Source organism: Sphaerodactylus townsendi, linkage group LG04, assembly GCF_021028975.2.
Source record: "Sphaerodactylus townsendi isolate TG3544 linkage group LG04, MPM_Stown_v2.3, whole genome shotgun sequence".
NCBI lineage: Eukaryota > Metazoa > Chordata > Lepidosauria > Squamata > Sphaerodactylidae > Sphaerodactylus > Sphaerodactylus townsendi.
In genome coordinates, this window is record NC_059428.1 from 7897628 (window position 1) to 7966365 (window position 68738).

The 68738-nt window shown below is 67.1% G+C and overlaps 4 protein-coding genes across 5 annotated transcripts; 1 reads left to right on the top strand and 3 right to left on the bottom strand.

Moving 5' to 3' along the window:
- Positions 1 to 17623: 17623 nt before the first annotated feature.
- LOC125432217 (GPI-linked NAD(P)(+)--arginine ADP-ribosyltransferase 1-like) lies at positions 17624 to 40628 on the bottom strand. Of its 2 annotated transcripts, none has more exons than XM_048495675.1 (4): positions 40530 to 40628; positions 34701 to 34778; positions 31818 to 32541; positions 17624 to 17913 (listed from the first exon to the last, which is right to left on the bottom strand). In XM_048495675.1, exons 2-4 carry the CDS (start codon positions 34761 to 34763, stop codon positions 17813 to 17815), a joined length of 888 nt encoding a protein of 295 aa, XP_048351632.1. In that variant the 5' UTR covers positions 34764 to 34778; positions 40530 to 40628; the 3' UTR covers positions 17624 to 17812. The 2 variants fall into 2 exon arrangements, with proteins under 2 accessions (XP_048351632.1, XP_048351630.1); XM_048495673.1 differs by lacking the exon at positions 17624 to 17913 and adding an exon at positions 30059 to 30727.
- On the bottom strand, positions 18921 to 28025 carry LOC125430688 (erythroblast NAD(P)(+)--arginine ADP-ribosyltransferase-like). Its single transcript, XM_048492816.1, has 6 exons — positions 27876 to 28025; positions 27629 to 27740; positions 25689 to 25822; positions 24545 to 24622; positions 20774 to 21463; positions 18921 to 19031 (listed from the first exon to the last, which is right to left on the bottom strand). Exons 1-6 carry the CDS (start codon positions 28023 to 28025, stop codon positions 18921 to 18923), a joined length of 1275 nt encoding a protein of 424 aa, XP_048348773.1.
- A 4718-nt stretch (positions 40629 to 45346) lies between the features above and the next one.
- LOC125431222 (olfactory receptor 52K2-like) lies at positions 45347 to 46312 on the bottom strand. Its single transcript, XM_048493982.1, has one exon. It carries the CDS (start codon positions 46310 to 46312, stop codon positions 45347 to 45349), a length of 966 nt encoding a protein of 321 aa, XP_048349939.1.
- A 20851-nt stretch (positions 46313 to 67163) lies between these two features.
- On the top strand, positions 67164 to 68123 carry LOC125431223 (olfactory receptor 51H1-like). Its single transcript, XM_048493983.1, has one exon. It carries the CDS (start codon positions 67164 to 67166, stop codon positions 68121 to 68123), a length of 960 nt encoding a protein of 319 aa, XP_048349940.1.
- The last annotated feature ends 615 nt before the right edge of the window (positions 68124 to 68738 follow it).

A 68738-nucleotide genomic window follows, 5' to 3' on the forward strand; every position in this document is an offset into this window, starting at 1 on the left:
CCCCCCACCCCCCCCCCCCCCCACCCCCCCCCCCCCCCACCCCCCCCCCCCCCCACCCCCCCCCCCCCCCACCCCCCCCCCCCCCCACCCCCCCCCCCCCCCACCCCCCCCCCCCCCCACCCCCCCCCCCCCCCACCCCCCCCCCCCCCCACCCCCCCCCCCCCCCACCCCCCCCCCCCCCCACCCCCCCCCCCCCCCACCCCCCCCCCCCCCCACCCCCCCCCCCCCCCACCCCCCCCCCCCCCCACCCCCCCCCCCCCCCACCCCCCCCCCCCCCCACCCCCCCCCCCCCCCACCCCCCCCCCCCCCCACCCCCCCCCCCCCCCACCCCCCCCCCCCCCCACCCCCCCCCCCCCCCACCCCCCCCCCCCCCCACCCCCCCCCCCCCCCACCCCCCCCCCCCCCCACCCCCCCCCCCCCCCACCCCCCCCCCCCCCCACCCCCCCCCCCCCCCACCCCCCCCCCCCCCCACCCCCCCCCCCCCCCACCCCCCCCCCCCCCCACCCCCCCCCCCCCCCACCCCCCCCCCCCCCCACCCCCCCCCCCCCCCACCCCCCCCCCCCCCCACCCCCCCCCCCCCCCACCCCCCCCCCCCCCCACCCCCCCCCCCCCCCACCCCCCCCCCCCCCCACCCCCCCCCCCCCCCACCCCCCCCCCCCCCCACCCCCCCCCCCCCCCACCCCCCCCCCCCCCCACCCCCCCCCCCCCCCACCCCCCCCCCCCCCCACCCCCCCCCCCCCCCACCCCCCCCCCCCCCCACCCCCCCCCCCCCCCACCCCCCCCCCCCCCCACCCCCCCCCCCCCCCACCCCCCCCCCCCCCCACCCCCCCCCCCCCCCACCCCCCCCCCCCCCCACCCCCCCCCCCCCCCACCCCCCCCCCCCCCCACCCCCCCCCCCCCCCACCCCCCCCCCCCCCCACCCCCCCCCCCCCCCACCCCCCCCCCCCCCCACCCCCCCCCCCCCCCACCCCCCCCCCCCCCCACCCCCCCCCCCCCCCACCCCCCCCCCCCCCCACCCCCCCCCCCCCCCACCCCCCCCCCCCCCCACCCCCCCCCCCCCCCACCCCCCCCCCCCCCCACCCCCCCCCCCCCCCACCCCCCCCCCCCCCCACCCCCCCCCCCCCCCACCCCCCCCCCCCCCCACCCCCCCCCCCCCCCACCCCCCCCCCCCCCCACCCCCCCCCCCCCCCACCCCCCCCCCCCCCCACCCCCCCCCCCCCCCACCCCCCCCCCCCCCCACCCCCCCCCCCCCCCACCCCCCCCCCCCCCCACCCCCCCCCCCCCCCACCCCCCCCCCCCCCCACCCCCCCCCCCCCCCACCCCCCCCCCCCCCCACCCCCCCCCCCCCCCACCCCCCCCCCCCCCCACCCCCCCCCCCCCCCACCCCCCCCCCCCCCCACCCCCCCCCCCCCCCACCCCCCCCCCCCCCCACCCCCCCCCCCCCCCACCCCCCCCCCCCCCCACCCCCCCCCCCCCCCACCCCCCCCCCCCCCCACCCCCCCCCCCCCCCACCCCCCCCCCCCCCCACCCCCCCCCCCCCCCACCCCCCCCCCCCCCCACCCCCCCCCCCCCCCACCCCCCCCCCCCCCCACCCCCCCCCCCCCCCACCCCCCCCCCCCCCCACCCCCCCCCCCCCCCACCCCCCCCCCCCCCCACCCCCCCCCCCCCCCACCCCCCCCCCCCCCCACCCCCCCCCCCCCCCACCCCCCCCCCCCCCCACCCCCCCCCCCCCCCACCCCCCCCCCCCCCCACCCCCCCCCCCCCCCACCCCCCCCCCCCCCCACCCCCCCCCCCCCCCACCCCCCCCCCCCCCCACCCCCCCCCCCCCCCACCCCCCCCCCCCCCCACCCCCCCCCCCCCCCACCCCCCCCCCCCCCCACCCCCCCCCCCCCCCACCCCCCCCCCCCCCCACCCCCCCCCCCCCCCACCCCCCCCCCCCCCCACCCCCCCCCCCCCCCACCCCCCCCCCCCCCCACCCCCCCCCCCCCCCACCCCCCCCCCCCCCCACCCCCCCCCCCCCCCACCCCCCCCCCCCCCCACCCCCCCCCCCCCCCACCCCCCCCCCCCCCCACCCCCCCCCCCCCCCACCCCCCCCCCCCCCCACCCCCCCCCCCCCCCACCCCCCCCCCCCCCCACCCCCCCCCCCCCCCACCCCCCCCCCCCCCCACCCCCCCCCCCCCCCACCCCCCCCCCCCCCCACCCCCCCCCCCCCCCACCCCCCCCCCCCCCCACCCCCCCCCCCCCCCACCCCCCCCCCCCCCCACCCCCCCCCCCCCCCACCCCCCCCCCCCCCCACCCCCCCCCCCCCCCACCCCCCCCCCCCCCCACCCCCCCCCCCCCCCACCCCCCCCCCCCCCCACCCCCCCCCCCCCCCACCCCCCCCCCCCCCCACCCCCCCCCCCCCCCACCCCCCCCCCCCCCCACCCCCCCCCCCCCCCACCCCCCCCCCCCCCCACCCCCCCCCCCCCCCACCCCCCCCCCCCCCCACCCCCCCCCCCCCCCACCCCCCCCCCCCCCCACCCCCCCCCCCCCCCACCCCCCCCCCCCCCCACCCCCCCCCCCCCCCACCCCCCCCCCCCCCCACCCCCCCCCCCCCCCACCCCCCCCCCCCCCCACCCCCCCCCCCCCCCACCCCCCCCCCCCCCCACCCCCCCCCCCCCCCACCCCCCCCCCCCCCCACCCCCCCCCCCCCCCACCCCCCCCCCCCCCCACCCCCCCCCCCCCCCACCCCCCCCCCCCCCCACCCCCCCCCCCCCCCACCCCCCCCCCCCCCCACCCCCCCCCCCCCCCACCCCCCCCCCCCCCCACCCCCCCCCCCCCCCACCCCCCCCCCCCCCCACCCCCCCCCCCCCCCACCCCCCCCCCCCCCCACCCCCCCCCCCCCCCACCCCCCCCCCCCCCCACCCCCCCCCCCCCCCACCCCCCCCCCCCCCCACCCCCCCCCCCCCCCACCCCCCCCCCCCCCCACCCCCCCCCCCCCCCACCCCCCCCCCCCCCCACCCCCCCCCCCCCCCACCCCCCCCCCCCCCCACCCCCCCCCCCCCCCACCCCCCCCCCCCCCCACCCCCCCCCCCCCCCACCCCCCCCCCCCCCCACCCCCCCCCCCCCCCACCCCCCCCCCCCCCCACCCCCCCCCCCCCCCACCCCCCCCCCCCCCCACCCCCCCCCCCCCCCACCCCCCCCCCCCCCCACCCCCCCCCCCCCCCACCCCCCCCCCCCCCCACCCCCCCCCCCCCCCACCCCCCCCCCCCCCCACCCCCCCCCCCCCCCACCCCCCCCCCCCCCCACCCCCCCCCCCCCCCACCCCCCCCCCCCCCCACCCCCCCCCCCCCCCACCCCCCCCCCCCCCCACCCCCCCCCCCCCCCACCCCCCCCCCCCCCCACCCCCCCCCCCCCCCACCCCCCCCCCCCCCCACCCCCCCCCCCCCCCACCCCCCCCCCCCCCCACCCCCCCCCCCCCCCACCCCCCCCCCCCCCCACCCCCCCCCCCCCCCACCCCCCCCCCCCCCCACCCCCCCCCCCCCCCACCCCCCCCCCCCCCCACCCCCCCCCCCCCCCACCCCCCCCCCCCCCCACCCCCCCCCCCCCCCACCCCCCCCCCCCCCCACCCCCCCCCCCCCCCACCCCCCCCCCCCCCCACCCCCCCCCCCCCCCACCCCCCCCCCCCCCCACCCCCCCCCCCCCCCACCCCCCCCCCCCCCCACCCCCCCCCCCCCCCACCCCCCCCCCCCCCCACCCCCCCCCCCCCCCACCCCCCCCCCCCCCCACCCCCCCCCCCCCCCACCCCCCCCCCCCCCCACCCCCCCCCCCCCCCACCCCCCCCCCCCCCCACCCCCCCCCCCCCCCACCCCCCCCCCCCCCCACCCCCCCCCCCCCCCACCCCCCCCCCCCCCCACCCCCCCCCCCCCCCACCCCCCCCCCCCCCCACCCCCCCCCCCCCCCACCCCCCCCCCCCCCCACCCCCCCCCCCCCCCACCCCCCCCCCCCCCCACCCCCCCCCCCCCCCACCCCCCCCCCCCCCCACCCCCCCCCCCCCCCACCCCCCCCCCCCCCCACCCCCCCCCCCCCCCACCCCCCCCCCCCCCCACCCCCCCCCCCCCCCACCCCCCCCCCCCCCCACCCCCCCCCCCCCCCACCCCCCCCCCCCCCCACCCCCCCCCCCCCCCACCCCCCCCCCCCCCCACCCCCCCCCCCCCCCACCCCCCCCCCCCCCCACCCCCCCCCCCCCCCACCCCCCCCCCCCCCCACCCCCCCCCCCCCCCACCCCCCCCCCCCCCCACCCCCCCCCCCCCCCACCCCCCCCCCCCCCCACCCCCCCCCCCCCCCACCCCCCCCCCCCCCCACCCCCCCCCCCCCCCACCCCCCCCCCCCCCCACCCCCCCCCCCCCCCACCCCCCCCCCCCCCCACCCCCCCCCCCCCCCACCCCCCCCCCCCCCCACCCCCCCCCCCCCCCACCCCCCCCCCCCCCCACCCCCCCCCCCCCCCACCCCCCCCCCCCCCCACCCCCCCCCCCCCCCACCCCCCCCCCCCCCCACCCCCCCCCCCCCCCACCCCCCCCCCCCCCCACCCCCCCCCCCCCCCACCCCCCCCCCCCCCCACCCCCCCCCCCCCCCACCCCCCCCCCCCCCCACCCCCCCCCCCCCCCACCCCCCCCCCCCCCCACCCCCCCCCCCCCCCACCCCCCCCCCCCCCCACCCCCCCCCCCCCCCACCCCCCCCCCCCCCCACCCCCCCCCCCCCCCACCCCCCCCCCCCCCCACCCCCCCCCCCCCCCACCCCCCCCCCCCCCCACCCCCCCCCCCCCCCACCCCCCCCCCCCCCCACCCCCCCCCCCCCCCACCCCCCCCCCCCCCCACCCCCCCCCCCCCCCACCCCCCCCCCCCCCCACCCCCCCCCCCCCCCACCCCCCCCCCCCCCCACCCCCCCCCCCCCCCACCCCCCCCCCCCCCCACCCCCCCCCCCCCCCACCCCCCCCCCCCCCCACCCCCCCCCCCCCCCACCCCCCCCCCCCCCCACCCCCCCCCCCCCCCACCCCCCCCCCCCCCCACCCCCCCCCCCCCCCACCCCCCCCCCCCCCCACCCCCCCCCCCCCCCACCCCCCCCCCCCCCCACCCCCCCCCCCCCCCACCCCCCCCCCCCCCCACCCCCCCCCCCCCCCACCCCCCCCCCCCCCCACCCCCCCCCCCCCCCACCCCCCCCCCCCCCCACCCCCCCCCCCCCCCACCCCCCCCCCCCCCCACCCCCCCCCCCCCCCACCCCCCCCCCCCCCCACCCCCCCCCCCCCCCACCCCCCCCCCCCCCCACCCCCCCCCCCCCCCACCCCCCCCCCCCCCCACCCCCCCCCCCCCCCACCCCCCCCCCCCCCCACCCCCCCCCCCCCCCACCCCCCCCCCCCCCCACCCCCCCCCCCCCCCACCCCCCCCCCCCCCCACCCCCCCCCCCCCCCACCCCCCCCCCCCCCCACCCCCCCCCCCCCCCACCCCCCCCCCCCCCCACCCCCCCCCCCCCCCACCCCCCCCCCCCCCCACCCCCCCCCCCCCCCACCCCCCCCCCCCCCCACCCCCCCCCCCCCCCACCCCCCCCCCCCCCCACCCCCCCCCCCCCCCACCCCCCCCCCCCCCCACCCCCCCCCCCCCCCACCCCCCCCCCCCCCCACCCCCCCCCCCCCCCACCCCCCCCCCCCCCCACCCCCCCCCCCCCCCACCCCCCCCCCCCCCCACCCCCCCCCCCCCCCACCCCCCCCCCCCCCCACCCCCCCCCCCCCCCACCCCCCCCCCCCCCCACCCCCCCCCCCCCCCACCCCCCCCCCCCCCCACCCCCCCCCCCCCCCACCCCCCCCCCCCCCCACCCCCCCCCCCCCCCACCCCCCCCCCCCCCCACCCCCCCCCCCCCCCACCCCCCCCCCCCCCCACCCCCCCCCCCCCCCACCCCCCCCCCCCCCCACCCCCCCCCCCCCCCACCCCCCCCCCCCCCCACCCCCCCCCCCCCCCACCCCCCCCCCCCCCCACCCCCCCCCCCCCCCACCCCCCCCCCCCCCCACCCCCCCCCCCCCCCACCCCCCCCCCCCCCCACCCCCCCCCCCCCCCACCCCCCCCCCCCCCCACCCCCCCCCCCCCCCACCCCCCCCCCCCCCCACCCCCCCCCCCCCCCACCCCCCCCCCCCCCCACCCCCCCCCCCCCCCACCCCCCCCCCCCCCCACCCCCCCCCCCCCCCACCCCCCCCCCCCCCCACCCCCCCCCCCCCCCACCCCCCCCCCCCCCCACCCCCCCCCCCCCCCACCCCCCCCCCCCCCCACCCCCCCCCCCCCCCACCCCCCCCCCCCCCCACCCCCCCCCCCCCCCACCCCCCCCCCCCCCCACCCCCCCCCCCCCCCACCCCCCCCCCCCCCCACCCCCCCCCCCCCCCACCCCCCCCCCCCCCCACCCCCCCCCCCCCCCACCCCCCCCCCCCCCCACCCCCCCCCCCCCCCACCCCCCCCCCCCCCCACCCCCCCCCCCCCCCACCCCCCCCCCCCCCCACCCCCCCCCCCCCCCACCCCCCCCCCCCCCCACCCCCCCCCCCCCCCACCCCCCCCCCCCCCCACCCCCCCCCCCCCCCACCCCCCCCCCCCCCCACCCCCCCCCCCCCCCACCCCCCCCCCCCCCCACCCCCCCCCCCCCCCACCCCCCCCCCCCCCCACCCCCCCCCCCCCCCACCCCCCCCCCCCCCCACCCCCCCCCCCCCCCACCCCCCCCCCCCCCCACCCCCCCCCCCCCCCACCCCCCCCCCCCCCCACCCCCCCCCCCCCCCACCCCCCCCCCCCCCCACCCCCCCCCCCCCCCACCCCCCCCCCCCCCCACCCCCCCCCCCCCCCACCCCCCCCCCCCCCCACCCCCCCCCCCCCCCACCCCCCCCCCCCCCCACCCCCCCCCCCCCCCACCCCCCCCCCCCCCCACCCCCCCCCCCCCCCACCCCCCCCCCCCCCCACCCCCCCCCCCCCCCACCCCCCCCCCCCCCCACCCCCCCCCCCCCCCACCCCCCCCCCCCCCCACCCCCCCCCCCCCCCACCCCCCCCCCCCCCCACCCCCCCCCCCCCCCACCCCCCCCCCCCCCCACCCCCCCCCCCCCCCACCCCCCCCCCCCCCCACCCCCCCCCCCCCCCACCCCCCCCCCCCCCCACCCCCCCCCCCCCCCACCCCCCCCCCCCCCCACCCCCCCCCCCCCCCACCCCCCCCCCCCCCCACCCCCCCCCCCCCCCACCCCCCCCCCCCCCCACCCCCCCCCCCCCCCACCCCCCCCCCCCCCCACCCCCCCCCCCCCCCACCCCCCCCCCCCCCCACCCCCCCCCCCCCCCACCCCCCCCCCCCCCCACCCCCCCCCCCCCCCACCCCCCCCCCCCCCCACCCCCCCCCCCCCCCACCCCCCCCCCCCCCCACCCCCCCCCCCCCCCACCCCCCCCCCCCCCCACCCCCCCCCCCCCCCACCCCCCCCCCCCCCCACCCCCCCCCCCCCCCACCCCCCCCCCCCCCCACCCCCCCCCCCCCCCACCCCCCCCCCCCCCCACCCCCCCCCCCCCCCACCCCCCCCCCCCCCCACCCCCCCCCCCCCCCACCCCCCCCCCCCCCCACCCCCCCCCCCCCCCACCCCCCCCCCCCCCCACCCCCCCCCCCCCCCACCCCCCCCCCCCCCCACCCCCCCCCCCCCCCACCCCCCCCCCCCCCCACCCCCCCCCCCCCCCACCCCCCCCCCCCCCCACCCCCCCCCCCCCCCACCCCCCCCCCCCCCCACCCCCCCCCCCCCCCACCCCCCCCCCCCCCCACCCCCCCCCCCCCCCACCCCCCCCCCCCCCCACCCCCCCCCCCCCCCACCCCCCCCCCCCCCCACCCCCCCCCCCCCCCACCCCCCCCCCCCCCCACCCCCCCCCCCCCCCACCCCCCCCCCCCCCCACCCCCCCCCCCCCCCACCCCCCCCCCCCCCCACCCCCCCCCCCCCCCACCCCCCCCCCCCCCCACCCCCCCCCCCCCCCACCCCCCCCCCCCCCCACCCCCCCCCCCCCCCACCCCCCCCCCCCCCCACCCCCCCCCCCCCCCACCCCCCCCCCCCCCCACCCCCCCCCCCCCCCACCCCCCCCCCCCCCCACCCCCCCCCCCCCCCACCCCCCCCCCCCCCCACCCCCCCCCCCCCCCACCCCCCCCCCCCCCCACCCCCCCCCCCCCCCACCCCCCCCCCCCCCCACCCCCCCCCCCCCCCACCCCCCCCCCCCCCCACCCCCCCCCCCCCCCACCCCCCCCCCCCCCCACCCCCCCCCCCCCCCACCCCCCCCCCCCCCCACCCCCCCCCCCCCCCACCCCCCCCCCCCCCCACCCCCCCCCCCCCCCACCCCCCCCCCCCCCCACCCCCCCCCCCCCCCACCCCCCCCCCCCCCCACCCCCCCCCCCCCCCACCCCCCCCCCCCCCCACCCCCCCCCCCCCCCACCCCCCCCCCCCCCCACCCCCCCCCCCCCCCACCCCCCCCCCCCCCCACCCCCCCCCCCCCCCACCCCCCCCCCCCCCCACCCCCCCCCCCCCCCACCCCCCCCCCCCCCCACCCCCCCCCCCCCCCACCCCCCCCCCCCCCCACCCCCCCCCCCCCCCACCCCCCCCCCCCCCCACCCCCCCCCCCCCCCACCCCCCCCCCCCCCCACCCCCCCCCCCCCCCACCCCCCCCCCCCCCCACCCCCCCCCCCCCCCACCCCCCCCCCCCCCCACCCCCCCCCCCCCCCACCCCCCCCCCCCCCCACCCCCCCCCCCCCCCACCCCCCCCCCCCCCCACCCCCCCCCCCCCCCACCCCCCCCCCCCCCCACCCCCCCCCCCCCCCACCCCCCCCCCCCCCCACCCCCCCCCCCCCCCACCCCCCCCCCCCCCCACCCCCCCCCCCCCCCACCCCCCCCCCCCCCCACCCCCCCCCCCCCCCACCCCCCCCCCCCCCCACCCCCCCCCCCCCCCACCCCCCCCCCCCCCCACCCCCCCCCCCCCCCACCCCCCCCCCCCCCCACCCCCCCCCCCCCCCACCCCCCCCCCCCCCCACCCCCCCCCCCCCCCACCCCCCCCCCCCCCCACCCCCCCCCCCCCCCACCCCCCCCCCCCCCCACCCCCCCCCCCCCCCACCCCCCCCCCCCCCCACCCCCCCCCCCCCCCACCCCCCCCCCCCCCCACCCCCCCCCCCCCCCACCCCCCCCCCCCCCCACCCCCCCCCCCCCCCACCCCCCCCCCCCCCCACCCCCCCCCCCCCCCACCCCCCCCCCCCCCCACCCCCCCCCCCCCCCACCCCCCCCCCCCCCCACCCCCCCCCCCCCCCACCCCCCCCCCCCCCCACCCCCCCCCCCCCCCACCCCCCCCCCCCCCCACCCCCCCCCCCCCCCACCCCCCCCCCCCCCCACCCCCCCCCCCCCCCACCCCCCCCCCCCCCCACCCCCCCCCCCCCCCACCCCCCCCCCCCCCCACCCCCCCCCCCCCCCACCCCCCCCCCCCCCCACCCCCCCCCCCCCCCACCCCCCCCCCCCCCCACCCCCCCCCCCCCCCACCCCCCCCCCCCCCCACCCCCCCCCCCCCCCACCCCCCCCCCCCCCCACCCCCCCCCCCCCCCACCCCCCCCCCCCCCCACCCCCCCCCCCCCCCACCCCCCCCCCCCCCCACCCCCCCCCCCCCCCACCCCCCCCCCCCCCCACCCCCCCCCCCCCCCACCCCCCCCCCCCCCCACCCCCCCCCCCCCCCACCCCCCCCCCCCCCCACCCCCCCCCCCCCCCACCCCCCCCCCCCCCCACCCCCCCCCCCCCCCACCCCCCCCCCCCCCCACCCCCCCCCCCCCCCACCCCCCCCCCCCCCCACCCCCCCCCCCCCCCACCCCCCCCCCCCCCCACCCCCCCCCCCCCCCACCCCCCCCCCCCCCCACCCCCCCCCCCCCCCACCCCCCCCCCCCCCCACCCCCCCCCCCCCCCACCCCCCCCCCCCCCCACCCCCCCCCCCCCCCACCCCCCCCCCCCCCCACCCCCCCCCCCCCCCACCCCCCCCCCCCCCCACCCCCCCCCCCCCCCACCCCCCCCCCCCCCCACCCCCCCCCCCCCCCACCCCCCCCCCCCCCCACCCCCCCCCCCCCCCACCCCCCCCCCCCCCCACCCCCCCCCCCCCCCACCCCCCCCCCCCCCCACCCCCCCCCCCCCCCACCCCCCCCCCCCCCCACCCCCCCCCCCCCCCACCCCCCCCCCCCCCCACCCCCCCCCCCCCCCACCCCCCCCCCCCCCCACCCCCCCCCCCCCCCACCCCCCCCCCCCCCCACCCCCCCCCCCCCCCACCCCCCCCCCCCCCCACCCCCCCCCCCCCCCACCCCCCCCCCCCCCCACCCCCCCCCCCCCCCACCCCCCCCCCCCCCCACCCCCCCCCCCCCCCACCCCCCCCCCCCCCCACCCCCCCCCCCCCCCACCCCCCCCCCCCCCCACCCCCCCCCCCCCCCACCCCCCCCCCCCCCCACCCCCCCCCCCCCCCACCCCCCCCCCCCCCCACCCCCCCCCCCCCCCACCCCCCCCCCCCCCCACCCCCCCCCCCCCCCACCCCCCCCCCCCCCCACCCCCCCCCCCCCCCACCCCCCCCCCCCCCCACCCCCCCCCCCCCCCACCCCCCCCCCCCCCCACCCCCCCCCCCCCCCACCCCCCCCCCCCCCCACCCCCCCCCCCCCCCACCCCCCCCCCCCCCCACCCCCCCCCCCCCCCACCCCCCCCCCCCCCCACCCCCCCCCCCCCCCACCCCCCCCCCCCCCCACCCCCCCCCCCCCCCACCCCCCCCCCCCCCCACCCCCCCCCCCCCCCACCCCCCCCCCCCCCCACCCCCCCCCCCCCCCACCCCCCCCCCCCCCCACCCCCCCCCCCCCCCACCCCCCCCCCCCCCCACCCCCCCCCCCCCCCACCCCCCCCCCCCCCCACCCCCCCCCCCCCCCACCCCCCCCCCCCCCCACCCCCCCCCCCCCCCACCCCCCCCCCCCCCCACCCCCCCCCCCCCCCACCCCCCCCCCCCCCCACCCCCCCCCCCCCCCACCCCCCCCCCCCCCCACCCCCCCCCCCCCCCACCCCCCCCCCCCCCCACCCCCCCCCCCCCCCACCCCCCCCCCCCCCCACCCCCCCCCCCCCCCACCCCCCCCCCCCCCCACCCCCCCCCCCCCCCACCCCCCCCCCCCCCCACCCCCCCCCCCCCCCACCCCCCCCCCCCCCCACCCCCCCCCCCCCCCACCCCCCCCCCCCCCCACCCCCCCCCCCCCCCACCCCCCCCCCCCCCCACCCCCCCCCCCCCCCACCCCCCCCCCCCCCCACCCCCCCCCCCCCCCACCCCCCCCCCCCCCCACCCCCCCCCCCCCCCACCCCCCCCCCCCCCCACCCCCCCCCCCCCCCACCCCCCCCCCCCCCCACCCCCCCCCCCCCCCACCCCCCCCCCCCCCCACCCCCCCCCCCCCCCACCCCCCCCCCCCCCCACCCCCCCCCCCCCCCACCCCCCCCCCCCCCCACCCCCCCCCCCCCCCACCCCCCCCCCCCCCCACCCCCCCCCCCCCCCACCCCCCCCCCCCCCCACCCCCCCCCCCCCCCACCCCCCCCCCCCCCCACCCCCCCCCCCCCCCACCCCCCCCCCCCCCCACCCCCCCCCCCCCCCACCCCCCCCCCCCCCCACCCCCCCCCCCCCCCACCCCCCCCCCCCCCCACCCCCCCCCCCCCCCACCCCCCCCCCCCCCCACCCCCCCCCCCCCCCACCCCCCCCCCCCCCCACCCCCCCCCCCCCCCACCCCCCCCCCCCCCCACCCCCCCCCCCCCCCACCCCCCCCCCCCCCCACCCCCCCCCCCCCCCACCCCCCCCCCCCCCCACCCCCCCCCCCCCCCACCCCCCCCCCCCCCCACCCCCCCCCCCCCCCACCCCCCCCCCCCCCCACCCCCCCCCCCCCCCACCCCCCCCCCCCCCCACCCCCCCCCCCCCCCACCCCCCCCCCCCCCCACCCCCCCCCCCCCCCACCCCCCCCCCCCCCCACCCCCCCCCCCCCCCACCCCCCCCCCCCCCCACCCCCCCCCCCCCCCACCCCCCCCCCCCCCCACCCCCCCCCCCCCCCACCCCCCCCCCCCCCCACCCCCCCCCCCCCCCACCCCCCCCCCCCCCCACCCCCCCCCCCCCCCACCCCCCCCCCCCCCCACCCCCCCCCCCCCCCACCCCCCCCCCCCCCCACCCCCCCCCCCCCCCACCCCCCCCCCCCCCCACCCCCCCCCCCCCCCACCCCCCCCCCCCCCCACCCCCCCCCCCCCCCACCCCCCCCCCCCCCCACCCCCCCCCCCCCCCACCCCCCCCCCCCCCCACCCCCCCCCCCCCCCACCCCCCCCCCCCCCCACCCCCCCCCCCCCCCACCCCCCCCCCCCCCCACCCCCCCCCCCCCCCACCCCCCCCCCCCCCCACCCCCCCCCCCCCCCACCCCCCCCCCCCCCCACCCCCCCCCCCCCCCACCCCCCCCCCCCCCCACCCCCCCCCCCCCCCACCCCCCCCCCCCCCCACCCCCCCCCCCCCCCACCCCCCCCCCCCCCCACCCCCCCCCCCCCCCACCCCCCCCCCCCCCCACCCCCCCCCCCCCCCACCCCCCCCCCCCCCCACCCCCCCCCCCCCCCACCCCCCCCCCCCCCCACCCCCCCCCCCCCCCACCCCCCCCCCCCCCCACCCCCCCCCCCCCCCACCCCCCCCCCCCCCCACCCCCCCCCCCCCCCACCCCCCCCCCCCCCCACCCCCCCCCCCCCCCACCCCCCCCCCCCCCCACCCCCCCCCCCCCCCACCCCCCCCCCCCCCCACCCCCCCCCCCCCCCACCCCCCCCCCCCCCCACCCCCCCCCCCCCCCACCCCCCCCCCCCCCCACCCCCCCCCCCCCCCACCCCCCCCCCCCCCCACCCCCCCCCCCCCCCACCCCCCCCCCCCCCCACCCCCCCCCCCCCCCACCCCCCCCCCCCCCCACCCCCCCCCCCCCCCACCCCCCCCCCCCCCCACCCCCCCCCCCCCCCACCCCCCCCCCCCCCCACCCCCCCCCCCCCCCACCCCCCCCCCCCCCCACCCCCCCCCCCCCCCACCCCCCCCCCCCCCCACCCCCCCCCCCCCCCACCCCCCCCCCCCCCCACCCCCCCCCCCCCCCACCCCCCCCCCCCCCCACCCCCCCCCCCCCCCACCCCCCCCCCCCCCCACCCCCCCCCCCCCCCACCCCCCCCCCCCCCCACCCCCCCCCCCCCCCACCCCCCCCCCCCCCCACCCCCCCCCCCCCCCACCCCCCCCCCCCCCCACCCCCCCCCCCCCCCACCCCCCCCCCCCCCCACCCCCCCCCCCCCCCACCCCCCCCCCCCCCCACCCCCCCCCCCCCCCACCCCCCCCCCCCCCCACCCCCCCCCCCCCCCACCCCCCCCCCCCCCCACCCCCCCCCCCCCCCACCCCCCCCCCCCCCCACCCCCCCCCCCCCCCCCCCCCCCCCCCCCCCACCCCCCAACTAATAAAAGGAAACACTTCTTCACGCAACGTGTGATTGGTGTTTGGAATATGCTGCCACAGGAGGTGGTGATGGCCACTAACCTGGATAGCTTTAAAAGGGGCTTGGACACATTGATGGAGGAGTAGTCAATTTATGGCTACCAATCTTGATCCTCCTTGACCTGAGATTGCAAATGCCTTAGCAGACCAGGTGCTCGGGAGCAGCAGCAGCAGAAGGCCCTTGCTTTCACCTCCTGCACATGAGCTCCCCAAGGCACCTGGTGGGCCACTGCGAGTAGCAGAGAGCTGGACTAGATGGACTCTGGTCTGATCCAGCAGGCTAGTTCTTATGTTCTTATGAATTGTGCAGCGTCAGAGTCAAATGCAACCCTTTTCCGTGGACTTGGTGGCATGTCCAAGACTCACAAATCTGCCCGCTACCTGTACTCTGTGCAGACCTCTTCTCAAAAGCCGGGTGTTGGTGACACTCAAATTAATAGGGATGCCAACCTCCAGGCGAGACCTGGGGATATCCTGGAATAGCAGAGCACCTCCAGGCCACAGAAGTCTGTTCTCTTGGAGAAAATGGATGCTTTGGAGCACAGGCGTCAAAACTTGCAGCCCTCCAGATGGTATGGACTACAGCTCCCATCATCCCCTGCCAGCATCATGCTGGCAGGGGATGATGGGAACTGTCGTCCATAACATCTGGAGGGGCACGAGTTTTACACCTATGCTGGAGGATGGACTCTCTGGCATTGTCCTTTCCTACCCTCCCATCTACCACTATCGTGTTTCCCCGAAAATAAGACAGTGTCTTATATTAATTTTTGCTCCTAAAGTTGCGCGATGTCTTATTTTCAGGGGATGTCTTATTTTCCCGCTCCACAGCTTCATGCTCTGGTGTTCTGTTCGACGGGCATGCTTCAAAACAAAAACTTTGCTATGTCTTACTTTCGGGGGATGCTTTATATTTAGAACTTCAGCAAAACCTCTACTAGTTCTCAGGGGATGTCTTATTTTCGGGGAAACAGGGTAGTGGAAAAGAGGCACCGAGTGATGCTAATTTATAGACTGCTTTTGCTATTCCGCACAGCTTCAAAGAGCACTGAAAGCAGTTTGAAAGTGCATTATTCTGCATGTGCGGAATGAGCCTTTCATACAGTTGAACACACCATTTTCTCCCATGTGATTCCCCATTCTGCCTGCCATTTGGTGAAGGTTTATGACAGAAGTTTCCTCTGCTTGCAGCTCATCTACATGCAATTTCTCTCTTAAAAGTACATGAATAAAGTTTGTTTTGACTGGCAATTCTGCGCATGTGTCATTTTCCTTTTTTTGAGAGAGAGGGATGTCTGTGAAACGATGAAGGCTCAAATATGCACATATTGCAGATTCACGAGTTGTGTCGTGGCTTCACAGACATCTCCCTCAGAACAAAACAAAAAAAGGAAAACCACATGTGCGTGGGATGGCTAGGCTAAACAAACTTATTCATTGACTTTTTACAATGAAATCGTAAGTGGATGAGCTGCAAGCAGAGGAAACGTCTGTTGCAAACATTCACCAAATGGTGAGGCAGGAGACTCCTGAAGAGGGCAGAAAATGGCGGGTGAAACTGCAGTGAAAATGAAAATAGAAGTTGGGAGCCGGGAGAAATAAAGCATCCCCTGCCTGCTGTTGTTTGCCAGGCAACCAGGAGATCAGGAAAAAAGATTGCTAGCTTAGTGATTTTTGAAAAACCTGGTTGGCAGAAATAAAACATCCTAAAGATGTTTTGAGAGAGAGGGAGCTGTGGCCCCTTCCGCACACGCAAAATAATGCGTTTTCAAACCACTTTCACAACTGTTTGCAAGTGGATTTTGCCATTCCGCACAGCTTCAAAGAGCACTGAAAGCAGTTTGAAAGTGCATTATTCTGCATGTGCGGAATGAGCCCTTGTGAGATTACCTTCTATGAGAATCTGACTCTCTTGGCAAACAGCTCAGCCAGGTTCCCTTGACTTGGGGCACTTTCACACATGCAGAATAATACACTTACAATCCACTTTCACAATTGTTTGCAAGTGAATTTTGCCCAGTAAAATCAAGCTGCAAAGTGCATTGAAAGTGGATTGAAAGTGCGTTATTCTGCATGTGCGGAAGTGCCCTTGCTGTGACTGCGCCTCTATAATATCCCTCAAGCCAATCTTGCTTGGCAGCAAAGCACATATTTAATAGCAGTATAGCTACAAACCATTGTCAGCGTGACTAACAGAAAGGTGCTTTAATATTTCTGCATGACTCATCAGAGTAGTAGGTGGACCCCCCCCCCCTTTACATGTAATGGAATATGATCACGTCAGATCTCAGAAGCTGAGCAGGGTCGACTCTGACTAGCGTTTGGGTGGATACCTGCAAAGAACACAGAGCAGAGGTGGGATCCAGCAGGTTCTCACCAGTTCCCGAGAGTGGGTTACGAATTATTTGTGTTTGCCGAGAGGGGGCTACTAATTGGGTTTGCTTTTCCTTTAGAAATTCCATTAGGTCCAAAAATCATACAGTCCTGTTGTTTCCTCTGTGGCTGGTTAGCGAAGGTAGAAAACGGGATCATTCTCCCTGTTGGGCTGTTTTAAAAACATGTTTTAGTAATAGGGTAAAGTTCCTTGTTTCAGGAAAGTCTCCTTCTTTTGATTTCTAGAAACAAAATGAAGTATTTGAAAGTATTAAGTATTTGACAGGCAGTCAATCAGAGGAGAAGTAGTTGTTTCTGTTGGCAGCAGACGATAGGACTTGCTAGAATGAGTCTAAATTATGGACAGAAAGATACCAGCTGGCAATTGGGAACTTTTTTTTTACAGTAAGAGTTTTTTACAGTAACAGAGAAATTATTAATGCCCCACCCCCAGAATGCCCGGCCATGCCCGCATCGTGCCCCACCCAGCCCCACTGGCGCTACGCCAGTGTTTGAATCCCACCACCACGGGAACCTGTTACTAAAAATTTTGGATCCCACCACTGACACAGAGTCAGGTGATGGCAAACTATCTCTGACCGTCTCTTGCCTTGAAAACCCTACGGGGGCCATCATAGGCTGACTGTGACTGGACACAGCAAAAAAAACAAAACAAGAAAATTGTGGAACAGAAGTTATTCTCCTTCTGTGCCCCTTCCTATTATATTTTAACACAGTTGGGGCAGTGTGTTGTTGTAGCTGCTGCTATTGTGTTGACAGGACCTATGCTATTTAGCTACTGCACACATTAATGTTACATGGCAAATGAAATAAACCTTTTTAGAAATCCATCTCCATGGCGTCCCTAGCCTTCACTTTCATTTCCCCCTATACTTCTCTCTCTTCCCTTTTTTGAATTTATATTTAGACCCTTTTATTGTTTCTTGCTCACACCCTCCTGAGGGGCTCCCAGTGACACTGATATTGTGATATGGTTGATTTGACGGTGTAATTTATGGCCCTGAGTCCGTTGACAGGGAAGGGCAACCTATAAATCAAATAAATAAATGAAAATACATAGGTAGCTGTGTGTGTCTCTGTGTGTATAAAGATACAATTACCATAGTAGACTCGTGGCTATAGCAATGTTGAGAGGCATCAGTTTGTCTGGAAAGAGCAAGGAAAATGGCTCCTACTCCTTTTATGGTCTTAAAGCAGTGGTGTGATCCAAAAATTTTAGTAATAGGTTCCCATGGTGGTGGGATTCAAACTGTGGCGTAGCGCCAATGGGGCTGGGTGAGGCATGATGGGGGCGTGGCCGGGCATTCTGGAGGCGGGGCATTCCTGGGAGGGGCTGTGGCAAGGATGCAGCCGCTGCGCCGGTCTTTGGGTGGGAAACGAATGCATGCAGGCGCAGGCTGCCACGCACGCCGGTGCACCTCCTGCTCGACTGCTTCAAGTTCTGCGCGCTACTGCTGAGAGGAGGGGCGTAACTAAGGCAAAAACCACGTGGCAAAATCACCCATTAGTAACCCCCTCTCGGCACACACAAATAATTAGTAACCGACTCTCGGGAACCTGTGAGAACCTGCTGGATCCCCCCTCTGGTCCTATTGCATTATTATCATGCTGCCTGATCATATTATATTTGGAAATGAGGACATTGCAACAGCATCACCACTCAAATCACTACTGCTAAAGCAAATGCAACATTACAAAAATAGCAGTAAAGCAACGAAGCTGCAGGCTTGGGTTGGAAGAAGTCTTGTTTGCAGGGGGCGCTGGGTGTGGCTCCTAAAACAGAAGCTGGAGTTTCTTCCAATTCCACGTTATCGTTCCCTTTTCTCCAGTATCGGCTTCTGCCCACTGCCCAGAGACAGAGACGGGGTGCCGGGTCAGAGGAGTCCGGGCGCCCCAAGGCCTCCAGCAAAGAGCAGGAACCCCCAGAGAAGGAAAGGCGCCTCCAGGTTGGTGGACAGATGGCTCCCGCTTCCACCTGTCAAATAAAATGAAGAGAAGCTTTTGAGATCATGGTTATTTCTTTCTTTAAAACCTTCCGATGCGCCCTCCTCTCAACCCAGCTCAGGGTTCCCAAAGGGGGCAAACCCACCAAAACATTGAACTGTTGCTTATTTGTCTGTGGGTCTGACACTCTGTTCTGGGCAAGTGCAAGGCGCCTGATTTTAGTTTGCTTGGGGAACAGAACAGGAACTTATGTAGTATGTGCCTCAAGTTGCAGCTGAAGAAGAAGAAGAAGAGTTTGGATTTATATCCCCCCTTTCTCTCCTGCAGGAGACTCAAAGGGGCTGACAATCTCCTTGCCCTTCCCCCCTCACAACAAACACCCTGTGAGGTAGGTGGGGCTGAGAGAGCTCCGAAGAGCTGTGACTAGCCCAAGGTCACCCAGCTGGCGTGTGTGGGAGTGCCCAGGCTAATCTGAATCCCCCAGAGAAGCCTCCACAGCTCAGGCGGCAGAGCGGGGACTCAAACCCGGTTCCTCCAGATTAGATACACGAGCTCTTAACCTCCTACGCCACTGCTGCTCCACAGCTGAGATATCACAACCCCAGCAAGGGGCATTCAAGACCAGTGAGAAGTGGCGGGAGGGGGGTGGCCGTTGCCTTCCTCTGCAGACTCTTTCCTGGAGGTCTCCCTTCCAAGTAACAGCCCTGCTTAGCTTCCAAAATCAGATGGGGTCAGGCTATCCAGTGGTGGCGAACCTTTGGCACTCCAGATGTTATGGACTGCAATTCCCATCAGCCCCTGCCAGCATGGCCAATTGGCCATGCTGGAAGGGGCTGATGGAATTGTAGTCCATAACATCTGGAGTGCCAAAGGTGCTATGCCACGCTGCCTTCCCTTCCCTGACAGCTCCCTTCCCTGTCCTGAAATTGCACCTTCTTTCTGCAAGCGGCAAAAGAGAAATAGTCAGAAGTGAGCCCTTCATTCGCGGCCCCTCCCCTCTTTTGAGATTATAGCTGGCAGAGGCTGGGAAGGACGGGCTTAGCAGAGCCACTGAGACTGCTTCAGATCCAGGTGGAACATCTGAGGTCCAAAATACGGGGGAAGTTGCCGGGAATTGGGGTGCAGCCCAAGAGGTGGAACCGGGAATCCCTTCAGTTTCACAGAGGAGGAAGAGCCAGGTGGAGAGACAGTGTGGTGTAGTGGCTACAGTGTCAGACTAGGTTTTAGGAGACCCAGGTCCGAATCTCCACTCTGACCTGGAAGCTTGCTGTGTGACCTTGGACTAATCACACTCTCTCAGCCTCACCCACCTCACAGGGCTGCTGAGAAGGTAAAATGGAAGGGAGGGGGACAGTGTAAGCCACGTTGGGTCCCCACGGGGGAATAAGGTGGGGTATAAATCAAGTAAACAAAGCAAGTAAATAAACAACAAATAAAAGTTAGGTTCCTTTAAGAAGCAGACCCCCAGGAAGGGAGTGACCCTTTTCTGTGAGTGGCACAAACAACAAACAATGGCTCATTCCGCACATGCAGAATAATGCACTTTCAAACTGCTTTCAGTGCTCTTTGAAGCTGTGCGGAATAGCAAAATCCACTTGCAAACAGTTGTGAAAGTGGTTTGAAAACGCATTATTTTGCATGTGCGGAAGGGGCCAATATCAAGAAGTTGCCCCAGTTATTGGGCCTTGTAACAATCGAGAGATTTTGAGGTGGAGCCCAGGGAGTCTGGGGTTTGGGGAGAGGAGGGAATCACAGAATTGTAGAGTTGGAAGAGACCTCAAGGGCCATCCGGTCCAACCCCCTGCCATGCAGGAACACACGATCAGAGCACCTCCAAAGAAGGAGACTCCACCATCCTCCGAGGCAGCGGATCCCACTTTTGAACAGCCCCTGACTGTCAGGAGGTTCTTCCTAATGTTTAGGTGGGATCTCTTTTCCCGCAGTTTGAGTCCACCAAGATATAACGCCACAAAGTTCACCTTTCAAAGCAGCCATTTTCTCCAGAAAAACTGATCCCTGGAGCAGAGGTGGGATCCAGCAGGTTCTCACCAGTTCCCGAGAGTGGGTTACTAATTATTTGTGTGTGCCGAGAGGGGGTTACCAATTGGGTCTGCTTTTCCGTTAGAAATTCCATTAGGTCCAAAAATCATGAAGTCCTGTTGTTTCCTATGTGGCTGGTTAGCGAAGGTAGAAAACGGGATAATTCTCCCTGTTGGGCTGTTTTAAAAACACGTTTTAGAAATATGGTAAAGTTCCTTGTTTGAGGAAAGTCTCCTTCTTTTGATTTCTAGAAACAAAATGAAGTATTTGAAAGTATTAAGTTTTTGACAGGCAGTCAATTGGAGGAGAAGTAGTGGTTTCTGTTGGCAGCAGACGATGGGACTTGCTATGATGAGTTTAAATTACGGACAGAAAGAGACCAGCTGGAAATTAGGAACTTTTTTTTACAGTAAGAGTTTTTTACAGTAACAGAGAAAGTGTTAATGCCCCGCCCACGGAATGCCCGGCCACGCCCCTGTCATGCCCCGCCCAGCCCCATTGGCGCTACGCCACTGTTTGAATCCCACCACCATGGGAACCCGTTACTAAAATTTTTGGATCCCACCACTGCTCTGGAGTCTGGAGAGGAGTCGTAATTCCGGGAGATCTCCCGCTGCCCCCTGGTGACTCAACCGTCATGAAAGGGGGCAGGTTGTTCAAAGATCAGCAATCCAAGCAAGCACCTGTATGGCTAATGGTACGAGAGGGGGATGGCGTACGACAGCACCACCAGCCATATAGGTGCTTGCTTGGATTGCTAACTACTTGGAGGTGGGCAGCCCCACCTGAGTACAGTTGCGGGGCTTCCTGCTTCACTATAGACCTCGGGATCCCCAGATATTACCTTTTACAAAAACACAGTTGTAAGTGGTGGACTCTCCCAGGGAGCGAAGGTGGATGAAGTTTGTATTTGGTGTCTTGGTGAATTTTATGACCTCAAACTTTTCATAGGGTGGGATCAGCACTTCGTCCTCTTCAGGGTAGAAAGAGATTGCCTTGATGCTGACACCGCGGCAGGTCTCAATGGTGAAGAAGGTGTCCTCCCCAAACTGCAGCGCAACCTCTCTCTTCAGCGAGGAGGAAGTGAAGTGTCCAAAACGGATCATCTTACTACCTCCTGGGACAAGAAACTTTTTGACCCCACGGTACACGCTGTAGCACTTGGGGGCAGCCTTGGCCCCCAGAACCTGAATGGCTCTGGTCAGAAGAAAATGGAAGGTCTTGAAGTGGAAACTGTTGAGGTAATAGTCTGTGTTTTTCCCGGCTTCCGTTACAGCTTTATTGAAAACCTCGTAGAGGTTTGGCTGTTGGATGGTGTAGGCTGCGAGGGCGATGGCGTACTCTTGCTTGAGGCCTGCAGGAGGCGAGAGTGAGATTTCCCTTTCCGCCAGTTGCCATGCCTTGGCAAAGATCCGGTTGTTATCGAACTCAGTGCGGTTCAGTTCCTTTAGATTGGCTGCCATTTTATCTTCACAGCCCTTGTATTGGTCGTCAAAAGAGGTCGGGGCCATGTCAAGTGACAACTGGGGCCAACTATATGTCTGAAACAGAGAGGAGCACACGGGTGCATCATGGCTGGGGAGGCTCCCAACAAGGTGGGCAACAGTTGCGTAATCCTACAGCGTAATCCTACAGCCCTGCCCCAAACCCATCACCGGCTTCCAAAGGCCCCACCAGTCATGGCCAGGAAGCCCTGTCTATAACTCCCACTGGGGGTCCCAACTCCCCGCTGGAGCATTCCTGGAGATTTGGGGGATGGCACCAGTGGAAGGCAGGGTTTGGGGAGGGAAGGGAGCTCAGAGGGGTACACAGACCACCCTCCAAAGCTGCCATTTTGTCTGGGGATCTGTCATCAAATGATCCATGGTGATCCCAGGAGAACTCCAGGCCCCACCTGGAGGCTGGCAACCCCGGGCGCCAGAGATTTTTTAAAATGCAATTTCCTGGCCTGTGGAACTCTGTGCCTGAGACCTGGGTTTTCAATACGGCTGGGATATTGTGTTATAGGACTCCTTGAGGGCATCTCTCTCCAGGGCAGGATTGGTGTGATACCTGCTCTCTCTCACACACATTATATTCCTCACCATCTTGCTAAAGGGCTGGTTTAAAAACAGTTTTATGGTGTGGGATTGGGGTGCCAACCTCCAGGTGGTGCCTGGAGATCTCCTGCAATTTCACCTGTTCTGCAGGGGACAGAGGTCAGTTCCTCTGGAAAAGAACGGGTCCTGTGGCAGGCGGCCTCTGATGTAGAGCCTCACTTTCTGGCTGCGGTCTCTCCTGTCCCCAAATGCCCAACCTGGACTTTCTAAGACAGACTCTTATTTGTAGTGCGCTATATTTATGGGCCATGGTGTTTTCTGATCATAAAAACAAATAGCAGCCACCGATTCAACGGTGGCAGCCAATGAGGCAGGGGTGAGCAAAAAGGGCAAAGAAAAGGGAGCTTGCAGCTCAAAGGCGCCAAATTGCAGGGAGCTGCAATGATTGGCCAGGGCAGGAAAGGTGGGAGGAGCAAGCACATAAAAGTGCCACACCCCGAGCCTCGGCCTTCTTGGCTTGCCGAGGCTCAAGAGCGGCGTGACCCACCCACCCTCCCTTAGTTCAATGGTTAATAGTCGAATTGTTATAATATTTACTGCATAATTGTATTTGTCGCAGCCCGGCGGGTTGGCAACGGGAATCGCAACATCTGGGGGGAGAAGCCGAGCCAGGCGGCCGGTCTTCTCCATGGTTGTGCCCTTGGAAAAGGGCCGGGGGGTGGGGCGGGCTGGTAAGCAAGCTGGTAGGCTTAGCTGGTGCCTGACACCCCAGCAGGAAGGGTTGAAGCCGGGGCTATTCACCCCTGGGGCTCCCAGCTTCGTGCGCAATGCCCGAATGGAGATTGGGCACAGCATGATGTTGCGATCTGTTTGTCTGCCCAGCTTCTTGTGTGTTCAATCTTGTTTACCAGTTAATAAATTGGGCTGTGGTCCAATCCATTTCCAAACTCTGGTTTGGTGTGTTTATTTGCCGGGGAAGGGTCTCACCATCTGCACGCAACTGAATGGATAAAAATGTGTATTGTTTGAACACTGTTTTGTGCATGGGGTTTCTCATCATGTACATGTGGCGTTTGGAGGGGTTAATTGGGTGCTGACCCTGTGTGGTTTTAGGGGGCTGGCAAAGACTTTCCTCTACACCCGGGCATCTGGTCAGTCCCCTGGGTGCCCCCCCCCCGTTGCTGCTGGTTGGGGGGTGGGGTGGGGAGTCTCTGAATTCCCAACTTTTGTTTTGTAAAAGTATGTCTTTACCTCCTTCCGGCACAGAGATATGCCTTTTCCTTTAAGTAGCTGCAGCCTTAGTTTTTAAAGATAAAATCTGAGGTTCAGAGAACCTGCTACAGCTATCATTACAACAGTATATCAATATAACAATGTCTTTTTTAAAAAAAACGCAGCCAGCCCCTCAGCCAAGCGGCTGATTCCAAGGAGTTTTGACCTAACTCCAGACAAAGGGCTGCATAGGGCACGCAATTTGGGGATTAGCTCCCATTGGAGACAATGGGGGATGGGGCACCCCCTTTGGGAGTCCATAACTTTGGACTCCTTGAACCAAACCTCACCAAACTTGGGGGGTCGCATAAGGACAGTCTCCTGATGATACACTGAAATTTTGGTGCTGATATGTCTAAAAATGCACCCCCTGCACGCACCAATGTCCTGGTGCAAAAATTGTTTTGGTTGTGGTGGAGTGGCCGCCTTGGGGTGGGGGGCATCCAACTCAGGTTTTGCCCAGGGCTCCAGTTTGCCTCTTTATGCCCCTGCAGCCCTGATATTCATATATACGTATAAGAGGAAAGATGGGGCGGGGGGGGGGCAGAGTGAGTGTGATGCCAGTACCCTCCCTAGAAAACCATGATCATTTAAGGCACGGTCCGAAGAAAAGAGAATGACTCTACAGCTGCAGATATGAAGAGGAAGGGCAGACGTGCAGCGGAACTGACTGCCAAGAAAATCAAGAACGAATCCAGCCGGCCAAAAAGCCCCATGTCAGCCTTCTGCCCTTCCTATTTTCCTCTCACAATAACCCTGTGCTGTAGACCGGACTAGGAGAGAGACACTTAAGAGAGAGTTTCAAGGCAGAGATGGAATTTGAACCTCTGTTTTCGCTCTCATGGTGCAGGACATGCGTTTGGAGAGGGCCCTTCAATGGCTACTTCTCAAAAGGAGGCACAAGAAGAGCTCTGCTGAATCCGACTAAACGCTTTATTTTCAAGTGCGGCCGGTTGGAGGTTTCCTGGGAGTCAACGAGAGAGGTGTGATGCAGATTGGCCCCGAGTTCCCTATTTGCTCTCCAGAAGCTGGTATCAAACAGTGCACTACCCCTGAACTTGGAGGTTCTGCTTAGACTGTCCCAACCACCCTCCAGAGACCTGGGTCCCATCACGGGAGATGTCAGGGGTCCAGGATAGGCATCCCTGTCAAAGTTTCTCAGCACTCTCGTCTTGCTTTCCTGGGAAATGTACTCCCCTCTGGCAGCTCATGTCTGTGGTTCCCCCAGTTATGTAAAGATGCGCTTGAGGTAATTGCAGATGTCAGGATCCAGGCCTTTCCCCCCTGCCCCTCTCCACACGCGCTTCCTACCAGACGGTCTCCTGGGAATATCCCCACCAGATACAGGACCACGATCCTTTGGAGAGGCGGCATCTTCACTGTCCGCTCCTGAAAAAAAGCCAAACCGGCTGTTTATTTCCACATTGCTTTGCCACCTCTGTGATTCTGCCGTCATGGCAGGGGGGCGGGGGGGGGGTGTCTGGGAACCTGAGATATTCAGGTGGGGAGGGGGTGGGCTGTAGCTCAAAGTCAGCCCAATTTTGCACCACAACAAAAAGCAAAAAAGAAACTAAAGGCACAAAAGGACTGTGCCACGGAGAGACACACATCTCAGGGTGGTATACCTCTACAGATCCCAGCCACAGGTGTGGAAAACCCACAACAGCCAGAAAATAAATCTCCCTTTCTCCAAATCCAAATGATACAACTAACCATGAATATTACCCATTTTGGTAGCCAGTGCATCCGCCCGTCCCCCCCGCCCCCCCCGGGACTGTTCAATAGAGAAATTCTGCGTTCAGATGACTTCTTTATTATGAAACCGCATCAGGAATAAGCAGTGAGACTTCTACGGCCAGAATTAAAGCAAAGCGCCCTCCGTTACACCCCACATTGTCCCCCATGTCATGTCACTCCACCAGTGGTGGGATCCAAAATTTTAGTAACAGGTTCCCTCGCCAGCCCCCTCTCAGCAAAGGGGGCAGAGGCGTACCTAGGCAAACCTGAGCCCTGGGCAAAACCTGAGTTGGATGCCCCCTCCCCATGGGCAGCCACCCCACCATGACCCCAAATTTTTTTTTGCACCAGGTCATTTCTAAATCATTGTCACATTATAGAAAATGCCCCAACTCACAAACCTGAACACAGCAATGGTGAAACACCCAGGTTCTTTGATAGAGACTGGGAAGATAAAAGGTACGAAAGGCTGAGAATCAATGAATTGCAGTACCTGAAAGGGATGAACCCAGTTCAGGGAGTTACATTATTAGTCGCAATTGCTATATGGAACCTTCACGTTCAAAGGCAGGATGCCTCTCGGGGAGGCGAGGGCGTGGAGGCGGGAAAGCAGACCCAATTAGTAACCCCCTCTCGGCACACACAAATAATTAGTAACCCACTCTCGGGAACTGGTGAGAACCTGCTGGATCCCACCTCTGACTCCACCCCTGCCTACCAGTTTCCAGGGAGGAATGGCAATCCACCGGTCCCACAGTACAGAGAAGATGCAGCCTCCGTTGGGGTCCAAACCACCTCCACACGACTGCAGGAACGACAACACCAGGTGCCTAAATGAGCTGATAAGCCTTGCTTGGGAAACGAAAGCACAGAGCGTGAGAAAGTATAACCACAGTCATTCAAAGGGAGGAGGAAGAGGAGAGAAAGGGGACCCCACATCCTGGCCAGGAGACATGGCCAGGTCCAAACAAAAATGTTCTCATGTTCTTATGAAGGGGTCACCATTCCAACAGTGGTTCTTGCTGATGCAGCCTTTCCCATGAGGAGACGGCTTGTGAAGTCATGCGCTCCCTGGACTTGTGCAATCTTCCTGTTCTATATTCCCGTGATCGTCTGTGGTCCACAGGTTTGGGAGGAGCTCCCCTCTTCTTGTGCATGTCCTCATGGGCTACGCTTCCCTTTTGGTGCCACTCCTCATGAATCCTGTGGCAGACAGTATGAAAACCAAGCAGATTTGTGTCAGGATAATTCAGATATTCTCCCTGGGCAGGGTTCTCCCCTTCCTGGAGGACAGCGGCACCCATGGCCACACCTGAGGCATCTACACGAATTATGAATGGTTTGGGCTGGGCTGGCATCCCTGAATGCCTGCTTAAGGCGGTCGAATGCCCATTGACAACGTTCACGCCAGTTCAGAGGCGCTCCAGGCTTCCCTCCGCGGACCTTTTCCTTTTGTATGTAGGAGATCTGTCAGAGGTAGAGCCAACTGAGCAAAATTGTCAATGAGGTCCCTGTAAAAGTTGGCAAACCCAAGGAAGGATTGTCGTTGTCGGCGGGTGTGGGGAGGTTCCCATGCTAGTGTAACCCCCATGCTCAGAATGGGTTGACCCAGAAAGGGGTGGAGACTCAAAGCAGCAGGAGGCTGCAGAGCTCATGTAGTTTGGAGGAGACAAGGCTACCAAACTCGGACCCTGATTTGTATAAGCCCTTAACACCTTGTTAAGGTAAACTGCAATATTGTTGGGAACTACTGGGAAGGTAGTTGTTTATTTTTGCTATGTTGTAAATGTTGGAGTTTATTGTTTCAGGGGTTCTTTTTGTGGTTGTAATGGGTGAGAGTTCTCCTGGAAACCTTCACCATGTTGAATCCTGTTCACCAAGCCCTTGGAGTCTTCAGGAGCCAACCCACTTGCAAAGAAGAATCGGACTTGGCAGTATCAGTAGGCTGTAAATAGAAGGACTTGAAAATGCAACCTGAACAGGACCTCGAAATGTGATGTTAAATGTTGATGTTTTATGTTATATGTTAAGAAAGTAAACCATTTTGTTTTTATAATTGTTGTTGCAAACTCATTCCAAGTTCTGCCCCACAGAACCCACAGATAGAGGTTACACTAGCATGTCCTGCACTTTGGCTTGGTCCATCTTCACACCCTCTCATGAGATGCGGTAACCTGGGAAATCTAGCTTTGTTTGGTGGTACTCACATTTGGAGAGTTTGGTCATCTGTTCTAAGAATGCATCATCCATCTCTTCAGGCTGGCCTGGGGGGGGGGGCTATAATAGATCCCCCCCCAATGAGATCAGTGCAGTTTCTCTCCCACTTAATTTTTACCCAAATGCTCTCAACCTGGCTTGCAGGATTTAAGTCATGGACCTGGTCACAGCTGTAATAATCTTTTATGTATACTATTATTACTACTTCTCCTCCTTTCCTATTTGATCTGTTTCTCTGAAATAGGTTATACCCTTCAATTATTATATTCCAATTATTATGTTCATAAGAACATAAGAACATAAGAACATAAGAAGGAGCCAGCTGGATCAGACCAGAGTCCATCTAGTCCAGCTCTCTGCTACTCGCAGTGGCCCACCAGGTGCCTTTGGGAGCTCACATGCAGGATTGTGCCCTGTGGAAGTCCACAGGATAGGTCCCACACTTATGCTGCTTCCCTTCATCCGCTTCTCTGCTGGCAACTCCTTCCCACTTCTTGTCCTGCTGTATCATTCCTGTTGCTTGTGTTCTCCCCGCTCCTGCATATCTGTAGATCTTTAGATTAAAAGAAAAATTAAATAACCATATCAATAAATGGATAAATCGATGCTAACACTAAAAAATGTAGAAGTACAAAGACTAGTCGATCAGTCTAAACACCCGATTTGCCCCTGCATTTGATAGACAGACTAGGACATCTCCAGCTGCGTAGTTTTCTACACTCGGTGATTCTAGATCACACTGGGAAAAGCCCAACTTGATGGTCACGATGCTTGGATGTACAGCACACTGGGAGACAGACGATTGTGAGTCTGAGGAGCTGAGCAATCGGTAGTTCATGCTGTTCTTTTGCGGTTTGTGCTTTTCACACCGCCATTACTCCCCCTTCATTTCCCACCATAAAAGACAATCAGTGTAATGATTCAAGACTTTTCTTTAATAGTTCATTTTGTATAATAATATATTGATCTGTATTGTCAAAGGCTTTCACGGCCGGAATCACTTGGGTGCTGTGTGGTTTCCGGGCTGTATGGCCGTGTTCTAGCAGCAATCCTTCAGATCCTCTGAAGATGCCAGCCACAGATGCAGGCGAAACGTCAGGAGAGAATGCTGCTAGAACATGGCCATACAGCCCGGAAACCACACAGCACCCAAATATATTGATCTGTTGACAAATTGATATATTGGTCTACTGATAACATTGAATATAAAAATTAAAGATTATATTAAAAATTAAAGCATGCGTGTGAGATAGAAAAATATCCCCTCCCCTGGACGCCAACAAAAAGCCAGCTGAGGAGTAATGCCTGCCCCACTGCAAACAGGGCGATGGGTACTAACAGCGAACATGCCCCGAAACAGAGGGCGTTTCCCCACTCTCCCCTATAACCCCTATGCTGCGCGCTGAGAGCAGCGTGTGGCATCCCTGGTGCGCGCCCGGGCGTCCCCACGACCCCGCGCTCTGCACAGGTCATCAAAAGGCGCCCTTTGCAAGAGTGCCAGGGATGCCGCGCGCCGAGGGGGCGCGATAGCGGCAGCGTCGGGGCGGCTGCACTGTCGCCGCCCCTCTTGTGGGGAGTGCCAGGGGACCCACCTCTACTCTCCTCAAGTAGCGCGGGGCTTAAGGTAAGTGGGGAAAGGCCCAGAGATTCCCCGGCCAATTTTCTTTGAAGTTGTAGGAACGTCGCCATGCGTAATCGGCCAGAGAGAGCCAGGCATTGTTTTTGAATACAAAAGTAAGATTTATTCAGTTCACACCAAGGAAGTTTGAAAGCAACCCCCCCCCCCGCCCCTTGTATTCCTCATGTGCAGGAGCACCTTTTCCACACCCACGCAGGCCAGTTTGAGATGCGGCTGTTGGCCCTGCAGAGGAACTGGTTGGCCACGGTGGGAGACGGGATGCGAGACCACGTGAACCACTGATCCAGTGGGACTCTTCGTGTGGTCGCGGGTCTCCGCCCCTCATTAGACCTGCTGAAGGGTAACCGGTTGGCTGCTGTAATATATTGCGATGTTGGATCAAGTAATCTTCACTGGTGTGATCCAGCAGGGCTTTTCAGAGGTTCCTATCAGGGGAAGACCATGACCTCTGTGACCTGTTGTTTGTTGGAACAGGCAATGTCTGGTGTACACTGATGGGAAGAAGATGCTGCAGGGGGTAGCAAGGGGGCAGTTACATACATAAAACCTTTATTAGGCATAAACAAGGGGGCAGTTATATAGGGCAGTGAGGACTGGACCTTCCTTCCATTTTTGCCCTGTCTCCATGTTCTGCTTCTTCTCAGAAGCCTAACACCCTCTCTCTCCCTCTCTCTTTGCTCTCAGCTAGTGAGGTAGTCAGAAGACTGTCTGTAATCTTGACTATCAAGTATGTAGTTCCTTAGTAAACATTTACCTACACTTGAATCAGATTATGCACCTTTCCTGTTACTAATTCACTCTGCCAACATTGTTGGCTCTCCAGAGGAACTGGCTGTCCGCCGTGCATGACGGGGTGCTGGACTAGATAGGCCCTCTCTGGTCTGATCCAGCAGGGTTCTTCTGAGGTTCTCATGAAGGCCTTGGCTCTATGCTCTGTTGTTGGACCTCCAGAGAAACTGGTTGGCCCGTGTGTGAAATGGGATGCTGGTCTTGATGGACCCTCGCTGGTCTGATCCAGCAGGGTTCTTCTGAGGTTCTCATGAAGGCCTTGGCTCTATGCTGTGTTGTTGGACCTCCAGAGAAACTGGCTGGCCCGTGTGTGAAATGGGATGCTGGTCTAGATGGACCCTCGCTGGTCTGATTCTGCAAGGCTTCTCTTACGTTCTTCTGGTCTGTAGTAGAACAGAAAGCTCAGAAGAACACTTTTATGAGGGAATAGGATTGTAGCCTATTGGAATGTTAATTGCATTCATCATCTCACTTTTATTGTCATTATGATACGTCATGCCCTTGACGTTTTTTCTCATTTTTTTGCATTGTTTTCTAATGAGTCCTATTGCATTATCATTGCGCTGCCTAATTGCATTAAATTTGGAAATGACTAGCTGGCACAGAGGCACGGTGCAGAGCGTATCAGCGTATGAGGGATGTGTGCCAAGCGGTGTCAATTGCAGCAGGAATCTTTCAAGTGCAAGTTCTCAGCATACAGGTGAAAAGGAGGAGTTGGTACGGAGAGGCTAGATGTGAATCCCATCACACACCTGCATCCACCTACCCTGAGGACATTGCAACAGCATCACCACTCAAATTAATACCGCTAAAGCAAATGCATCGTTACAAAAATAGCAGTAAAGCAATGAAGCTGCAGGCTTGGGTTGGAAGGAGCCTTATTTGGAGGGGGTGGTGCTGAGGGTAGCTCCGAAGACAGAAGCTGGAGTTTCCTCCAATTCCAAGTTTTCGTTCCTTTTTCTCCAGTATCGGCTTCTGCCCACTGTCCAGAGACAAAGACGGGGTGCCGGGTCAGAGGAGTCCGGGCGACCCAAGACCTTCAGCAAAGAGCAGGAACCCCCAGAGAAGGAAAGGTGCCTCCAGGCTGGGAGACAGCTGGCTCGCGCTTCCGCCTGCCAAGTGAAACGAAGAGAAGCTTTTGAGATAATGGTTATTTCTTTCTTTAAAACCTTCCGATGTGCCCTCCTCTCAACCCAGCTCAGGGTCCCCAAACGGGGGCAAACCCACCAAAACATTAGAATGAACGTTTGAAACGCAGAGCATCAAAACAGGTTAAATGAAATGTCTGCACGTACCCAGGAAGGAGGGTCTGTGCAGGAATTATGTGTTTGGAGGGGATGCATCTTTACCAAGTGGGGGAAGACGGTGACAGAAGGGGATAGACAGATCTGCCTGGCGAGAGTCTGGAGAGGAGTCGTAATTCAGGGACATCTCCCACTGCCCCCTGGAAACTCAACCATCATGAAAGTGCGGTAGGTTGCTCAAAGATTAGCAATCCAAGTGTAACCCCCATGCTCAGAATGGGTTGACCCAGTAAGGGGTGGAGACTCAAAGCAGCAGGAGGCTGCAGAGCTCATGTAGTTTGGAGGAGACGAGGCTACCAGACTCGGACCTTGGTTTGTATCAGCCCTTAACACCTTGTTAAGGAAACTGCAATGTTGTTGGGAACTACTGGGAAGGTAGTTTTTATTTTTGCTATGTTGTAAATGTTGGAGTTTATTGTTTCAGGGTTTTCTTTTTGTGGTTGTGATGGGTGAGAGTTCTCCTGGAAACCTTCATCATGTTGAATCCTGTTCATCAAGCCCTTGGAGTCTTCTGGAGCCAACACACTTGCAAAGAAGAACTGGACTTGGCAGTATCAGTAGACTGTAACTAGAAGGACTTGAAAATGCAAACCTGAACAGGACCTTGAAGTGTGATGTTAAATGTTGATGTTATATGTTAAGAAAGTAAAACATTTTGTTTTTAAAATTTGTTGTTGCAAACTCATTCCAAGTTCTGCCCCACAGAACCCACAGACAGAGGTTACACAAGCAGGCACCTGTATGGCTAATGGTATGATCGGGCGATGGAGTTCGACAGCACCATTAGCCATACAGGTGCTTCCGTGGATTGCTAACTACCTGGAGGTGGGCAACCCCACCTGAGTATAGTTGGGGGACTTCCTACTTCACTATAGACCTCTGCATCCCTAGGTATTACCTTTTACAAAAGCACAGTTGTAGGTGCTGGACTCTCCCAGGGTGAGAAGGTCGATGGTGGTTGTCCCTGGTTTCTGGGGGCCTGCGACCTCAAACTTTTCATAGGGTGGGATCAACACTTCGTCCTGTTCAGGGGAGAAGGAGAAATCCTTGATGCTGACACCGCGGCAGGTCGTAATGTTGAAGAAAGTGTCCTCCCCAAACTGCAGAGCAACCTCTCTCTTCAGCGAGGAGGAAGTGAAGTGTCCAAAACGGATCATCTTATTACCTCCTGGGACAAAACGGATCTTTTTGACCCCACGGTGCACCTTGTAGCACTTGGGGGCAGCCTTGGCCCCCAGATCCTGAATGGCTCTGGTCAGAAGAAAATGGAAGGTCTTGAAGTGGAAATCGTTGAGGTAATAGTCTGTGTTTTGCCCGGCTTCCCTTACTGCTGCATTGAAATCCCGGTAGAGGGGTCCTTCGATGGTGTAGGCTGCGATGGCGATGGCGTACTCTCGCTTGAGGCCTGCAGGAGGCGAGAGTGAGATTTTCCTTTCCGCCTTTTGCCACGCCTCGGCATAGACCGAGTTGTTAGCAAACTCAGTGCGGTTCAGCTCCTCCAGCTCGGCCGCCATCGCATCTTCACAGCCCTTGTATTGGTCGTCAAAAGAGTTTGGGGCCATGTTAAGTTGCAACTCCGTGACGGACGAGAGGTCTCTCCTTTGGAGGTGGAAACTGGACATCTGAAACAGAGAGAAGCCCGTGGGTGCATCATGGCTGGGGAGGCTCCCAACAACAGTTGCGTAATCCTACAGCCCTCCAGACCCATCATCGGCTTCCAAGGTCCCCACCAGTCATGGCCAGGAAGCCCTGCCTAGAACTCCCACTGGGGGTCCCAACTCCATGCTGGAAAATTCCTGGAGATTTGGGGAGGGGGCCCAGGAAGCCCCATCTACAACTCCCACTGGGGGTCCCAACTCCATGCTGGAAAATTCCTGGCGGTTTGGGGGGTGGTGCCGGTGGAAGGCAAGGTTTGGGGAGGGAGCTCAGGAAAGTATACAGTCCACGCCCAAAGCAGCCTTTTCTCTGGGAGAGCTGATCTCTGCCATCGGGAGATCCATCCTAATCCCAGGAGAACTCTAGGGCCCACATGGAGGCTGGCAACCCCGGGCACCAGAGACCTTTAAAAATGAAGTTTTCTGGCACGTGGAACACTGAGACCTGGGTTTTCAATACGGCCGGGATATCCTGTCAAAGGACTCCCTGATCCTTTCCGCACATGCAAAATAATGCACTTTCAATCCACTTTCAATCCACTTGCCCCCTTCCGCACACGCAAAATAATGCGTTTTCAAACCACTTTCACAACTGTTTGCAAGTGGAGTTTGCTGTTCTGCACAGCTATGAAGAGCACTGAAAGCAGTTTGAAAGTGCATTATTCTGCATGTGCGGAAGGAGCCCCCGAGGGCATCTCTCTCCAGGGTCGGATCGGTGTGATACCTGCTCTCTCTCTCACACAATATGTACCTCACCATCTTACTGAAGAGCTGTCTTAAATCAGTTTTATAGTGTGGATGCCAACCTCCAGGTAGCGCCTGGAGATCTCCCACAATTTCAACTGTTCTCCAGGTGACGGAGGCCGTGGCACGTGCCATTGGAGGGCCCCCCCCTTCCCCTGCACCCCCACAGTGCCCCCCACCCCCATTTACCTTAGTTTCTCTCTCCTGCAGCCTGGGGGGAACTTCCCTTCCCAGGAGACCTTTCACCAGGCTGCACGAGAGTGGAACTAAGGGGCAGGAGAGAAAAACAAACGTAACCAGAGGTGGGATCCAGCAGGTTCTCACAGGTTCCCGAGAGTAGGTTACTAATTATTTGCATGTGCCGAGAGGGGGTTACTAATGGGTGATTTTGCCATGTGATTTTTGCCTTAGTTATGCCCCTCCTCTCAGCAGCAGCGCCCAGAACTGGAAGCAGTCTAGCAGGAGGTGCACCGGCGTGCGTGGCAGCATTCGTATGCATTCGTTTCCTGCCCAAGGACTGGCGCAGCGGCTGCATCCTTGACACAGCCCCGCCCCCAGAATGCCCGGCCACACCCCCATCGTGCCCCGCCCAGCCCCATTGGCGCTACTCCACAGTTTGAATCCCACCACCATCGGAACCTGTTACTAAAATGTTTGGATCCCACCACTGAACGTAACTGCATGGGGGGTGCCGGACGTGGGGGGAAGGGGATGCTGCGAGCGGGGGCGTGGGGGCAGGGCTGGGAGCCATTTTGGCACGGGCTCCATTTTGCCCCCCTGCCTCTGGACAGAGGTCAGTTCCCCTGGATAAAACAGCTGCTTTGAAAGGTCCTCAAGCTGTGGAGTTTCCCAGTGTGAACTTTCTAAGACACACTTTTATTTATAGTGTGTCGTATTTATAGGCCACAGTGTTTTCCGATCACAAAAACAGCCAAATCTATGAAAACGTTGTGAGGATGTATATAGTATGAACACCTTTTTATTTCTCATCATGTTCATGTGGGGTTTGGAGGGGTTCATTGGGTGCCGACCCTGGGTGGGTTTAGGCGCCTGGCAAAGACTTTCCTCTCCCCCCCCCCCCGGGCATTTGGTCAGTGACCTTGGATGCCCCTGATAGCGGTGTCAGAAATAATGAAATCCATTTCTGATTTTGCTTCCCACATACAAATGAAACTGTATTTTATTTTTCTGGGTCCCACCATGTGAGATATCAAGGATCCAGGACGAGCGTCCTTGCCAAAGTTTCTCAGCACTTTGATCTTGCTTTCCTGGCGGAAGCACAACTTTGTGTGATTCCCCCTGTTATGTCAAGATGGGCTTGAGGTAATTGCAGGTGTCAGGATCCAGGCCTTTCCCCGCCCCTCTCCACAAGCGCTTCCTACCAGACGGTCTCCTGGGAATATCCCCACCAGATACAGGACCATGATCCTTTGGAGAGGCGGCATCTTCACTGACCGCTCCTGGAAAAAAAGCCAAACGAGCTGTTTATTTCCTCGTTGCTTTGCCACCTCTGTGATTCTGCCGTCCTGGCATGGGGTGGGGGGTGGGGGGTCTGGGAACCTGAGATATTCAGGTGGGGAGGGGGTGGGCTGCAGCTCAAAGTCAGCCCAATTTTGCACCACAACAAAAAGCAAACTCATATCCTTCTTGAATGCTGTCTTCACAGTAACCTGTGCATGGTTTTAATTCACCCTTTGTTGCTTCCAAGACTTGAGCACTCCAAGTCCCAGACCACTCGCTTTCTGCTAAGTGACTGTAATCCATCGATCACCTTGGCAGGGGCTAAATTCTTGGAAAGCATTTTAAACCCCCGTATTTAAATGTTTTAAAGGTTTTCTCTTTTAAATGGAAACCTACTAATAATTTATATGCCATTAAAGGTTAAAAATTGAAAAACTGAAAATTGAAAAAAGCAAAAAAAAGAAACGAAAGGCACAAAAGGACTGTGCCACGGAGAGACACCGGGTGGTACACCTCTGAGGATCCCAGCCACAGGTGTGCACAACCCAGAAAAGAAATCCCCCTTTCTCCAAACCGATCGTGAATATTACCCATTTCGGTGGCCAGTGTACGGCCCCGGACAGTCCAAATAACAAGACTCTGTGTGTTCGGATGATTTCTTTGTTATGAAACAGCTCCAGGAATCAGCAGTGAGACTTCTAGGGCCAGAATTAAATCAGAAGCAACAAAGCGCCCTCCATTATACCTCACGTGACACAACACCACACCTGGCTTCCAGTCCCCAAGAAAAAATGGCACCCAGTGGTGGGATCCAAAAATTTTAGTAACAGGTTCCCATGGTGGTGGGATTCAAACAGTGGCGTAGCACCAATGGGGCTGGGCGGGGCACGACGGGGGTGTGGCCGGGCATTTCGGGGGCGGGGCATTAATAATTTATCTGTTACTGTAAAAAACTCTTACTTAAAAAAAAAAGTTCCTAATTTTCAGCTGGTATCTTTCTGTCCATCATTTAAACTCATTCTAGCAAGTCCTATCGTCTGCTGCCAACAGAGACAACTACTTCTCCTCTAATTGACTGCCTGTCAAATACTTAATACTTTCAAATACTTAATTTTGTTTCTAGAAATCAAAAGAAGGAGACTTTCCTTAAACAAGGAACTTGACCATATTTCTAAAACATGTTTTTAAAACAGCCCAACGGGGAGAATGATCCCGTTTTCTACCTTCGCTAACCAGCCACATAGGAAACAACAGGACTTTATGGTTTTTGGACCTAATGGGATTGCTAATGGAAAAGCGGACCCAATGAGTAGCCCCCTCTCGGCACACACAAATGATTAGTGACCCACTCTCAGGAACTGGCGAGAACCTGCTGGATCCCACCTCCAATGGCACCCCGACAATCCCACAATCCAGGGACAATGCAGCCTCTCCCAGGGTCCAAACCACCTCCACTCCACTCGACTGCAGGAACGACAACACCAGGTGCCTAAATGAGCTGATAAGGCCTTGCCTGAGAAACGAAAGCACCGAGCGTGAGAAAGGACAACCACAGTCATTCAAAGGGAGGGGGAAGAGGAGAGAAAGGGGGCCCCACATCCCGGCCAGGAGACATGGTCGGGTCCAAACAGAAATGAGCTGATCAAGGTACAGTCAGTTCCAGTCACAACATTTCCTTTTAAAATTATATTTAAGTAAAAACAAGGGAGGTTCATGGCATTGGTGGGGGCGGATCGGGTCAGTGCAGGCAGCCCTGCAGGGAAGGTTTGCAGGACAAGCACCAATCCGATGACCAGAACTTGGTCTACAGCTCTCTGAGTCAGCTAAGCATTGCATTGAAAGTAACTTGGGGGTCAAGGCAAGTTTTCGGATTAAGCCCAGACCACCCTGTTGGGGACGTGTTGGGATTTGGCAAGTGTCTGTCACACAACCGAGTCAGGAAAGAGTTAACTGTAGGTTAAGTAGATGCTGAGGTCACTGTCTAATGAGCTGCAGTGGCGTAGGAGGTTAAGAGCTCGTGTATCTAATCTGGAGGAACTGGGTTTGATTCCCAGCTCTGCCGCCTGAGCTGTGGAGGCTTATCTGGGGGATTCAGATTAGCCTGTGCACTCCCACACACGCCAGCTGGGTGACCTTGGGCTAGTCACAGCTCTATGGAGCTCTCTCAGCCCCACCTACCTCACAGGGTGTTTGTTGTGAGGGAGGAAGGGCAAGGAGATTGTCAGACCCTTTGAGTCTCCTGCAGGAGAGAAAGGGGGGATATAAATCCAAACTCTCCTCCTCCTCCTCCTCCTCCTCCTCCTCCTCCTCCTCCTCCTCCTCCTCCTTCTTCTTCTTCTTCTTCTTCTTCTTCTTCTTCTTCTTCTTCTTCTTCTTCTTCTAATGAGAAGGTCAATTGATTAGCTATTGGCCAGTCTGGTCCGACATTACCAGTGAGCCAGATAGCCCCGTATGACTGAAGTTACGAGTTATTATTATTATTTATTAGATTTAATAGACAAGTTAACTTGTTTCCTTTGTTCTGTTCTGTAGGTGGTGCGAGACCACGTGTAGAACGAAGTCTTCATCTGCCTCAGCTAGCAGGACTCTGGCTGGATGCAACTGACAGAAAGCATTTATCTTTTGTAACCTTTTTCTATTATCATAGCCAGTAAAGTTTTTCTCTCTTATAATAGCAACTGAGACTCTGACGTGTTTACCGTGTTTCCCCGAAAATAAGACAGTGTCTTATATTAATTTTTGCTTCCCAAGATGCGCTGTGTCTTATTTTCAGGGGATGTCTTATTTTTCTGTGTTCTGTTCGTCGGGCATGCTTCCAAACAAAAACTTTGCCACGTCTTACTTTCGGGGGGTGCCTTATATTTCGCACTTCAGCAAAACCTCTACTACGTCTTATTTTCAGGGGAAGTCTCATATTTGGGGAAACAGGGTATCTTGAAGCTCTGCTAAATGAGCACACATTTGACAATAGGATGAACAGCCTAAAAATCAAACCAGTCACTGGAAACAAGTCACTGGTTAGTTGCCTTCTCTGCAGCAGTGCGGGAACGGGCTGTCAAATAATAAGAACATGAGAACATAAGAACAAGCCAGCTGGATCAGACCAAAGTCCATCTAGTCCAGCTCTCTGCTACTCGCAGTGGCCCACCAGGTGCCTTTGGGAACTCACATGTAGGATGTGAACGCAATGGCCTTCTGCGGCTGTTGCTCCCGATCACCTGGTCTGTTAAGGTATTTGCAATCTCAGATCAAGAAGGATCAAGATTGGTAGCCATAAATCGACTTCTCCTCCATAAATCTGTCCAAGCCCCTTTTAAAGCCATCCAGGTTAGTGGCCATCACCACCTCCTGTGGCAGCATATTCCAAACACCAATCACACGTTGTGTGAAGAAGTGTTTCCTTTTATTAGTCCTAATTCTTCTCCCCAGCATTTTCAATGGATGCCCCCTGGTTCTAGTATTGTGAGAAAGGGAGAAAAATTTCTCTCTGTCCACATTTTCTACCCCATGCATAATTTTATAGACTTCAATCCTATCCCCCCTCAGACGTCTCCTCTCCAAACTAAAGAGTCCCAAACGCTGCAGCCTCTCCTGATAAGGAAGGTGCTCCAGTCCCTCGATCGTCCTCGTTGCCCTTCTCTGCACTTTTTCTATCTCTTCGATATCCTTTTGGGTGACCAGAACTGGACACAGGACTCCAAGTGCGGTCGCACCACCGCTTTATATAAGGGCATGACAATCCTTGCAGTTTTATTATCAATTCCTTTCCTAATTATCCCCAGCATAGAGTTTGCCTTTTTCACAGCTGCCGTGCATTGAGTTGACATTCCCATGGAACTATCAACTAAGACGCCCAAATCCCTTTCCTGGTCTGTGACTGATAGCACTGACCCCTGTAGCGTGTATGTGAAGTTTGGATTTTTTCACAGTCAACCTGGCAACCCCACAGGGTTTTTTTCAGAGAAAGACACTCAAATTCTCTTTCCTGCCTCTAAGTAGTAATCCTGGACTTCTTTGGTGGTCTCCCACCCAAAGTACTAAGCAGGGTCAACCCTGCTTGGCAGGTGAGAGCTGAGGAGAGCAAGCTAGTCTGGGCTAGCCAGGTCAGAGGGTCAGTAACAGATGGGTCATATCCTTCCTCTAAACCAGGGGTCTGCAACCTGCGGCTCTCCAGATGTTCATGAACTACAAATCCCATCAGTCCCTGCCAGCAATTGCGGACCTTGATAAATTAGGTGAGTGGGCTCAGAAATGGCAAATGCAGTTCAATGTAGCAAAATGCAAAGTGATGCACATAGGGGCAAAAAATCCAAACTTCACACACATGCTACAGGGGTTGGTGCTATCAGTCACAGACCAGGAAAGGGATTTGGGCGTCTTAGTCGATAGTTCCATGGGAATGTCAACTCAATGCATGGCAGCTGTGAAAAAGGCAAACTCTATGCTGGGGATAATTAGGAAAGGAGTTGATAATAAAACTGCAAGGATTGTCATGCCCTTATATAAAGCAGTGGTGCGACCACACTTGGAGTCCTGTGTTCAGTTCTGGTCGCCACATCTCAAAAAGGATATCGAAGAGATAGAAAAAGTGCAGAGAAGGGCAACGAGGATGATTGAGGGACTGGAGCACCTTCCTTATGAGGAGAGGCTGCAGGGTTTGGGGCTCTTTAGTTTGGAGAGGAGACGTCTGAGGGGGGATAGGATTGAAGTCTATAAAATTATGCATGGGGTAGAAAATGTGGACAGAGAGATATTTATCTCTCTTTCCCACAATACTAGAACCAGGGGGCATTCATTGAAAATGCTAGGGGGAAGAATTAGGACTAATCAAAGGAAACACTTCTTCACGCAAGGTGTGATTGGTGTTTGGAATATGCTGCCACAGGAGGTGGTGATGGATAGCTTTAAAAAGGACTTGGACAGATTGATGGAGGAGAAGTCGATCTATGGCTACCAATCTTGATCCTCCTTGATCTCAGATTGCAAATGCCTTAGCAGACCAGGTGTTCGGGAGCAGCAGCAGCAGCAGAAGGCCATTGGTTTCACCTCCTGCAGTTGAGCTCCCAAAGGCACCTGGTGGACCACTGCGAGTAGCAGAGAGCTGGACTAGATGGACTCTGGTCTGATCCAGCAGGCTAGTTCTTATGTTCTTATGGAGAGCTGCAGGTTGCAGACCCCTGCTCTAAACTGTTACAAGTATATGTCACTCCAGTCCTGAAGGAGTTAAATGTTGCTTGTATGTAAACAACTTGCTGATGTCACTTGGTGAGGAGTTGAGCTGTTGATGAGCTATTGGTCAGTTAAATCTCCATTGCTTTCGTGCAACAGGTCACGTGTCCCGAGTGGTTAAAAAGTACATCAACGTTCTCTTTTTCTGGTCTGTTGCTACTAAGAAAAGCATAAAGAAATATGTAGTGTTAAGTGTGCAGCTACGTACCAATGTTTGTAACGGGGTACATTAGTATTTTCTCCAATGTTCTGTCTGCATGTCAACTTACTTAGTTGGATAGTACACTTAATATAACTGTGCAACTCATGCATCGCGGTTCATTATTCCCCTAACTCTGGTAACTAAGTATATCTCTTTGCAAAGGAAAATCCCCCAACATAAACATGATTAACCGTAAGCAAGCAGGGCTATGAAGCTCCAGCCACAAAGGCCAACATCTTTATCCCCCCCTCCCAATCTGAAGGAATTTGTGCTGTTGCAGAACCAGAAAACCGGGATTCAAAGAGGTGGTACCTTTTACCTGGCTCTCTCTCTCTCTCCACTGGAGACCAGGGATATTTGTGGCTCTGTGGTCCCCTTCGCTCTTCCGAAAGCCTTTCCTCCGCTGTGGGACACTGTTGGATTGGCAGGTGAAAAGCCGTGGGTCTGCTTTTTATAGAGCCCCCTTCCCCCCTCCCCCGGCTCACTCACGAGCTATTTATACTTGACACATCTGCACAAAATGTTTGGGATGAGATCGTGTTTCAAAACAGGAGGAGAGGATACAGATAGATTTCCCCCTTTAAGACAGAGATGGTGTTCTTGCTGCAGCTGGGAAAATACCCCCCACCCCACCCCCGTAGTGACACATCAGCTTTGGACCAAGGTGCGGAACTGACTCCCGTGGGGCAGCGGAGTTCATCAGTTGCAGCAAAGATTTGTCTCGCATTTTGAGGACATTGATTATTGTTGTCAATTTAGTACCTTACGAAGGAAACGTTGATGGGTTCCGCACAGCTTTGCCACCTCTGGGATTCTGTCATCCTGGCATGGGGTTGGGGGGGGGGGGGTTGGGGAATCGGACATATTGGTGCAGCTCAAAGTCATGCCTGATGATCCCAGCCATAGACGAAATGTTAGGAGCAAAAACCACCAGACCACAGCCACACAGTGCAGAAAACCCACAACAACCAGAAAAGAACCCCCCCTTCCCCAAATTATACAACTAACTGGGCATATTACCCATGTTGGGGGCCAGTGCATTGCCCCGGACTGTTCAAATAACAAGATTCTGTGTTCAGGTGATTTCATTCTTAAGTAACAGCACCAGGAATAAGCATTGGGGCTTCTAGGGCCAGAATTAAAGCAGAAGCAGAAGAAGCAGAAGCAGAAGAAGAAGAAGAAGAAGAAGAAGAAGAAGAAGAAGAAGAAGAAGAAGAAGAAGAAGAAGAAGAAGAGGAGGAGGAGGAGGAGGAGGAGGAGGAGGAGTTTGGATTTATATCCCCCTTTCTCTCCTGTAGGAGGGGCTCAAAGGGGCTGACAATCTCCTTGCCCTTCCCCCCTCACAACAAACACCCTGTGAGGTGGGTGGGGCTGAGAGAGCTCCGAGAAGCTGTGACTAGCCCAAGGTCACCCAGCTGGCGTGTGTGGGAGTGCCCAGGCTAATCTGAATTCCCCAGATAAGCCTCCACAACTCAAGCGGCAGAGCTGGGAATCAAACCCGGTTCCTCCAGATTAGAGTGCACCTGCTCTCAGCCACTACGCCATTGCAAAGCGCCCTCCGTTACACCCCACATTGTCCCCCATGTCACGTCACTCCACCCCTGCCTACCAGTTTCCAGGGAGGAATGGCAATCCACTGGTTCCACAGTACAGAGAAGGTGCAGCCTCCGTTGGGGTCAAAACCACCGCCACACGACTGCAGGAACTACAACACCAGGTGCCCAAATGAGCTGATAAGGCCTTGCCTGAGAAACGAAAGCACCGAGCGTGAGAAAGTATAACCACAGTCATTCAAAGGGAGGGGGAAGAGAAGAGAAAGGGGACCCCACATCCTGGCCAGGAGACATGGCCGGGTCCAAACACAAACGGGCTGATAGAGGCAATAAGTTCCAGTTGCAATGTTTCCTTTAACACTTCTTCACGCAAGGAAACACTTCTTCACACAACGTGTGATTGGTGTTTGGAATATGCTGCCACAGGAGGTGGTGATGGCCACTAACCTGGATAGCTTTAAAAAGGGCTTGGACAGATTTATGGAGGAGAAGTCGATCTATGGCTACCAATCTTGATCCTCTTTGATCTGAGATTGCAAATGTCTTAACAGTCCAGGTGCTCGGGAGCAACAGCTGCAGAAGGCCATTGCTTTCACCTCCTGCAGGTGAGCTCCCAAAGGCACCTGGTGGGCCACTGCGAGTAGCAGAGAGCTGGACTAGATGGACTCTGGTCTGATCCAGCTGGCTTGTTCTTATGTTCTTATGTTCTTATGCATATTTAAGCACAGACATGGTGGCTTACCAGCTCCTTTCCCTTCCTCTCCCCACAACAGAGACGGGTGGGGCTGAGAGAGTCTTGAGAGAACTGTGACTGACCCAAGATTACCTGGCAGGAATGTAGGAGTGCAGAAACACATCTGGTTCACCAGATAAGCCTCTGCCACTCAGGTGGAGGAGTGGGGAATCAAACCCGGTTCTCCAGATTAGCTTTTACTGCCCTGGCCCCTGCCCGGTGGAACACTCTCCCTCCAGTCATCCGGGCCCGGCAGGACTTGGACAGTTCCACAGGGCCTGTAAAATGGGATTGTTCCACAGGGCTTTTGGGGAGGTTGGCCGCTGATTTGCCATCCCCTGTATGCCATCTTCACTGGTTGCCATTATTGGTACACCTAGTCCCCTCCCAGGAGGGTAAGAGGTCTTGTTCTCTCTTGCCACCTGTGGTTTGGCTCTGATTGTTATGATGTTATGTTAGCTATTCTGGTTTTAATTATTGTATTAATGTTTCAATGGTTTTAATCTTTGAGCACTGCCCAGAGCCCTTTGGGAATGGGCAGTATGTTAAATGTACAAACAATCAAACAATCAAACAATCAAACAATCAAACAATCAATCAATCAATCAATCAATCAAGCAAGCAAGCAAGCAAGCAAGCAAGCAAGCAAGCAAGCAAGCAATCAAACAATCAAGCAAGCAAGCAAGCAATCAATCAATCAATCAATCAATCAATCAATCAATCAATCAATCAAACAAACAAACAAACAAACAAACAATCAATCAAGCAAGCAAGCAAGCAAGCAAGCAAGCAAGCAATCAAACAATCAATCAAGCAAGCAAGCAAGCAAGCAAACAATCAATCAATCAATCAATCAATCAATCAATCAATCAATCAATCAATCAATCAATCAATCAATCAAACAAACAAACAAACAAACAAACAAACAATCAAGCAAGCAAGCAAGCAAGCAAGCAAGCAAGCAAGCAAGCAAGCAAGCAAGCAAACAAACAAACAACTAGCTAGCTAGTTCTTCCAGGACCCTGGCAAGTGATATCGTGTGGGAAAGCACACGCGCTCACCCCATTCCCACTCCCTCTTGCAAAGTGCCCCTCGCTACCTGTGCCAAAACGACATTCCAGGGATGGCAGCATGATGTTGGTCCGCTGGTGCACGTCACGTCTCAGGTGATATCGTGCCAGCCTTTTGGAGGAGAAGGGGAGGGTCGTGCTTTGAGCCACACTCGTCTGGCCACGCCCACTGTCTTGGTGGGGGCAGCCAGGCGTGGCACTGGGAGTCTTGCCCATTTTACAAGTGTTTCTGTTTTTCACACCAGAGGGTGGGGAGGTCGCTTGTGGGCTTTGGGCTCCCCTGGAGCACATCAGGGCTGTTTTAAAGACATGTTTTAGCAATATGGTCAAGCTCCTTGTTGAAGGAAAGTCTCCTTCTGTTGATTTCTAGAAACAAAATTAAGTATTTGAAAGTATTAAGTACTTGACAGGCAGTCAATTAGAGGAGAAGTCGTTGTTTCTGTTGGCAGCAGACGATAGGACTTGCTAGAATGAGTTTAAATGATGGACAGAAAGATACCAGCTGGAAATTAGGAACTTTTTTTTACAGTAAGAGTTTTTTACAGTAACAGAGAAATTATTAATGCCCCGCCCCCGGAATGCCTGGCCACGCCCCTGTCGTGCCCCGCCCAGCCCCATTGGCGCTACGCCACTGTTTGAATCCCACCACCATGGGAACCTGTTACTAAAAATTTTGGATCCCACCACTGGGTGTATTGTTTAAGAGCGCTGGACTCTAACCTTGAAAACTGGGTTTGTGCCTGATAGAAGAACTGAAACTACCCAGTTCCTTAGCAGAGAAAAAAATGCAGCAGAATTATTTTTAAAAAGGAGTTATCCTTTAATAAAGTTCTAAATATAAAAAGTTAGGCTACAAAACATGTTTACAAAAAGAGGAAGACAAAATAGTCATGTGCTAAAAAGCTCTGGCAAGCAGACAAGCTTACACAATAAGTAAATAAGAGAAAAAATACAGGACAGCAGCATACGACAATGCAGCATAAGGACAAGGAGGAGAGTAAAAGGGTAAAAGGAGGAAGGGTATGGTTAAGGAGCGTGGAGCATAGAAAGCTACACCATAATATGCAGACAATGAAGGTGATCCTCAGTCAACCAATTAATTGCCCAGCTGCCCTGCATGAACATACAGCAACCAAATAGTGCAACTATCTTGCTCCTGCAATCACTTACAGAAGAGATGCCGAATATTCTAACAGTGAATACAGCTATTTAAAAGAATCAAAAATGTGGAAGTCTAAAAGATGTATTATGTTTTAGTGGTGGAAATAAGCATAAGCATTTTATTGTCATTGTGCACGCACAACGAAATTTACAGCAGCATTCCTCGATGCACACAATTCCAGACTCATACCCCATCCTCACTTTCCCCTTCCTCCACCCATCACTACACAGCCCCAAACACATCAACACGAAGCTGCGGAGTTCGGCATAGCCACAGCTCTAGAGTAGAAGCTGTCTCTAAGCCTCTTTGTCCTAGTTTTGGTAGACCTGTATCGTCTGCCAGATGGTAACAGTTCAAAAAGAGAGTGTGCTGGACGAGACGGGTCTCTCAGAATATTTTGGGCTTTTTTTAGGCTTTGGGAATTATAGAGTTCTTCCAAGGAGGGGAGAGGGCAGCCGATAATCCTCTGTGCAGTAGTGATCACCCTTTGGAGCGCCTTCCTATCTGCCAAGGTTTGAGTGCAGGGAAAGGCGACATTCTGAAGAGAGAAGTGCCGTATGGGCTGGAGCACAACAGGTGAGAAATAAATGCACACTGGGGGCCATATCCTGATCGCCTTCACTTTCTCATTTTGGTGCTACTAGGAGAGGACAACCTGAAGACTCTGAGGACAGCTTCTCGGATCGTTTTCGTCCTCACCCCGTAGATAACGGGGTTCATCATGGGTGGAACGAGCACATAGATGTTGGCCACAATGATGTGAGCTGCAGGAGAAATCCCGTGACCAAATCGGTGGGTCAGGAAAGAGAAGAATGCTGGGGTGTACGTGACCAGGATCACGCAAACGTGGGAGCCGCAGGTGCCCAGGGATTTGAGCCGGGCTTCCTTGGAGGGAAGCTGGAAGACTGTGCGGAGGATCAGAACATAGGACAGAATGATAAGCATGAAATCCACCCCTCCTGTCAGAAAGGCAACGGTCAAGCTGTAGGCTTTGGGCACCCGGGTGTCCACACAGGTCAATTTCACCAAGGCCATGAACTCACAGTAGGTGTGGGAGATGACGTTCCCCCTGCAGTACGGGAGCCCCTTCAGAAGAAAGGGGTGGGGGCAGAGCAGCACGACCCCGCGGATCATGACTACCAGGCCTATCTTGGCAATGACGGAGTTGGTCAAGATGCTAGAGTGTCTGAGCGGGTTGCATATCGCCACGTAGCGGTCAAAGGCCATGGCGGCAAAGAACCCGGATTCCATGGTGGAAAAGGAGTGGATCAGGAAGACCTGGGCCAGGCAGGAATTGGCGTGGATGCCTCTGTGCCGGAACCAGAAGATGCTCAAGATTTTGGGCAAGGTGGTGGTTGAGACCACTAAGTCAGCCACCGCCAGCATGGACAGGAAGAGGAACATGGGCTTGTGGAGGCTCGGCTCAGCCTTGACAACCACCAGGAGGACGCAGTTCCCGAGAAGGGAGACGATGTAGATGGAGCAGAAGGGGATGGAGATCCAGACGTGGAAAGCTTCCAGTCCTGGGATCCCTACGAGGATGAAGCTGGAGGGGTGGAGAAAGGTCCAGTTAGCAGGCGACATGATTGGCTTGGTGGCCTGGTCCTGTCAGTTCTGAATCATGGTAGTTCTCTTCGACCCTGAAAAAAAAGGCTGTAGGTAAAAGAGTTACAGATCAGCTGAGGGAGTCTAGCCCTAGCCCTAGCCCTAACCCTAACCCTAACCCCTTCCCTCCTGCAATGGCAGCCACGAGTCAGGCACGGCTGCTCTTTATCCTCTATCCATCTATCCTCAAGCAGTGCCAAGGAGATAGACGGTACATGCATAAGTCATGTGATACATGATGCTGCCTTCTACCATTGGTTCATCAAGGTCAGTCTTGCCTACTCAGGCTGGCAGCTGCTCTCAGGCAGAGGTCTTTCCTGTCTCTACTGCTTGGTCCTTTTCAACTGGAGATTGAAGCTGGGCCCTTCTGTGTGCTTCTCCCTCTGATTTCTTGCCTCTGTTTATATCTGCATCCTGGTATTTCATTGCTCCTTCTCTTTCTCTGAACAGCATGAATTCAGTGGAAAGCAGGAACGGGTGTGATGGAGCAGAACAGAAGTACGTTTGCAAAGAAGCTTGGGCATGTGACATGATTTTGGGATGGCCATAGTGGCTAGATTTAAAAACCCACCCAATCTGTTTCTGTGATGGATTTGGAAAGAGACTCATATTGAGTGGCCAGTCCTTGTAAAGATACAACTTCCTTAAGAGTTACCTCTGCCCTTCCTCAGGGACCCTTCAGGTGCTGCGAAGCAGTAGATTTGGAATCATTTGGGATTCTAAAGTACCCTTTCCCCCGCTATTGTAGAAATAATAAAGCAAGAAGGGACCTCAAGGACCATCCAGTCCAACTCCTGCAAAACACAGGAATATCACAACTGCCCCTCACTACCCCAGTGACTCCTGCTTTGTGTCCAGAGGAAATTATGCCTGGGGTAGAAAATGTTGACAGAGAGACATTTTTCTCTCTTTCTCACAATACTAGAACCAGGGGGCATTCATTGAAAATGCTGGGGGGAAGAATTAGGACTAATAAAAGGAAACACTTATTCACGCAACGTGGGATTGGTGTTTGGAATATGCTGCCACAGGAGGTGGTGATGGCCACTAACCTGGATAGCTTTAAAAGGGGCTTGGACAGATTGATGGAGGAGAAGTCGATCTCTGGCTACCAATCTTGAATCTCCTTGATCTGAGGTTGCAAATGCCTTAGCAGACCAGGTTCTCAGGAGCAGCAGCAGCAGCAGAAGGCCATTGCTTTCACATCCTGCCTGTGAGCTCCCAAAGGCACCTGGTGGGCCCCCCCCCACCCCCCCCCCCCCCCCCCGCCAACCACCCCCCCCACCCCCCCCCCCCCACCCCCCCCCCCCCCCCCCCCCCACCAACCCACCCCCCCCCCCAACCCCCCCCCCCCCCCCCCCCCCCCCCCCCCACCCCCCCCCCCCCCCCCCCCCCCCCCCCCCCACCCCCCCCCCCCCCCACCCCCCCCCCCCCCCACCCCCCCCCCCCCCCACCCCCCCCCCCCCCCACCCCCCCCCCCCCCCACCCCCCCCCCCCCCCACCCCCCCCCCCCCCCACCCCCCCCCCCCCCCACCCCCCCCCCCCCCCACCCCCCCCCCCCCCCACCCCCCCCCCCCCCCACCCCCCCCCCCCCCCACCCCCCCCCCCCCCCACCCCCCCCCCCCCCCACCCCCCCCCCCCCCCACCCCCCCCCCCCCCCACCCCCCCCCCCCCCCACCCCCCCCCCCCCCCACCCCCCCCCCCCCCCACCCCCCCCCCCCCCCACCCCCCCCCCCCCCCACCCCCCCCCCCCCCCACCCCCCCCCCCCCCCACCCCCCCCCCCCCCCACCCCCCCCCCCCCCCACCCCCCCCCCCCCCCACCCCCCCCCCCCCCCACCCCCCCCCCCCCCCACCCCCCCCCCCCCCCACCCCCCCCCCCCCCCACCCCCCCCCCCCCCCACCCCCCCCCCCCCCCACCCCCCCCCCCCCCCACCCCCCCCCCCCCCCACCCCCCCCCCCCCCCACCCCCCCCCCCCCCCACCCCCCCCCCCCCCCACCCCCCCCCCCCCCCACCCCCCCCCCCCCCCACCCCCCCCCCCCCCCACCCCCCCCCCCCCCCACCCCCCCCCCCCCCCACCCCCCCCCCCCCCCACCCCCCCCCCCCCCCACCCCCCCCCCCCCCCACCCCCCCCCCCCCCCACCCCCCCCCCCCCCCACCCCCCCCCCCCCCCACCCCCCCCCCCCCCCACCCCCCCCCCCCCCCACCCCCCCCCCCCCCCACCCCCCCCCCCCCCCACCCCCCCCCCCCCCCACCCCCCCCCCCCCCCACCCCCCCCCCCCCCCACCCCCCCCCCCCCCCACCCCCCCCCCCCCCCACCCCCCCCCCCCCCCACCCCCCCCCCCCCCCACCCCCCCCCCCCCCCACCCCCCCCCCCCCCCACCCCCCCCCCCCCCCACCCCCCCCCCCCCCCACCCCCCCCCCCCCCCACCCCCCCCCCCCCCCACCCCCCCCCCCCCCCACCCCCCCCCCCCCCCACCCCCCCCCCCCCCCACCCCCCCCCCCCCCCACCCCCCCCCCCCCCCACCCCCCCCCCCCCCCACCCCCCCCCCCCCCCACCCCCCCCCCCCCCCACCCCCCCCCCCCCCCACCCCCCCCCCCCCCCACCCCCCCCCCCCCCCACCCCCCCCCCCCCCCACCCCCCCCCCCCCCCACCCCCCCCCCCCCCCACCCCCCCCCCCCCCCACCCCCCCCCCCCCCCACCCCCCCCCCCCCCCACCCCCCCCCCCCCCCACCCCCCCCCCCCCCCACCCCCCCCCCCCCCCACCCCCCCCCCCCCCCACCCCCCCCCCCCCCCACCCCCCCCCCCCCCCACCCCCCCCCCCCCCCACCCCCCCCCCCCCCCACCCCCCCCCCCCCCCACCCCCCCCCCCCCCCACCCCCCCCCCCCCCCACCCCCCCCCCCCCCCACCCCCCCCCCCCCCCACCCCCCCCCCCCCCCACCCCCCCCCCCCCCCACCCCCCCCCCCCCCCACCCCCCCCCCCCCCCACCCCCCCCCCCCCCCACCCCCCCCCCCCCCCACCCCCCCCCCCCCCCACCCCCCCCCCCCCCCACCCCCCCCCCCCCCCACCCCCCCCCCCCCCCACCCCCCCCCCCCCCCACCCCCCCCCCCCCCCACCCCCCCCCCCCCCCACCCCCCCCCCCCCCCACCCCCCCCCCCCCCCACCCCCCCCCCCCCCCACCCCCCCCCCCCCCCACCCCCCCCCCCCCCCACCCCCCCCCCCCCCCACCCCCCCCCCCCCCCACCCCCCCCCCCCCCCACCCCCCCCCCCCCCCACCCCCCCCCCCCCCCACCCCCCCCCCCCCCCACCCCCCCCCCCCCCCACCCCCCCCCCCCCCCACCCCCCCCCCCCCCCACCCCCCCCCCCCCCCACCCCCCCCCCCCCCCACCCCCCCCCCCCCCCACCCCCCCCCCCCCCCACCCCCCCCCCCCCCCACCCCCCCCCCCCCCCACCCCCCCCCCCCCCCACCCCCCCCCCCCCCCACCCCCCCCCCCCCCCACCCCCCCCCCCCCCCACCCCCCCCCCCCCCCACCCCCCCCCCCCCCCACCCCCCCCCCCCCCCACCCCCCCCCCCCCCCACCCCCCCCCCCCCCCACCCCCCCCCCCCCCCACCCCCCCCCCCCCCCACCCCCCCCCCCCCCCACCCCCCCCCCCCCCCACCCCCCCCCCCCCCCACCCCCCCCCCCCCCCACCCCCCCCCCCCCCCACCCCCCCCCCCCCCCACCCCCCCCCCCCCCCACCCCCCCCCCCCCCCACCCCCCCCCCCCCCCACCCCCCCCCCCCCCCACCCCCCCCCCCCCCCACCCCCCCCCCCCCCCACCCCCCCCCCCCCCCACCCCCCCCCCCCCCCACCCCCCCCCCCCCCCACCCCCCCCCCCCCCCACCCCCCCCCCCCCCCACCCCCCCCCCCCCCCACCCCCCCCCCCCCCCACCCCCCCCCCCCCCCACCCCCCCCCCCCCCCACCCCCCCCCCCCCCCACCCCCCCCCCCCCCCACCCCCCCCCCCCCCCACCCCCCCCCCCCCCCACCCCCCCCCCCCCCCACCCCCCCCCCCCCCCACCCCCCCCCCCCCCCACCCCCCCCCCCCCCCACCCCCCCCCCCCCCCACCCCCCCCCCCCCCCACCCCCCCCCCCCCCCACCCCCCCCCCCCCCCACCCCCCCCCCCCCCCACCCCCCCCCCCCCCCACCCCCCCCCCCCCCCACCCCCCCCCCCCCCCACCCCCCCCCCCCCCCACCCCCCCCCCCCCCCACCCCCCCCCCCCCCCACCCCCCCCCCCCCCCACCCCCCCCCCCCCCCACCCCCCCCCCCCCCCACCCCCCCCCCCCCCCACCCCCCCCCCCCCCCACCCCCCCCCCCCCCCACCCCCCCCCCCCCCCACCCCCCCCCCCCCCCACCCCCCCCCCCCCCCACCCCCCCCCCCCCCCACCCCCCCCCCCCCCCACCCCCCCCCCCCCCCACCCCCCCCCCCCCCCACCCCCCCCCCCCCCCACCCCCCCCCCCCCCCACCCCCCCCCCCCCCCACCCCCCCCCCCCCCCACCCCCCCCCCCCCCCACCCCCCCCCCCCCCCACCCCCCCCCCCCCCCACCCCCCCCCCCCCCCACCCCCCCCCCCCCCCACCCCCCCCCCCCCCCACCCCCCCCCCCCCCCACCCCCCCCCCCCCCCACCCCCCCCCCCCCCCACCCCCCCCCCCCCCCACCCCCCCCCCCCCCCACCCCCCCCCCCCCCCACCCCCCCCCCCCCCCACCCCCCCCCCCCCCCACCCCCCCCCCCCCCCACCCCCCCCCCCCCCCACCCCCCCCCCCCCCCACCCCCCCCCCCCCCCACCCCCCCCCCCCCCCACCCCCCCCCCCCCCCACCCCCCCCCCCCCCCACCCCCCCCCCCCCCCACCCCCCCCCCCCCCCACCCCCCCCCCCCCCCACCCCCCCCCCCCCCCACCCCCCCCCCCCCCCACCCCCCCCCCCCCCCACCCCCCCCCCCCCCCACCCCCCCCCCCCCCCACCCCCCCCCCCCCCCACCCCCCCCCCCCCCCACCCCCCCCCCCCCCCACCCCCCCCCCCCCCCACCCCCCCCCCCCCCCACCCCCCCCCCCCCCCACCCCCCCCCCCCCCCACCCCCCCCCCCCCCCACCCCCCCCCCCCCCCACCCCCCCCCCCCCCCACCCCCCCCCCCCCCCACCCCCCCCCCCCCCCACCCCCCCCCCCCCCCACCCCCCCCCCCCCCCACCCCCCCCCCCCCCCACCCCCCCCCCCCCCCACCCCCCCCCCCCCCCACCCCCCCCCCCCCCCACCCCCCCCCCCCCCCACCCCCCCCCCCCCCCACCCCCCCCCCCCCCCACCCCCCCCCCCCCCCACCCCCCCCCCCCCCCACCCCCCCCCCCCCCCACCCCCCCCCCCCCCCACCCCCCCCCCCCCCCACCCCCCCCCCCCCCCACCCCCCCCCCCCCCCACCCCCCCCCCCCCCCACCCCCCCCCCCCCCCACCCCCCCCCCCCCCCACCCCCCCCCCCCCCCACCCCCCCCCCCCCCCACCCCCCCCCCCCCCCACCCCCCCCCCCCCCCACCCCCCCCCCCCCCCACCCCCCCCCCCCCCCACCCCCCCCCCCCCCCACCCCCCCCCCCCCCCACCCCCCCCCCCCCCCACCCCCCCCCCCCCCCACCCCCCCCCCCCCCCACCCCCCCCCCCCCCCACCCCCCCCCCCCCCCACCCCCCCCCCCCCCCACCCCCCCCCCCCCCCACCCCCCCCCCCCCCCACCCCCCCCCCCCCCCACCCCCCCCCCCCCCCACCCCCCCCCCCCCCCACCCCCCCCCCCCCCCACCCCCCCCCCCCCCCACCCCCCCCCCCCCCCACCCCCCCCCCCCCCCACCCCCCCCCCCCCCCACCCCCCCCCCCCCCCACCCCCCCCCCCCCCCACCCCCCCCCCCCCCCACCCCCCCCCCCCCCCACCCCCCCCCCCCCCCACCCCCCCCCCCCCCCACCCCCCCCCCCCCCCACCCCCCCCCCCCCCCACCCCCCCCCCCCCCCACCCCCCCCCCCCCCCACCCCCCCCCCCCCCCACCCCCCCCCCCCCCCACCCCCCCCCCCCCCCACCCCCCCCCCCCCCCACCCCCCCCCCCCCCCACCCCCCCCCCCCCCCACCCCCCCCCCCCCCCACCCCCCCCCCCCCCCACCCCCCCCCCCCCCCACCCCCCCCCCCCCCCACCCCCCCCCCCCCCCACCCCCCCCCCCCCCCACCCCCCCCCCCCCCCACCCCCCCCCCCCCCCACCCCCCCCCCCCCCCACCCCCCCCCCCCCCCACCCCCCCCCCCCCCCACCCCCCCCCCCCCCCACCCCCCCCCCCCCCCACCCCCCCCCCCCCCCACCCCCCCCCCCCCCCACCCCCCCCCCCCCCCACCCCCCCCCCCCCCCACCCCCCCCCCCCCCCACCCCCCCCCCCCCCCACCCCCCCCCCCCCCCACCCCCCCCCCCCCCCACCCCCCCCCCCCCCCACCCCCCCCCCCCCCCACCCCCCCCCCCCCCCACCCCCCCCCCCCCCCACCCCCCCCCCCCCCCACCCCCCCCCCCCCCCACCCCCCCCCCCCCCCACCCCCCCCCCCCCCCACCCCCCCCCCCCCCCACCCCCCCCCCCCCCCACCCCCCCCCCCCCCCACCCCCCCCCCCCCCCACCCCCCCCCCCCCCCACCCCCCCCCCCCCCCACCCCCCCCCCCCCCCACCCCCCCCCCCCCCCACCCCCCCCCCCCCCCACCCCCCCCCCCCCCCACCCCCCCCCCCCCCCACCCCCCCCCCCCCCCACCCCCCCCCCCCCCCACCCCCCCCCCCCCCCACCCCCCCCCCCCCCCACCCCCCCCCCCCCCCACCCCCCCCCCCCCCCACCCCCCCCCCCCCCCACCCCCCCCCCCCCCCACCCCCCCCCCCCCCCACCCCCCCCCCCCCCCACCCCCCCCCCCCCCCACCCCCCCCCCCCCCCACCCCCCCCCCCCCCCACCCCCCCCCCCCCCCACCCCCCCCCCCCCCCACCCCCCCCCCCCCCCACCCCCCCCCCCCCCCACCCCCCCCCCCCCCCACCCCCCCCCCCCCCCACCCCCCCCCCCCCCCACCCCCCCCCCCCCCCACCCCCCCCCCCCCCCACCCCCCCCCCCCCCCACCCCCCCCCCCCCCCACCCCCCCCCCCCCCCACCCCCCCCCCCCCCCACCCCCCCCCCCCCCCACCCCCCCCCCCCCCCACCCCCCCCCCCCCCCACCCCCCCCCCCCCCCACCCCCCCCCCCCCCCACCCCCCCCCCCCCCCACCCCCCCCCCCCCCCACCCCCCCCCCCCCCCACCCCCCCCCCCCCCCACCCCCCCCCCCCCCCACCCCCCCCCCCCCCCACCCCCCCCCCCCCCCACCCCCCCCCCCCCCCACCCCCCCCCCCCCCCACCCCCCCCCCCCCCCACCCCCCCCCCCCCCCACCCCCCCCCCCCCCCACCCCCCCCCCCCCCCACCCCCCCCCCCCCCCACCCCCCCCCCCCCCCACCCCCCCCCCCCCCCACCCCCCCCCCCCCCCACCCCCCCCCCCCCCCACCCCCCCCCCCCCCCACCCCCCCCCCCCCCCACCCCCCCCCCCCCCCACCCCCCCCCCCCCCCACCCCCCCCCCCCCCCACCCCCCCCCCCCCCCACCCCCCCCCCCCCCCACCCCCCCCCCCCCCCACCCCCCCCCCCCCCCACCCCCCCCCCCCCCCACCCCCCCCCCCCCCCACCCCCCCCCCCCCCCACCCCCCCCCCCCCCCACCCCCCCCCCCCCCCACCCCCCCCCCCCCCCACCCCCCCCCCCCCCCACCCCCCCCCCCCCCCACCCCCCCCCCCCCCCACCCCCCCCCCCCCCCACCCCCCCCCCCCCCCACCCCCCCCCCCCCCCACCCCCCCCCCCCCCCACCCCCCCCCCCCCCCACCCCCCCCCCCCCCCACCCCCCCCCCCCCCCACCCCCCCCCCCCCCCACCCCCCCCCCCCCCCACCCCCCCCCCCCCCCACCCCCCCCCCCCCCCACCCCCCCCCCCCCCCACCCCCCCCCCCCCCCACCCCCCCCCCCCCCCACCCCCCCCCCCCCCCACCCCCCCCCCCCCCCACCCCCCCCCCCCCCCACCCCCCCCCCCCCCCACCCCCCCCCCCCCCCACCCCCCCCCCCCCCCACCCCCCCCCCCCCCCACCCCCCCCCCCCCCCACCCCCCCCCCCCCCCACCCCCCCCCCCCCCCACCCCCCCCCCCCCCCACCCCCCCCCCCCCCCACCCCCCCCCCCCCCCACCCCCCCCCCCCCCCACCCCCCCCCCCCCCCACCCCCCCCCCCCCCCACCCCCCCCCCCCCCCACCCCCCCCCCCCCCCACCCCCCCCCCCCCCCACCCCCCCCCCCCCCCACCCCCCCCCCCCCCCACCCCCCCCCCCCCCCACCCCCCCCCCCCCCCACCCCCCCCCCCCCCCACCCCCCCCCCCCCCCACCCCCCCCCCCCCCCACCCCCCCCCCCCCCCACCCCCCCCCCCCCCCACCCCCCCCCCCCCCCACCCCCCCCCCCCCCCACCCCCCCCCCCCCCCACCCCCCCCCCCCCCCACCCCCCCCCCCCCCCACCCCCCCCCCCCCCCACCCCCCCCCCCCCCCACCCCCCCCCCCCCCCACCCCCCCCCCCCCCCACCCCCCCCCCCCCCCACCCCCCCCCCCCCCCACCCCCCCCCCCCCCCACCCCCCCCCCCCCCCACCCCCCCCCCCCCCCACCCCCCCCCCCCCCCACCCCCCCCCCCCCCCACCCCCCCCCCCCCCCACCCCCCCCCCCCCCCACCCCCCCCCCCCCCCACCCCCCCCCCCCCCCACCCCCCCCCCCCCCCACCCCCCCCCCCCCCCACCCCCCCCCCCCCCCACCCCCCCCCCCCCCCACCCCCCCCCCCCCCCACCCCCCCCCCCCCCCACCCCCCCCCCCCCCCACCCCCCCCCCCCCCCACCCCCCCCCCCCCCCACCCCCCCCCCCCCCCACCCCCCCCCCCCCCCACCCCCCCCCCCCCCCACCCCCCCCCCCCCCCACCCCCCCCCCCCCCCACCCCCCCCCCCCCCCACCCCCCCCCCCCCCCACCCCCCCCCCCCCCCACCCCCCCCCCCCCCCACCCCCCCCCCCCCCCACCCCCCCCCCCCCCCACCCCCCCCCCCCCCCACCCCCCCCCCCCCCCACCCCCCCCCCCCCCCACCCCCCCCCCCCCCCACCCCCCCCCCCCCCCACCCCCCCCCCCCCCCACCCCCCCCCCCCCCCACCCCCCCCCCCCCCCACCCCCCCCCCCCCCCACCCCCCCCCCCCCCCACCCCCCCCCCCCCCCACCCCCCCCCCCCCCCACCCCCCCCCCCCCCCACCCCCCCCCCCCCCCACCCCCCCCCCCCCCCACCCCCCCCCCCCCCCACCCCCCCCCCCCCCCACCCCCCCCCCCCCCCACCCCCCCCCCCCCCCACCCCCCCCCCCCCCCACCCCCCCCCCCCCCCACCCCCCCCCCCCCCCACCCCCCCCCCCCCCCACCCCCCCCCCCCCCCACCCCCCCCCCCCCCCACCCCCCCCCCCCCCCACCCCCCCCCCCCCCCACCCCCCCCCCCCCCCACCCCCCCCCCCCCCCACCCCCCCCCCCCCCCACCCCCCCCCCCCCCCACCCCCCCCCCCCCCCACCCCCCCCCCCCCCCACCCCCCCCCCCCCCCACCCCCCCCCCCCCCCACCCCCCCCCCCCCCCACCCCCCCCCCCCCCCACCCCCCCCCCCCCCCACCCCCCCCCCCCCCCACCCCCCCCCCCCCCCACCCCCCCCCCCCCCCACCCCCCCCCCCCCCCACCCCCCCCCCCCCCCACCCCCCCCCCCCCCCACCCCCCCCCCCCCCCACCCCCCCCCCCCCCCACCCCCCCCCCCCCCCACCCCCCCCCCCCCCCACCCCCCCCCCCCCCCACCCCCCCCCCCCCCCACCCCCCCCCCCCCCCACCCCCCCCCCCCCCCACCCCCCCCCCCCCCCACCCCCCCCCCCCCCCACCCCCCCCCCCCCCCACCCCCCCCCCCCCCCACCCCCCCCCCCCCCCACCCCCCCCCCCCCCCACCCCCCCCCCCCCCCACCCCCCCCCCCCCCCACCCCCCCCCCCCCCCACCCCCCCCCCCCCCCACCCCCCCCCCCCCCCACCCCCCCCCCCCCCCACCCCCCCCCCCCCCCACCCCCCCCCCCCCCCACCCCCCCCCCCCCCCACCCCCCCCCCCCCCCACCCCCCCCCCCCCCCACCCCCCCCCCCCCCCACCCCCCCCCCCCCCCACCCCCCCCCCCCCCCACCCCCCCCCCCCCCCACCCCCCCCCCCCCCCACCCCCCCCCCCCCCCACCCCCCCCCCCCCCCACCCCCCCCCCCCCCCACCCCCCCCCCCCCCCACCCCCCCCCCCCCCCACCCCCCCCCCCCCCCACCCCCCCCCCCCCCCACCCCCCCCCCCCCCCACCCCCCCCCCCCCCCACCCCCCCCCCCCCCCACCCCCCCCCCCCCCCACCCCCCCCCCCCCCCACCCCCCCCCCCCCCCACCCCCCCCCCCCCCCACCCCCCCCCCCCCCCACCCCCCCCCCCCCCCACCCCCCCCCCCCCCCACCCCCCCCCCCCCCCACCCCCCCCCCCCCCCACCCCCCCCCCCCCCCACCCCCCCCCCCCCCCACCCCCCCCCCCCCCCACCCCCCCCCCCCCCCACCCCCCCCCCCCCCCACCCCCCCCCCCCCCCACCCCCCCCCCCCCCCACCCCCCCCCCCCCCCACCCCCCCCCCCCCCCACCCCCCCCCCCCCCCACCCCCCCCCCCCCCCACCCCCCCCCCCCCCCACCCCCCCCCCCCCCCACCCCCCCCCCCCCCCACCCCCCCCCCCCCCCACCCCCCCCCCCCCCCACCCCCCCCCCCCCCCACCCCCCCCCCCCCCCACCCCCCCCCCCCCCCACCCCCCCCCCCCCCCACCCCCCCCCCCCCCCACCCCCCCCCCCCCCCACCCCCCCCCCCCCCCACCCCCCCCCCCCCCCACCCCCCCCCCCCCCCACCCCCCCCCCCCCCCACCCCCCCCCCCCCCCACCCCCCCCCCCCCCCACCCCCCCCCCCCCCCACCCCCCCCCCCCCCCACCCCCCCCCCCCCCCACCCCCCCCCCCCCCCACCCCCCCCCCCCCCCACCCCCCCCCCCCCCCACCCCCCCCCCCCCCCACCCCCCCCCCCCCCCACCCCCCCCCCCCCCCACCCCCCCCCCCCCCCACCCCCCCCCCCCCCCACCCCCCCCCCCCCCCACCCCCCCCCCCCCCCACCCCCCCCCCCCCCCACCCCCCCCCCCCCCCACCCCCCCCCCCCCCCACCCCCCCCCCCCCCCACCCCCCCCCCCCCCCACCCCCCCCCCCCCCCACCCCCCCCCCCCCCCACCCCCCCCCCCCCCCACCCCCCCCCCCCCCCACCCCCCCCCCCCCCCACCCCCCCCCCCCCCCACCCCCCCCCCCCCCCACCCCCCCCCCCCCCCACCCCCCCCCCCCCCCACCCCCCCCCCCCCCCACCCCCCCCCCCCCCCACCCCCCCCCCCCCCCACCCCCCCCCCCCCCCACCCCCCCCCCCCCCCACCCCCCCCCCCCCCCACCCCCCCCCCCCCCCACCCCCCCCCCCCCCCACCCCCCCCCCCCCCCACCCCCCCCCCCCCCCACCCCCCCCCCCCCCCACCCCCCCCCCCCCCCACCCCCCCCCCCCCCCACCCCCCCCCCCCCCCACCCCCCCCCCCCCCCACCCCCCCCCCCCCCCACCCCCCCCCCCCCCCACCCCCCCCCCCCCCCACCCCCCCCCCCCCCCACCCCCCCCCCCCCCCACCCCCCCCCCCCCCCACCCCCCCCCCCCCCCACCCCCCCCCCCCCCCACCCCCCCCCCCCCCCACCCCCCCCCCCCCCCACCCCCCCCCCCCCCCACCCCCCCCCCCCCCCACCCCCCCCCCCCCCCACCCCCCCCCCCCCCCACCCCCCCCCCCCCCCACCCCCCCCCCCCCCCACCCCCCCCCCCCCCCACCCCCCCCCCCCCCCACCCCCCCCCCCCCCCACCCCCCCCCCCCCCCACCCCCCCCCCCCCCCACCCCCCCCCCCCCCCACCCCCCCCCCCCCCCACCCCCCCCCCCCCCCACCCCCCCCCCCCCCCACCCCCCCCCCCCCCCACCCCCCCCCCCCCCCACCCCCCCCCCCCCCCACCCCCCCCCCCCCCCACCCCCCCCCCCCCCCACCCCCCCCCCCCCCCACCCCCCCCCCCCCCCACCCCCCCCCCCCCCCACCCCCCCCCCCCCCCACCCCCCCCCCCCCCCACCCCCCCCCCCCCCCACCCCCCCCCCCCCCCACCCCCCCCCCCCCCCACCCCCCCCCCCCCCCACCCCCCCCCCCCCCCACCCCCCCCCCCCCCCACCCCCCCCCCCCCCCACCCCCCCCCCCCCCCACCCCCCCCCCCCCCCACCCCCCCCCCCCCCCACCCCCCCCCCCCCCCACCCCCCCCCCCCCCCACCCCCCCCCCCCCCCACCCCCCCCCCCCCCCACCCCCCCCCCCCCCCACCCCCCCCCCCCCCCACCCCCCCCCCCCCCCACCCCCCCCCCCCCCCACCCCCCCCCCCCCCCACCCCCCCCCCCCCCCACCCCCCCCCCCCCCCACCCCCCCCCCCCCCCACCCCCCCCCCCCCCCACCCCCCCCCCCCCCCACCCCCCCCCCCCCCCACCCCCCCCCCCCCCCACCCCCCCCCCCCCCCACCCCCCCCCCCCCCCACCCCCCCCCCCCCCCACCCCCCCCCCCCCCCACCCCCCCCCCCCCCCACCCCCCCCCCCCCCCACCCCCCCCCCCCCCCACCCCCCCCCCCCCCCACCCCCCCCCCCCCCCACCCCCCCCCCCCCCCACCCCCCCCCCCCCCCACCCCCCCCCCCCCCCACCCCCCCCCCCCCCCACCCCCCCCCCCCCCCACCCCCCCCCCCCCCCACCCCCCCCCCCCCCCACCCCCCCCCCCCCCCACCCCCCCCCCCCCCCACCCCCCCCCCCCCCCACCCCCCCCCCCCCCCACCCCCCCCCCCCCCCACCCCCCCCCCCCCCCACCCCCCCCCCCCCCCACCCCCCCCCCCCCCCACCCCCCCCCCCCCCCACCCCCCCCCCCCCCCACCCCCCCCCCCCCCCACCCCCCCCCCCCCCCACCCCCCCCCCCCCCCACCCCCCCCCCCCCCCACCCCCCCCCCCCCCCACCCCCCCCCCCCCCCACCCCCCCCCCCCCCCACCCCCCCCCCCCCCCACCCCCCCCCCCCCCCACCCCCCCCCCCCCCCACCCCCCCCCCCCCCCACCCCCCCCCCCCCCCACCCCCCCCCCCCCCCACCCCCCCCCCCCCCCACCCCCCCCCCCCCCCACCCCCCCCCCCCCCCACCCCCCCCCCCCCCCACCCCCCCCCCCCCCCACCCCCCCCCCCCCCCACCCCCCCCCCCCCCCACCCCCCCCCCCCCCCACCCCCCCCCCCCCCCACCCCCCCCCCCCCCCACCCCCCCCCCCCCCCACCCCCCCCCCCCCCCACCCCCCCCCCCCCCCACCCCCCCCCCCCCCCACCCCCCCCCCCCCCCACCCCCCCCCCCCCCCACCCCCCCCCCCCCCCACCCCCCCCCCCCCCCACCCCCCCCCCCCCCCACCCCCCCCCCCCCCCACCCCCCCCCCCCCCCACCCCCCCCCCCCCCCACCCCCCCCCCCCCCCACCCCCCCCCCCCCCCACCCCCCCCCCCCCCCACCCCCCCCCCCCCCCACCCCCCCCCCCCCCCACCCCCCCCCCCCCCCACCCCCCCCCCCCCCCACCCCCCCCCCCCCCCACCCCCCCCCCCCCCCACCCCCCCCCCCCCCCACCCCCCCCCCCCCCCACCCCCCCCCCCCCCCACCCCCCCCCCCCCCCACCCCCCCCCCCCCCCACCCCCCCCCCCCCCCACCCCCCCCCCCCCCCACCCCCCCCCCCCCCCACCCCCCCCCCCCCCCACCCCCCCCCCCCCCCACCCCCCCCCCCCCCCACCCCCCCCCCCCCCCACCCCCCCCCCCCCCCACCCCCCCCCCCCCCCACCCCCCCCCCCCCCCACCCCCCCCCCCCCCCACCCCCCCCCCCCCCCACCCCCCCCCCCCCCCACCCCCCCCCCCCCCCACCCCCCCCCCCCCCCACCCCCCCCCCCCCCCACCCCCCCCCCCCCCCACCCCCCCCCCCCCCCACCCCCCCCCCCCCCCACCCCCCCCCCCCCCCACCCCCCCCCCCCCCCACCCCCCCCCCCCCCCACCCCCCCCCCCCCCCACCCCCCCCCCCCCCCACCCCCCCCCCCCCCCACCCCCCCCCCCCCCCACCCCCCCCCCCCCCCACCCCCCCCCCCCCCCACCCCCCCCCCCCCCCACCCCCCCCCCCCCCCACCCCCCCCCCCCCCCACCCCCCCCCCCCCCCACCCCCCCCCCCCCCCACCCCCCCCCCCCCCCACCCCCCCCCCCCCCCACCCCCCCCCCCCCCCACCCCCCCCCCCCCCCACCCCCCCCCCCCCCCACCCCCCCCCCCCCCCACCCCCCCCCCCCCCCACCCCCCCCCCCCCCCACCCCCCCCCCCCCCCACCCCCCCCCCCCCCCACCCCCCCCCCCCCCCACCCCCCCCCCCCCCCACCCCCCCCCCCCCCCACCCCCCCCCCCCCCCACCCCCCCCCCCCCCCACCCCCCCCCCCCCCCACCCCCCCCCCCCCCCACCCCCCCCCCCCCCCACCCCCCCCCCCCCCCACCCCCCCCCCCCCCCACCCCCCCCCCCCCCCACCCCCCCCCCCCCCCACCCCCCCCCCCCCCCACCCCCCCCCCCCCCCACCCCCCCCCCCCCCCACCCCCCCCCCCCCCCACCCCCCCCCCCCCCCACCCCCCCCCCCCCCCACCCCCCCCCCCCCCCACCCCCCCCCCCCCCCACCCCCCCCCCCCCCCACCCCCCCCCCCCCCCACCCCCCCCCCCCCCCACCCCCCCCCCCCCCCACCCCCCCCCCCCCCCACCCCCCCCCCCCCCCACCCCCCCCCCCCCCCACCCCCCCCCCCCCCCACCCCCCCCCCCCCCCACCCCCCCCCCCCCCCACCCCCCCCCCCCCCCACCCCCCCCCCCCCCCACCCCCCCCCCCCCCCACCCCCCCCCCCCCCCACCCCCCCCCCCCCCCACCCCCCCCCCCCCCCACCCCCCCCCCCCCCCACCCCCCCCCCCCCCCACCCCCCCCCCCCCCCACCCCCCCCCCCCCCCACCCCCCCCCCCCCCCACCCCCCCCCCCCCCCACCCCCCCCCCCCCCCACCCCCCCCCCCCCCCACCCCCCCCCCCCCCCACCCCCCCCCCCCCCCACCCCCCCCCCCCCCCACCCCCCCCCCCCCCCACCCCCCCCCCCCCCCACCCCCCCCCCCCCCCACCCCCCCCCCCCCCCACCCCCCCCCCCCCCCACCCCCCCCCCCCCCCACCCCCCCCCCCCCCCACCCCCCCCCCCCCCCACCCCCCCCCCCCCCCACCCCCCCCCCCCCCCACCCCCCCCCCCCCCCACCCCCCCCCCCCCCCACCCCCCCCCCCCCCCACCCCCCCCCCCCCCCACCCCCCCCCCCCCCCACCCCCCCCCCCCCCCACCCCCCCCCCCCCCCACCCCCCCCCCCCCCCACCCCCCCCCCCCCCCACCCCCCCCCCCCCCCACCCCCCCCCCCCCCCACCCCCCCCCCCCCCCACCCCCCCCCCCCCCCACCCCCCCCCCCCCCCACCCCCCCCCCCCCCCACCCCCCCCCCCCCCCACCCCCCCCCCCCCCCACCCCCCCCCCCCCCCACCCCCCCCCCCCCCCACCCCCCCCCCCCCCCACCCCCCCCCCCCCCCACCCCCCCCCCCCCCCACCCCCCCCCCCCCCCACCCCCCCCCCCCCCCACCCCCCCCCCCCCCCACCCCCCCCCCCCCCCACCCCCCCCCCCCCCCACCCCCCCCCCCCCCCACCCCCCCCCCCCCCCACCCCCCCCCCCCCCCACCCCCCCCCCCCCCCACCCCCCCCCCCCCCCACCCCCCCCCCCCCCCACCCCCCCCCCCCCCCACCCCCCCCCCCCCCCACCCCCCCCCCACCCAACTCCCCCCCCCCCCCAACCCCACCCCCCCCCATCCCCCCCCCCCCCCACCCCCGCCCCCCCCCCCCCCCCCCCCCCCACCCCCCCCCCCCCCCCCCCCCCCCCCCCCCCAATGGCGAACCTATGGCACTCCAGATATCCATGGACTACAATTCCCATTATTCCCTGCCAGCATGCTGGCAGGGAATGATGGGAATTGTAGTCCATGGATATCTGGAGTGCCATAGGTTCGCCATCACAGAGTTAGGTCATACCCCCAAAGGGTAAGAGAGACTGATAGAGGAGTCAGAAATGAATTATTCCATTTCTGATCTTGCTGCTTAATAAAGGTGAAATTATGTTTTATTTCATTATAAGTTAGATAGGAACAAGTTGTACTAGGTAGAATGTAGGAATCAAAGTTGTATTCTGTATTTGTATCTGTATGGAACCTCCTTTGCCCAAGGCAGGAATCCACCCCTGCTCCACCTGGGCACGACCCTTTCATTTGCAAAAACCGTGAATGGACGTTTGACAAAAGGGACCCTGGAAGAAGCACCTCCATCTGCTTAATCCCACCAGCAGGCAGATTAGGGTGCCGTCGTCGTTAGGTTTTGTTTCCTGGTCCCGAGCACCCAAAGGACTCTTTTGTGTTTTTCCCGCCTGTGCCTACGTCGTCGCCTCGCCCTGCTTCTGCCGTGAAATTCAAGAAGGGACTGCCCTCTGGACTCTGATTGGTTCCTATGTATTTGTGAATAAATGATTGTAGGTTGTCCTGTACCCTCCCGGATTCCTGGGTGGGAGACTGTGTATAAAAGTCGTTGTAAAGCTGCGAGGGAAGTTGCAGTTGCCGTGGTGTGGAGGTGCTGACACGTAGGTCAGCATCTCAATAAACTCATTTTTTTATTTTCACTATTCTCGCTGTGTCGGGTCCTGTTTCTGTTCCTCTGCGCTGCCGAGAGCTGGCGGATCTGGGAGAATAAAAGTTACCCAGGCAGCGCGGTAGCAAGACCAACTGAGGTTATAAGAACCTAAGCAAGAGCCTGCTGGATCAGACCTGAATCCATCTAGTCCAGCTCTCTGCTACTCGCAGTGGCCCACCAGGTGCCTTTGGGAGCTCACGTGCAGGAGGTGAAAGCAATGGCCTTCTGCTGCTGCTGCTGCTCCTGAGCACCTGGTCTGCTAAGGCATTTGCAATCTCATCAAGGAGGATCAAGATTGGTAGCCAGAGATCGACTTCTCCTCCATAAATCTGTCCAAGCCCCTTTTAAAGCTATCCAGGTTAGTGGCTGTGGCAGCATATTCCAGAATAATCATCTTGGGCTCTTAGTTTGCCGAAGATCACAGGCTGCCCTTTCTGAGGCCAGAACTCCACAGTCTTTTTGCACAAGATCCACTGAGATCCTCCCGTAATTGGGACCTGCTGCAGCTGCTCCCACTGGTTTGTTTGTTTTCTTTCCCCAGAAGTATTTTGGGCAGCCCCCCCCCCCCCGCCTTCCTGAGAAAAACACTTTCATGGACTCTCCCTTGTTCAGGCACAGTCTCCGTCTGCAGTTGGGGAAATCAAATCAGGGTCACGGTGCGCAGTGCGGCAAAGTCAGGTAAGCACACAAACTGTTTGAAATACGAAGGGGACTTTTTTGGGGGTGGGGGTTTCTTGGACTGACATCAGGAGCATGGAAAATCCTGAACGATGCAGGACCACTCCTCAGCTACAATACAGTGATGAAGAGAAAGATAGATAGATAAATAGTTTAATACGGCCAAAGGCCAGCAAAGACAAAACAAAACAACAGCACACATCCACAACAGCAAATTACAACAATTAGATGAAGAGAAAGCGTTCGCCGTTTGGACCTGAAGGATCTCCCCTTCCCACCGCATCCTGCATTTTGCTTCCAGAAACGTTTGCACGTTACAATTCCTTCCTGACTCTGCCGTCCCTTGCAATGCAGGACTGTTCAGTAAAAACATTTTTTGGGGAAAAAAACTTTTGTAGCCTGGCTGCCCCTTCTGGTGGGTATCCGGGCAGCAAAAGGAAACGGAGTGGTTTGTTATAGATATCTTTGGTTAAATGTCGTGTTTCTGAGGCCTCTTCCTGTAACTGGTTCCCCTGAATATGACAACGTCTTCATGTCAATCTCGTCACTTTGACCTCCACTGATTTATTAATGTTTTTACCAATGCACGTGGTCAGGAAGCTGTGCAGATCTCAGTGGCAGATCTCTATGAGCTGGATCTGCCTGGCTTTGGTGCCAATAGACTGCCCAGTTTATGCTAGATTGGATTCGCCCCTTAAGGAGCTGCATGGCATAGTGGTTAAGTGCTTGCACTGCCACTCACACAGTCAGGAGTTTGAGCCCCCTGTGGGTCAGATATCCTGGCAGCTGGCTCATGGTCGACTCAGCCAGCCAGCCATTTCTTGGTCGGTGAGTACCTAGTGTAACCTCAGCTTGTGGGTTCTGTGGGGCAGAACTTGGAATGAGTTTGCAACAACAATTTTTAAAAACAAAAGGGTTTACTTTCTTAACACATAACATTAACCATCAGCATTTAACATCACACTTCAAGGTCCTGTTCAGGTTGCATTTTCAAGTCCTTATATTTACAGTCTTCTGATACTGCCAAGTCCAATTCTTCTTTGCAAGTGGGCTGGCTCCTGAAGACTCCAAGGGCTTGGTGAACCGGATTCAACATGATGAAGGTTTCCAGGAGAACTCTCACCCATTGCAACCACAAAAAGAAGCCCTGAAACAATAAACTCCAACATTTACAACATAGCAAAAATAAACAACCACCTTCCCACTAGTCCCCAACAACATTGCAGTCACCTTAACAAGGTGTTAAGGGCTTATACAAACCAAGGTCCGAGTCTGGTAGCCTCGTCTCCTCCAAACCACATGAGCTCTGCAGCCTTCTGCTGCTTTGAGTCTCCATCCCTTTCTGGGTCAACCCATTCTGAGCATGGGGGTTACACTTGCACTGCCACTCGCACAGTCAGGAGTTTGAGTCCCCTGTGGGTCAGATATCCTGGCAGCTGGCTCATGGTCAACTCAGTCATCCATCCATTTCTTGGTCAGTAAATGAGTACCTAGCTCATAGCTAGGGGGTAAAGAATAGCCAGGGAAAGCAATGGCAAACTGCCCCACAAAAAGGCTTGCCTATAAAATCACTGCTCACCCCATAGATTAAGGGAAGGGTTTTTTCCTTTGCATTTACTCTGTAAGTAAATGCGCTCTAAGAACGTGATGTCCTATTTTGTTATAGTTTGATATATATATTTTATGTACACAAATTTTTTAATTTAAAAATAATAATAAGAATAACAATTAATTTTGAATGTTTCTTTTAAATACATTAACACTTTTTATATTTGAAATTAGGAAATAGATATGTAACAGATTAATTAATCTCAGAATTAAGCTTAAAGACAGATTGAAAGGGTTAAATACAAATGTATAAAGCACTTAGGAATGCAACAATACTATTGAAGTTGATCAAAGAATTTATCCATTAAGGAAGGATTAATGAATAATCAAAGGAAAATTACTCCTGAAGTACAGCAAGGAAGTCTTTTAATTTTGTTGTATAAAATGAGAGTTATAATAGATATTTGTGTGGTATTGTAACCAAATATGGTATAAATTTTTGTTACATATCTGTGTAAACCACCTCTTCTTTTTTAACATTTCAATAAATTTTATTAAAAAAAAATAAAATCACTGCTCACAGTGGTACCCCAGGGTTGAACACGACTGAAGGGGAAACTTTACTTAGCCCCTTAAAGGCCAATAAGATATTGGAGGTATCCGCTTTTGATGGTCAAAGCTCCCTTCATCAGACACAAGCCGGAATGAGAATCCCTGAGTCCTTATACCTTCCTACTTTTTATCTTGTTGGTCTCTTAGGTGCTGCTGGACTTCAATGCAGTTCAGCTCCCAACATGGGCTACCTGTGGTGGGCATTGGGGCAGCCAAAGGAAACAGATTGGTTTTAAAGGAACAGACCAACGGGCTACCCTCTGAAAGTATAAGAACGTAAGAACATAAGAACAAGCCAGCTGGTTCAGACCAGAGTCCATCTAGTCCAGCTCTCTGCTACTCGCAGTGGCCCACCAGGTGCCTTTGGGAGCTCACGTGCAGGGTGTGAAAGCAATGGCCTGCTGCGGCTGTTGCTCCCGAGCACCTGGTCTGCTAAGGCATTTGCAATCTCAGATCAAGGAGGATCAAGATTGGTAGCCATAAATCAACTTCTCCCTCCATAAATCTGACCAAGCCCCCTTTAAAGCTATCCAGGTGAGCGGCCATCACCACCTCCTGTGGCAGCATATTCCAAACACCAATCACACGTTGCGTGAAGAAGTGTTTCCTTTTATTAGTCCTAATTCTTCCCCCCAGCATTTTCAATGGATGCCCCCTGGTTCTAGTATTGTGAGAAAGAGAGAACAATTTCTCTCTATCAACATTGCATAATTTTATAGACTTCAATCATATCCCCCCTCATCTTCACGGAAGGCATCAATTTATGCCATATTCATACAGGATGGACTCGGAAAACTTCACTTTTAATGCAAAGGTGGTGAGTGTGAAAGCAAAGGGGAAAGAGTGTACAGACCCACAAGTATAAATAGTGGGGGAGGGGGCTGACGAACGGTGGCAACTTTTCCTGTCGGACTTCTATGTCTGCTAAGATGATGGTGGATATTTTACATAATATCGTTGTAGAAGGATGATGTCCACCCTCAGCCTCAACATCAGTATTGTGAACCACCAAATCTTTGTCCTCGTGGGCATCCCTGGCATGGAGGAGGAGAACTCTTGGATGGCCTTCCCTCTCTGTCTGCTCTACATCCTGACTCTCTTTGGAAATGTGCTCATTCTCTTTGTTATCAAGACAGATCGGAGCCTTCACGAGCCCATGTACCTCTTCCTCTCCCTCCTCGCCTGCTCGGACTTGGGTGCCACTTTGTGCACCATGCCCACGATGCTGGGTGTTTACTGGTTTGGCTTCAAAGAGATCTCCTTCAATGCCTGCATCGTTCAGATGTTCTTCATCCACCTGTTCCAATGGACAGAGTCTGGCATCCTGGTGGCAATGGCTTTGGACCGATCCGTTGCCATCAAAAACCCTCTGAGATACACTTCGCTTCTCTCAAATACAGTAATCGGAAAAATCGGACTAGCCATATTGGCAAGAGGTTTCTGTGTCTGTTTCCCTGCCCCGTTCCTTATCAAACGACTCCCCTTCTGCGGGTCCAACATGCTATCTCACTCCTATTGTCTCCACCAGGATATCATGCATTTGGCCTGTGCAGACACTACAGTCAATATGTTGTATGGTTTGATTATAGTCATTTGTACATTATGTTTGGATGTCGCGATCATTCTAGTTTCTTATGCCCTGATCCTGAAGACCGTGCTGAGCGTTGCCTCCCGTGAAGAACGTTCCAGGTCTTTGAACACCTGTGTCTCCCATATCTGCGCCATCTTGATTTTTTATATGCCAATGGTTGGTGCCAGTGTAGTTCATCGGGTTGGACGGCACCTGTCTCCCATGGTTCACATGATGATGGCCAACATCTACATTGCGGTCCCACCTGTTCTTAATCCCATTGTTTACAGTGTGAAAACAAAACAAATTCGACAAAGGATCTGCAAAATGTTCCAGCAAAACAAAATCAGGAGCTGATATTTCTCCACTGGGACAACTGTGATAAAAGGGAAGTCACGATAAAAGCATTGCAATGAAAGCAAATACTAAAACAAGAAGAACTTATGTAAAATCTCTCAATGGTGTTTGGAATTAGTTAAATCCAAAGTAGAGTTCAAATGAAAAGGTTTGTATTGATAATAAGCTTGGGGAAATATCTATATTTCCATTGATCCGGCATTGTAGGGGTTAAAATCAGAGGTGGGATCCAGCAGGTTCTCACAGGTTCCCGAGAGTAGGTTACTCATTATTTGTGTGTGCCGAGAGGGGGTTACTAATTGGTGATTTTGCCACGTGATTTTTGCCTTAGTTACGACCCTCCTCTCAGCAGTAGCGTGCAGAACTTGAAGCAGTCTAGCAGGAGGTGCACCGGTGTGCGTGGCAGCCTGCGCCTGCGTGCATTCGTTTCCCGCCCAAGGACCGGCGCAGCAGCTGCGTCTTGCCACAGCCCCTCCCAGGAATGCCCCGCCCCTGGAATTCCTGGCCACGCCCCCATCATGCCCTGCCCAGCCCCATTGGCACTATGCCACAGTTTGAATCCCACCACCATGGGAACCTGTTACTAACATTTTTGGATCCCACCACTGGTTAAAA

Bases quoted from the DNA above. Each gene is read 5' to 3' on its own strand.
- LOC125430688 (XM_048492816.1), bottom strand. From the start codon at position 28,025: ATGAACTACCGATTGCTCAGCTCCTCAGACTCACAATCGTCTGTCTCC. The intron at 27,741-27,875 runs GTCTGTCTATCA...TTTAATCTAAAG, and splicing joins ACGCAGCTGGAGATGTCCTA to ATCTACAGATATGCAGGAGC. The intron at 21,464-24,544 runs GTAGGAAGCGCG...TCTCTGTTTCAG, and splicing joins TATTCCCAGGAGACCGTCTG to ACATATAGTTGGCCCCAGTT.
- LOC125432217 (XM_048495675.1), bottom strand. From the start codon at position 34,763: ATGCCGCCTCTCCAAAGGATCATGGTCCTGTATCTGGTGGGGATATTC. The intron at 32,542-34,700 runs GTAGGAAGCGCT...TCTCTGTTTCAG, and splicing joins TATTCCCAGGAGACCGTCTG to ATGTCCAGTTTCCACCTCCA. The intron at 17,914-31,817 runs GTAATACCTAGG...TTTATTTGACAG, and splicing joins CAACTGTGCTTTTGTAAAAG to GTGGAAGCGGGAGCCATCTG.
- LOC125431222 (XM_048493982.1), bottom strand. From the start codon at position 46,312: ATGTCGCCTGCTAACTGGACCTTTCTCCACCCCTCCAGCTTCATCCTC.
- LOC125431223 (XM_048493983.1), top strand. From the start codon at position 67,164: ATGATGTCCACCCTCAGCCTCAACATCAGTATTGTGAACCACCAAATC.